The 72,089-nt window shown below is 39.2% G+C and overlaps 2 protein-coding genes across 3 annotated transcripts; both read right to left on the bottom strand.

Annotated features, from left to right (window-relative positions):
* Positions 1-40,507: 40,507 nt before the first annotated feature.
* On the bottom strand, positions 40,508-45,815 carry fbxo5.L (F-box protein 5 L homeolog). Its single transcript, NM_001096012.1, is given in 5 exon segments — positions 40,508-41,207; positions 41,956-42,120; positions 42,737-42,827; positions 43,151-43,818; positions 45,702-45,815. Coding segments are annotated over 4 exon segments (1,155 nt in total). The 5' UTR covers positions 43,798-43,818; positions 45,702-45,815; the 3' UTR covers positions 40,508-40,955.
* Positions 45,816-55,055: 9,240 nt separating this feature from the next.
* Positions 55,056-66,424, bottom strand: mtrf1l.L (mitochondrial translational release factor 1 like L homeolog). Of its 2 annotated transcripts, none has more exons than XM_018263027.2 (7): positions 65,784-66,424; positions 63,540-63,619; positions 62,131-62,314; positions 60,127-60,290; positions 59,161-59,278; positions 57,772-57,908; positions 55,056-55,319 (listed from the first exon to the last, which is right to left on the bottom strand). In XM_018263027.2, exons 1-7 carry the CDS (start codon positions 66,295-66,297, stop codon positions 55,098-55,100), a joined length of 1,419 nt encoding a protein of 472 aa, XP_018118516.1. In that variant the 5' UTR covers positions 66,298-66,424; the 3' UTR covers positions 55,056-55,097. The 2 variants fall into 2 exon arrangements, with proteins under 2 accessions (XP_018118516.1, XP_041418658.1); XM_041562724.1 differs by lacking the exon at positions 65,784-66,424 and adding an exon at positions 64,492-64,628.
* Positions 66,425-72,089: the final 5,665 nt, after the last annotated feature.

Raw genomic sequence — 72,089 nt, 5'->3', positions numbered from 1 at the left:
GAAAATAAATGATAATAAGTTGCTTAGAATCAGCCATTCTATAAAATATGAAAAGTTAAAGAGAACCTCCCCTAAGTCTTAAATCCAATCTAACATAAATACTTGCTTTAAAGACTGAATGGCAGCTAGAATCAATATTAGGCTACAATTTATAATAAGAAAGAAATGACCACCACTTGATCTAACCCACCCTTTAGTCTTGACCACGTACTACAAAAACCTCAGTGCCAGCACTCAGTCTAACTTACATTCTGGAATTGACCAGATGCTAGAAAAAAAAGCAATTATTTGTACACAAATAAAAAGAAAATGATTGCCTGCAAACAATTTAACTAGTTGTCAAGTGAAGGCTAACTAGCATATTTATAAGCAGTAGTTTAGAGCTATTTTAGAAACCTCCCACCAGGTAACCAGTTATTCCTGTTCTCTGACTGGGTAAGGATATCCACTTGCCATACTGAATGGGAATTAATAGTGATCAACTGAAGTTTGTATATTTCCATAATAACAAATAAGAGTTGTGAATCTTTTTATTTTTTACGTCATGTTTTATTCCTGTTCATTATATTGCAGCATCTTCTTCATTTGCAATTAGGGACCTTGCAGTTTAATTATAACCTATTTTATGTTTTTTGGAGAGAAAAAACAAATGGGAATCTAAAAATATTTTAAGCCACGTTCATTTTATTTTACAATGCGATAATATATATTTGAGTAATACTTTTAGTTTTAAAAGGAAGACCCTCCAGATAGATCACCATTGGTGTTTTAGTGGGTTCCAGATAACATGAAATAAATGTCAATAAAAAAAGAACCCAAAGGCTGTATTCAGATTTTTCCAAGGCTAATTTCTATTACAGCCTAAATTGCATAAAAATGTGATATTCTTCACACTTCCCAAAATATGTGCTTCAATCAAAGGTTTCACCATTTGGAACTATAATGTAATATACATATGTTATACTCCTGACTTTTATTGAATGCTTCCAACACAATGCCTCTGGACACTATGAAATTAAATTATAGAAATCACATTCTTAAAATTCCCATATGCACATATTACTTGAATTCTATCCTGACCTTCTATCAAACATCAGTCCTTTGTTTTTTCATTCCAATGGTCTGCATTTAAAGGACCATTAAAAAGAAGTAGGACCTTAAAGTAAAATTTTATGTTAGAAGGCACTTGAGTCTTAAGTGTATATTGTCTCACTTCCCCATTCGACCATTAGCTAGATCGTTTAAATTTCAAACTAGAAAGCTGTAGAACAACATTTTCTATTATTGTAAAAAAAAAGAAGAAGGCTAATTGTAATTCATCTAACACTATCTATATACTATATATAACATACTAACATACTGAGTGCAACAACTCTTTTACTTTCAAAGAGAAAAAAATAACTAAATGCAATTATAGCATATCATTTAGAATAAAATGTTACATAAGGATTTAAAAATTAACAGTAGTTAATGAGAGGATTTAGCATGATTAACAGCCCATCCTAAAACATCACATCATTTGTCAATTTATATTTTCAGTCATTACATTTAGAACCCTTGGAAATAGATGTACTATGAACTAGATTCCTTTGACATTGGAACATCTGAAATATATTTTGCATCTAGGGCTTGATTGCTCGTGTGTCTCTTGCATATAAAATTTTGCAGAGAGAACAAAATAAATAAATACAATGTCAGTGTAGAATATGATTCATAATAAATGAAAGAAATGATTCTGCGGTAAAGGTTTTCATATTCTTTGATAGATCTGGTTGCTGTAATAACTACAAAGTGCTCTACTCAGGAGTTTGGAGTACAGTCTACATCTAAGGGGTTATTTATTAAAGTCCAAATGGCAAAAACTCTAAAATTGTAGGGTTTTTTGACTATAAAATCAGAAAAAAATTCAGAATTTATTATACCCCGAGGATGAAAAAAAATCAGAATCCGAAAATCTGGCATCTCAGACCTGCTGAGGTTGTATAGAAGTCAATGGGAGAAGTACTGAAAACATCCTGCGCTGGGTTTCATGCAATAATCCGAAGAATTCGTGGTTCAGGCGAAAATACGAAAAAATTTGAGTTTTCGGGGCACAAAATCTGAAAAATTCGCACTATCCAATTTTTCACAATTTTGAGTTTTTTCCCACACACGAAATTTTCTGAAAAATTTATTAATAAATAAGGGGGAAAAACCCATGTGGATTTGGTCTGAATATATTTCAGAAAATAATGAGATAATTTCGGATTTTGATAAATAACCTCCCTACTGTAAAAAGATGAGTGAAGAACTGAGGTGTGTGATCGGTCCTCTTCAGTTGTTTTGGGATGAAATGGACCTTTTACAAGAATGACAATTTCTCAATTTCTCAATATCCAGTGATAGCATGGAGATGAAGTGCTAGGGCATTTTTAAAAATATATTTAAAGCATTGTTCAACCATGACACAGTGAGGCTACCAATCGTCTCCACCAGCTTAGGAAATAAGTGAAGGCTCGTGGCTGAGAGCCCTGTCCAGCTATTTATTCCTCTATCCCTGAATCACGCTATCATAATGGGGCAGGGACAGGAATCCTCAAAACACTTTGCCTTTTAAGAGATCATTAAATATATTTCACACAGTTGGCATTTATGGGTGGGCTGTGTGGTTATGCTTATTATGTTCTAATATTTGCAGATGAGTCTCAATGGATTATGCTAGTAATGGATAATGCAAATGCCAAATTGTGAAATGTGTCCGTCAAGCCATTAAAGAGCATCACAATGTCTCAAGTTTTTATCTGCCTTTGCTCTCTGCTCTAGAGCAGCCACACATTGTTTTCCTAGTGCAAAGGTCCTTCAGTTTCATTCCTTTAAAGGGGTTGTTCATTTTCCAAAAACATTTTTCGTTCATTTGTTTTCAGATTGTATTTAGAAATAAAGACTTTTTTCAGTTGATTAAAATTTTTTATGTTTTACTGTCTTTCCAAAATTGAAAAACAGTCTGGCAGCTCAGTAATCCAGGAGCAGATTCTGACCTGTTACAATTTGCTACATTAGTTGATACTACCTTTGTGGAATATTAACAACTGTTGTTATAAATTATAACAGCTGTGATTCTGCTCAGCAGGGCCAAAGATTAGAAATGTATCAACTATTGTATAAAACAGTTTATAGAGTCAATGACCCCCCCACACACACACCCAGAGCTGCTTCAAAGACATAAGAAGGTGAAAAATTACATTTTACAGTTAATATTAGAAAAACAAATAGAAAATCGAATGCAAAGGGAAAAAAATTATTTCTGGTGAACTATCTGAAACCAACTGAACTCAAAAAAGTGTTAGAAGGCGAACCACCCCTTTAAAGGAGAACCAAACCCTTTATATTAAAATCTCCAACCCCCTACCCTACATAGACCCCCCTCCCTGCTCCCCCCCCCCAGCCTAGGTGTTATCCTCTGTAAATGCACCTAACTCCTTACTTTACTTACCCCTAGTTGCGGATTCAGGGCATCGGAGTTCACAAGCACCATCTTCTTCTCTTTGGGTCTTCTTCCGGTGCTTCGGCAATTTCCATGACTTTCGGTTTATGCGCAGTTGTTAAAAAAAACACCAGACTGCTCCAATTGCGCACGCGCTGATACTGCACTTACTTTACGAAGATTACCGAAGAGAAGATGATGGCGCTTATGAACTCTGATGCGCTGAATCTGCAACAAGGGGTAAGTAAAGAGTTAGGGGCATTTACCCAGGGTAAAACCTAGGCTGGGGGGAGCAGGGAGGGGGTATATGTAGGGTAGGGGATTTTAATAAAAAAACGGTTTGGTTCTCCGAAAGATTTGCTTTGTTCTTGTTAATGGTGAAAGAAATGCTTACAAAAGGCCAAAGATTCAGTGCACAAGGACAGACAAGAAGTCTCTTATCCCACCCCACAGGGTGAGCAGTGGAGTCTGGCTTGCTTATGGGACTAGCCTTAGCAGGATTATGCAGATGAAAACATTCAGTTTTCTTACATAAACTTTCCATTTATGGGCATATTTACTAAATGGTGAATTTTCTCCTCATCTAACTCTGCCAAGGCTTTTCTCAATTCACCCTTCATGTTCTCACAGTGACTGCATATTTTCTCTAAAAAGTGGCTACAAATTGCTTGTTGGGGAGATGATCACTTCTGTGCGGGTTAAATTGTTTGTTGCGATTTCCTGCCAGATTTGGTGGGTTAGTTTCTGCTAGTTTCGTAGGGGATGTTTGTGAGCACAATTTTTTCTTTTTATAGATTGGAGTCTGTTGATCAGTTCAGCCAGACTTGATATTTGTGGGAATTTCCATCTACTAGGTATAAGAAGTCTTGTTGAGGTGAGTAAATGGAATTCTATTTGTTTTAAGTTGTGTGGGTACTCCTGGAGTAGGTTTTTGTATATTTTATTCTCATTCATTCTGCATTTATATTGGTGCTTTTTTAGATCTTTCAATAAATAAGTAGACATTCATGCTCTTTTAAAATGTAAGTTTTGTCATGGTTCAAAAAAACCTCTAAAACTACACAAATACAAATTAAAATTTTGATAAATAGGCTTCTAGGTGTTACAAGCATAATGACCCGAAATACTGATGGCATAAACTCTCTGGAAAATTATCTATCAAATTCTCCCTATACAATTGTAGAGGGTAAACTTCACTAGAAAATGTACAAAGCAAAAAGAAATGACATATGTGAGATATTAGTGTGGAGGAGATGACACGGATAATGATATGAAACATTGGCTGCTCTTATATATAAGATGGTAGCTCACCAGCCTGAACCTGGCAACATTTTAAATGGTGAAAATTTTTGGTGAAATCATTCTTATGCCCTTGATAAAATGGCGAATATTCCGTTTTGCACTGGGGAAAAGAGGTGAATGTTTGCCAAAGTGAACAACGCAAAGTTTATTTTCCAAAATCTGTCTGCAAGATTTGTGATGTGGCTTTTTTTTTATTCTTAAGTGAAAATACTTACATTTTTAACTTTCTCCCTCCAGTAAATACAACCCTAAAAAGTCAGTCAGTCAAAAACTTCATTCAATTTGCCCTTTAATTTAGATTCTTATTAACATAAAGGGGGTTATTTATCAAAGGCTGAGATGTGTTTTCCATGAAAAATTCTAGTTTTCGAGGATATTTTTTAGTCAAAAATCTATTTTGTGAGTTAACAAAAACTAGAATTGTTTGAGATTTATTATACCCCGAAGCTGGAAATAACTTGAATCCGAAAATACACCATCTAAAACCTGTCAAGGTCATGTAGAAGTCAATGGCAGAGGTCCCTTGAACCATTTGAAGATGTTAATAGCCTTCATGATGTTCGAGTTTTTTTGGTGGGTTTTGCCCAAAAACTTGATCAATTTGAGTGATTTGAGTTTTCTTCCGCTGAAAACTCGATTAATTTGAGTATTCGATTTTCACCCCAACTTCACTGATTCAAATTTTTTACATTCAAGTTTTTCCATTCAAGAACCATTCAAGTTGTTCATTTGCAGTCATTCAAGTTCTAAAAAAGCTCACAAAGCTCTAAAATTCGACCTTTGAGAAATAACCCCCAAAATAAAAAGAAAATGTAAAAGTTCCTAAATATTCTTTGTAAAATTGTTTTCTTTTCTTCTTAACACTGACCAAAGAAAATACGAATACGAATGGGATTGTTATCCAGAAGGCAGCAACCTATAGACTCCATTTTATTTTATTTTTTATCCCAAAAATCCAAATTTTTCAAAATGATTTTCTTTTTCTCTGTAATAATAAAACAATAGCTTGTACTTGATCCCAACTAAGATATAATTAATCCTTATTGGAGGCAAAACCAGCCTATTTGGGTTTATTTAGGGGCCGATTCACTAAGGGTCGAATATCGAGGGTTAATTAACCCTCGATATTCGACTAGGAACTAAAATCCTTCGACTTCGAATATCGAAGTCGAAGGATTTAGCGAAGATAGTACGATCGAACGATCGAACGATTATTCCTTCGATCGAACGATTAAATCCTTCGAATCGAACGATTCGAAGGATTTAAATCCAACGATCGAAGGAATGTCAGCTAAGAGTTAGCCAAGCCTATGGGGACCTTCCCCATAGGCTAACATTGACTTTGGTAGCTTTTAGATGCCAAACTAGGGGGTCGAAGTTTTTTTTAAAGAGACAGTACTTCAACTATCGAATGGTCGAATAGTCGAACGATTTTTACTTCGAATCCTTCGATTCGAAGTCGTAGTCATAGTCGAAGGTTGAAGTAGCCCATTCGATGGTCGAAGTAGCCCAAAAAAAACTTCGAAATTCGAAGTTTTTTTACTTCGAATCCTTCACTCAAAGTTAGTGAATCGGCCCCTTAATGTTTTCATGATTCTCTAGTAGACTTGAGGTATGAAGATCCAAATTACGGAAATATCTGGAAAACCACAGGTCCCAAGTATTCTAGATAACAGGTCTTATACTTGTACATTATTAAAGGGAATATAATACTGGATGTTTGAGCACGGCTTTATACAGTATGTGTATATTTTGGACAGTGTGTCTTGGAACTGGAATATCCCTAATACAGTTTTTGATTAAATTAAAGAGTCATCTGGCATATTCTGACAAAAGTTAATGAATAATTTAACCAATCTCAAGACTCATCAGAAATTGCCCTTGGGGATTGTGAATGTTGAGTTAATGGACTTATTTTAAGCAAATTGAATATTTGAATTGAAATGATGTGTATCAATTGAACATCCTTAAGGAAATCTTGAAATTAGAAAGTATAAAATGAGCAGTTCAAGGATAGCACAGTGTTTTGGGAGAACATCTCCATGTAACTTGGCAACTTTGTGGGCATATTAATCACTGCCACGTTTTAATGGAAGTGTCCAATTTTATATTAAGTAAAGACAAAAAAAAACTATGAAGACATCAGAGCTAGCATATTAAGGTCTAGACTATTGTACAAAAATATGGAAACCTCTTTAGTGTATACAAATGTGATTAATAAATACAATAATAGCTTTATATAAAATTCATGCAATGCTTCAGCAAATGTTGTGATTTGAGCATCGGCTACTTGATTGGACCATGCATTCTTAAAGGCATAGTAGCACCAAAAAAGGAAAATGTTTTAAAGTAATTCAAATAAAATGTACTGTTGCATTGCACTAGTAAAACTGTAGAAACACTACTACAGTTATACAGTGGTACAGGTATTTGATTCATTATCCGGAAACCAGAATGCTCGGGGCCTGGGGTTTTCTGGATAAGGGATCTTTCTGTAATTTGGATCTCCATACCTTCTATAAAAAATGTAATTAAAGATAAATAAACCTAAAAGTATTGGTTTGCCTCCAATAAGGATTAATTATATCTTATTTTGGATCAAGTACAATGTACCGTTTTATCAATACAGAGAAAAGGGGAATGCTTTTTAAAAATGTCAATTATTTGATTAAATTAGAGTCTATGGGAAATGGCTTTCCTGTAATTCAAAGCTTTCTGGATAACAGGTTACCGGATAATGGATCCAACACAAAATAGTAGTGTTTCTGAAGCAAACAGATCACTTTTAACAGTATGGGGCAACACTACATTATATTTTAATATTTTTAGAACACATTTATTTTTTTGGTGTTACTGTTCCATTTAACAGAGGTTTGCTCTGCACAAGGGCTTTTATCTAATTAGGAAAGTCTGGGAAATTCTGGTAAGCAGTCTTGAGACCAGAGAGTTAAACAGTTATTTTTTCTAGGATAGAAACTGCTCGTAGTTATTTATATTTTTAGAAGGATTTTAGGTTTAATACATACAGTAATACAAGGACTTTCCATTCAGAGGTGATGAATCTGAATTATGTGTGATTTACTTGTCTCTAACCAAGTAGGTTCTAAATGTCAGGGTAACAAAATCATTGAAATAGCCACCGCATTCCATTGCCCTTATAATGCGATAGATCTGAAGGCCACAGGTGCAGACAGTGAGGCAGGTTGCAAAGCGATAAAAACATGTCACCTTGGCCTGTATTCACACTTGCACCCTGCTCTGACATTCTACAATGTCCCCTATTATGTCCCTTTTAAAGGGAAGATATATGATATAACAAAACAAAGATAAACAGTCATCATGTTGCTTTGCTTCTGTGAAAGCAGATCTAGGAATCTAGTTGGCTTGACACTACTTATGAACATGCTACTAAACAGTATTTCTAACAGCATTAGCATAGACTGCTCCCCGTATTCAGTAGATATTTTGCAGTCGCAGCAATGAATCTATAAGTCAAAACAGTATCGCATATGATGTCTTAAAATGCAGCAATTAACACAGGTTAGGCTAGACACTATCTTCTCTCATTGATGCCTGAACTTGGGTGTTTGTGCAACTACATAAACCACAGTCCCACAGCCTTCTACAATGACTTTCCCATATCTACCATATCTTTCCCATTTCCTAGGAAAGTCCTTAGTTTAAAAGGGACCAGAATCTAATTTAGGGTGGGTAAGAAATTAGAAGGTATGTCCTAACTTTTAATTTGTGATTTTTACAAGTATATATCACCTTGGAGTATATTCAAATTTGTGGGCTTCTACTGGACCCTTAAAACCACATCCCTTATGATATAAAGGTGAAGGTCTACTGAAAATCATGCAAGATCTTAGTTAGAAAAAACATTAATTTTTTTCCACTGGAGGTGAGGTCTCATAGAGCCTTCACTCTTTTGTGGGGACAATAGTGAACATTATGCCACAGGCACCATGAGGGAGCTCCTGGTATGGGCAGTGCCTCTACTCACTCGTTAACTAGTGATCCCCCATTCACTCAATGAGTGCATTTGTGTGACATAAGATCAGTCACAAAATACTAATGTTTTCTCATGAAGGTGCATTAAAAGTGAGGCAAACCATTTTGAAATAATAGAATATATAAAGTATTTGATTTAATTCTATTGTTTGTTTTTTTTTCAAATTTAAATTGAAGTGATTGACTTTTTGAGCCAACAGAAGATTTTTAGTGTTTGCCTTAAACTTTTCAGCACCTTAAAGACACATGCCATTAGCTTAAGACTGAGTTTGGGTGAATAATGAGATTTTGCCAAATCTGAAGCCAAATCCTGAATTTGGTACATCCTTAGTCATATCCTTCCTATTGTAGAAGTTGATTTATGCATGATTTTTTCATTATGTTGGTTTTAACAATTATCATTATTTGTTAAATATACAGTATGTGTTCCCTAATGAACTGACTTTTGCCCTTTAGTAAAGATCCATCTAAGAAAATATCTATATTGTAGTAACTGCTGAGCTGAAAGGACATGCAGACAATTGTATAATTTCTCTTAAATCACATGCTATTAAGATTATGCTGAAGATCATTCAAGGCAGACTGTGACCTACTTTAAAAGATAATTGCAAGATATACAGCCTGGAATTGAAAATGGAGACACAAGAAGAGATAGTATTGATAGTATTGATGATGTATGTTGTATAATCAAAAAAGCCAAGTACTATATGAATGAAGTCAATATGAGCATCATCGACCATAGCAAAGCCTTCAAATTTGTTGCCAATGTAAAATTGTGGAATGTCCTTCAGAAAATTTGTGAACATACCATTGCTTTTAAGAGGAAGCTCTACACTAAACAAGAAACCATAATCTGGACAGATAATGGTAACAGACTGGTTGCACGTTGTCAAAAGAGTTAAACATGTTTACATTGTATCCCCATACTTATTCAGCCTGTTGAATTAAAGAGGGGACTAAGACCGGATACAAATTATTGAGAATAGAGATTAGTGGAAGAAACATAAAAGTCCTATATGCTGTTCACAAGACGGTTTAAAGGATAATTAAAGAACAGTGTGAAAAGTTGGGACTACAGCTAAAGAGATAATTTTGAGTCTGTAGTAAACTCCTTCTTTATTTGTTTAATTATTACCAACAAAGCTGAAGGAAAATCTGACATGGCAAAAAACAATTTTGCGCGTCAAAATTGGGGTGCATATAAAAATTGTCGCGCATCAAAATTATTCGGACACCCATCGACTTTAATGCATTTGGACCAAATAGTTGCGCATATAAAAAGTGATCGCTCGAGTCAAAACTGACGATGTGTTTCGTGGTAAATTCTCAAATTTTTCATCACAGATTTGCCCATCACTACTCGGCTATCTTTGCGTGGAAAACATATCATCCCATGTGAAACAGTTATTTACTGTTTTACCGCATTTTTGAATAGTAACATGAATTATAAACACCTAATTACCAAGCTTGTCATATCTGTCTGCCTTTTAGATGGTAAAATATAAATAACACTATGGGGTCTATTTATTAAAGGTCAAGTTTTCTTTTCTCTAAAAATTCAAGTTTTTTTTCACCAAAAAAACTTGAATTTGTAGAGAAAAAAAACCTTGAATTTGTAGAGGAAAAAAAACTCCAAATCCAGATCTGAAAATAATCCAGCTAAAACCTGTCCAATGCATGTAAAAATCAATGGCAGATGTCCCTTTAACATTTTTTTATGATTTTCGGGTGGCTGGTGCTGGGTTTTTGCTCGTAAACTCAATAAATTCAAGGTTTTTAAGCCTGTAAACTCAAAAAATTTCAGGTATTCATAAAAACTGACATTATTCGAGTGTTTTTTTTCAATTTCTTCAAGTTTCAATTCGTAAATTAGCCAAATTTGTGGATGGGAGTTAGGTTGAGTTTGTTTCTGGTAAAATATGAGATAAAATGAGTTTTAGTAAATAACCCCCTTTGGGTGTAGGTTTTCTGCAATCAGGTGGAAGTTTATTGGAACAAGGGACAGGAAGTATTTTTAGATTGATGTTACAGCAAATACCAACAAGCCATTCGTCTTAACATTTAGGTTATATTATGACTAGAGGCCTAATGAGACTTTAACTGAACACACTAAAGCCAGTCAGAAAGAGGGCCTTTTTACTAATCAAAATCAGTAAAAAGCTGCCATTACCTGTGGTTCATTTTTTGATTATGGTAATAAACCTTCCATTATGAAATGTGACAAGTTAGGAAATGCATTCATTATCAGCAGGCACTGAACACGACCATGTATTTCACCAGTCTTAATAACTCTAGATACAATTATGTGTCAACAAATCTGCTGTAACTGAATAAGGATAGAAGGTATTTGTATTCAAGATAGTGTACTGGGAAAAGCATGGAGTTCTATACAGTTGAATATTCACAGGCGTATTTTAAGTTAAGCGGTTTAAAACAAACGTTCTGTAAGGCTGTAAATTATAGTTATTGCTACCTTTTTTTACTCAACCCTACTGGTTTCCTAATCTCTAGCACCAGACAATATATAAACTGATAATAAAGCTGATTTAAGCATAAAATGAAACATGAAGCCTGTTTGCCACATCTCTGTAAAGGGTCAGGTTCACTAAAGGACAAAGTGGCTAACGTTAGCGACAATTCGCCAGCGTTGCCACCCGTAGGGACTTCGCCAATTCACTAACAGGCACCAATTCGCTAGACCCTCATTATCATTTATTTGCACTCTTTCGCCAGCCAACTTTTTGTTCTGGCGAAAAGTCATTACTCCGCAAAATCAGTAAAGTGCGGATTTTACTGAACCTTACCTCTTTCGCCAGAGTTGACTTCACCGCCTCTAAAAAGAAGCGAAATCTTCCTTAATCTTATGTCACTTACATCATATCCTGTGTGCCGAAAATGCATAAAAGTTACAACGCTGGCGACTTTTCCTTTTTTGAAGCAGGTTTGGCTGCAAAAGTCCTAACAAACTTTTTTTGGGGAACCGGTTTTCTCCAGACATTTCCTAACATATGGAACATTCGTTTTACTGTGGGCTCATGTGTAGGGCATTATATAAATTCTCTTGTCTTTATTAAGGTTTCCTGGACATTTATAATAAAAAGTGGTAACTTTAAGCATTTGCACCCACATTTATAATTAAGACCTCCATACAACTTTAAATTACTCGCTGTATGCAATTGATACTCGCTGTATGCACAAACGAATGCTAATGCATCTTTGCTATGAAATGCTCTCACTGCGGAAGTAACGCTGGCGAAAAGTCGCCAGCACTCGGCACCCAGGGAACAACTTTGCATATTAGTGAGTTAACGTAGTGGTAGCGATTTTGCACCTGGTGAAGTAGTGCGATGTGTGCGAAGTGGTCGCTGGCGACAATTTACCCTTTAGTGAATCTGCCCCAAAATGTCTGAGCTGATATAGTTGACTAAACCTGTAATTTTCCTTATTATGTGGTTGTGCTCCATTTATATTTTATATTCAGGTGGATCACAGGGTTTGCAAATAAATATCCCATCCATCACTTAGATCACTGTGCAACAGTGATGTGCGAGTCGAGAGATTCTCGACTCGCACCCAACCCTAACCGGACCCGCACCTGAACTGACCCATGCGTCTGCATTTATTTATATACACACAGGGTGGCAAGTGTCTAAATATACTGTAGACACAATTGGAGAGTGGGGCACTCTCAGAATAACTCTGTTCTGTAATATTCTCTTTATAAAGAGGATTCCTCTTACATAGTACAAAGGACCTTTGGGACCTATTATCCAGAATGCTAAGGGCCTGGTGTTTTCCAGATAAAGGGTCTTTCCATAATTTGGATCTACATACCTTAAATCTACTAAAAATGATTTAAACATTAATTAAACCCAATAGACACCAATAAGGATTAATTATATCTTAGTTAGAATCAAGTACAATATACACTGTGTTATTATTACAGAGAAAAAGGAAATCATTTAAAAAAATTTGATTACAGTGGACTCTATGGAAGATGGCCTTCCTGTAATTCAGAGCTTTCTGGATAAGGGGTTTCCGGATAACGGATCCCATATCCTACTGTTTGTATCCCTCTATTTGATTGTATCCCATTTTATAATAAAAGAGAAACACATTAGATATATTGCATAACTTTAGCTAAGTGCAATTCATTCATTGAATTCTCACTTCAGTGACCTCCCCCCATACATACCACTGGTCATTTCATACCTCCCTTAAGCTGGCCACAGACACAAAGATCCGATCGTACAAATCAACGTACGATCGGACTTCCCCATCTCCCGACCTGCCACTAACCATTCAGGTAATAAAGTAATAAAAGAACAGATCAGCCGATGTTCTGCCCCTGACAGCAATCGTATGAAAGTTATGTCCGACCAAAGCTAGTGACAGTCTCCCTCTGAAAATCGTACGATCAGCAATACATGCAGAGATATTATCGGCAGCCGACAGAAATCTTTTAAACTGTCCGATCGACCAAACGACCGATTTCTGCCGGACGAAAAATGTAGGGACTCTCCACACACGGTCCGAAAATCTTAAGAATCCTCGATTCATACGATCAGATCTTTGCGTCTATGGCCAGATTTATACAGTATGAACTGACCTCCCTCATATGAATTTTTGTTATTGTTATTGGGCAAGACATGCCTGCTGCCTTAAAGCAAAATCTATCCTGCACAAGCACTTGAAAAAACATGCCTTCTATCCTACGGTTTGAGAATGTAGCAATCATATTCCACTTATTTTTATTGAGTAAACATGTCCTATGACTGAATAAATACCCATTAAAACAAGTCCCCTTTTATATCACAGTTGCCGATGTCGTCAAACGAGCGAATCTCTCCCCAATATGCCCACCTTGAGGTGGGCAATATCGGGCTGATCCGATCGTGGGCCCTAGGGCCCAATGATCGGATCCTAACGAATAGCAATGGGCAGTCGGATCGCGGGACAGCATCAACAAATAGATGCGGCCGCGATCCGACGGGATTTTTTGTCCCATCCGATCGAGATCTGGTCGACTTTCGGCCAGATCTCGATCAGTGAAGACCGTCGGGGGCCCCATACACGGGCCAATGAGCTGCCGACACGGTCTGTCGGCAGCTTTTATCGGCCTGTGTATGGCCACCTTAACCCCCTGATGATATAGCAATGATAGTACAATGAAAATGCTAAATGATCATGTTAACATGAGTTCCAGTTCAATGAATATTACTATAATACTTAAAACACATTTAGAATGTTCCAATATATAGCGCATTAATATTGAACATGCTTTAAAGGAATACTGACACAATTTCTGTTACTCTTCTGTGAGACCCTGATACTTCTCTAGTCACTTACTGCTGATGCAAAGAGGTTGGAGCATTTGATATCATTTATGCTCCCCTAGATAAATAGGCCATTTATGAATCTTCCATAGATAGTCATCCGAGCAGGCTTAAACTTTGTATATGCAGTTTGGCAATGAAAAATAAAGCTTACAATGTATTTTCTACTAAATTATTTGATATTCTTGTCAGCAAATATTGTGATTTCAAAAACTGGTCCTGGGTCTGCATAGTTTCTACCCCTTTGTGTGTGTGTTTTCTGAAGCATCAGAAAACTAGAAGCATCAAGAAATAATAGCCCTTTTTTACAGATCATTCTATTTGCAGCAATGCTTGTGTTCTGCAGCATGGCAGACAGTGAGGGAGGTAAGTGGGTGACACATGGGCATCCTCTGCAATGCCTCCTATATTGCACGTCATTCAATCATGCAAGGTAGAGAGGGAACTCTTGTAGTTACTACCGGCTTTCTTTTACGTGGTATACCGCACATACTGAACTGACCAGTGCAGCCATAGCATTGTTAAATTAGCCCTTTTTTAATAATTTGGCTGTAAAAAGATAACATAATTATTTAATTATTTAAACACATCATAGACTGTGAAAGCAGAGGGTCTGTTAACACTGGAAACCAGTATTTTATATTAAGAAAGCACATACCTTGATACAGTTTAAAATGATCCTCATCCTGAGCGTTGGTACCACTCTACAATCCCTTGAGCCATATAATATGTGGAACTATACTGTATGTAGCGTTTGTGAAGCTGCATAAACTACTAGCATGCCTTGCAGTTGTTCATAGTGGCCATTTACCAAAGTGAGGTTTCAGTATCACTAACATTGGTATCAGTCTACAATCCCTTGAGCCCTAAAATATGGAAAATCACTTGCTGATAATCATTTGCCATATCTGAGCATAATCTATTCCAATAGATCTCACTAGGAAAGCCTTGTCCTACCAGTTGCAAAACATGTTTGAATATGGGGACAAGAATAGCAAACTCCTGACCTCCATATCTAGACCCCAGAAAACCAACAGCTGTGCCCGTGTACACTACTACTCATCTACCTTGCAGACCTAACTGACTCACTCCTTGCCCTACTATAGCTGGTGAACAAATTTGGCAACTTTTCAGGACTCCAAATTAACTGGGAGAAATCAGTACTGTTCCCTATTGACATTAATAAACCATGAATCCTACCCCCAGTGACCCCCCCTACAATGGACTCAGCAATTTAGGTACTTACTGTAGGCATAATCATACACATTGACCTTGGCAAATTCATTGAATGTAGACCCAATCACTACCTCCTTTAAAGCAGAACTAAACCCTAAAAATGAATATGGCTAAAAATGACATATTTTATATTCTGAACTTATTGCACCAGCCCACAGTTTCAGCTTCTTATTGGAAGCAATGTTCCAGAACTTCAAACTTGTCACAGGGGGTCACCGTCTTGGAAAGTGTCTTCAACACTCACATGCTCAGGACTGATTATTAAATTCTGGTGCTAGTTGCACTGGTTTTTGTGCTGCCATCTGTATTAATGACTAGTCAGCCCTATATTGTGACGTTTACTGTAAATTCTACATTCACTGTATATTTTGAGTCTGTCCCTAAGCTTAATAAGTGACAGCAGCATAAAGTGCAGTGAATCAGCAGAAAAAAAGATGGGGAGTTACTGGGGCGTCTTCCGAGGCACAGATTTTATTGCTAAAGGGTTGTGGTTGCCTTAGGCTGATACAGAAGCCCAAAACATAATGTACAACATTTCTAGCCTACTTCTTTAGTTAAGCTTTAGTTCTCCTTTAAGACTAAACAGACCCAATAGGTCAAACTGCCGCTTACTCTGGGGTAGAATAAACATTATAAAAATGGTCTTCCCAAATTTCTAAAAACACTAAACAATGGTCCCTGCTTTATCCCTAAATCCCTTTTTAAACAGATTAACTAAATCCTAATCTCCTTTATTTGGAACAACAAATCCTAGGGTAGTTCAGACTCGGGCTCTGGCTCTCTTGGAAGGGGGCATGGCACTTCCCCACTTTTGACTCTACTATCTAGCATCACAAATACATTATCTACACTGGTGATTTGTTCCTGATACCTACAACCAGGGTCGGACTGGGCCGGCGGGACATAGGAAAAAAACCCAGTGGGCCCCTGCTCTTGTGGGCCCTGCCGACCCAGATCTGCACCCATAATAGCTAGCTAATGGTGCAAAAACATTGTGTGCACTTGCAAATGAGCGCACCATCATATACATGTGCACAAAAGGCGCACCGGCGCATGCATACAAACGTGGCGTGTTGGCGCATGTGCACAAACGCGGTGCGCCGGTGCATGCACCCATATGCGTCATGCCGTGCCAACACAGGGGGGACCTGTGGTAGTAGCCCCAGTGGGCCCCGGGCCCTCCTGTCCAACCCTGCCTACAACCCTAAAACCCCTCTCCAGACATTAATTTTGGCATCCCTGGACGGTTTATGCAGTTTTCCTTATCCAAACACCAAAGATGCCCCACCAGTACCAACCACACTTTCTACCCCACATAAAGCCCGGTCTGTGACGCTCAAACTGTTGGGCCACTCCCCTCCATTGAAATCTCACTATCTACCTTGATGGGGTAATTCATATCTCCTGCACTTTAGATCTCTACAAGATTATATTTTCTGGTCTAGGAACAATATCAAATACCCGATTGACCTCCTGGAACACACAGCTTCCCCAGCATACATGCAAATTCAGGTTAAGACCCAGAAACTGCAACTCCCCTTTTATAAATATTTCCAGCTGAGACATGCATTCTAAGTGCAATTCTCCTTCCTCTCCTCTCAATCAACCTCTCTTTCTCGCTATGGAGGAAATTCTCCACTCCCCTATCCCTATTAAACTAACTTCTAACGTTTACCAAAACCTGATGTTAACAGGTCCAAAATCATTTTGATCAGCCGAGGAACAGTGGTCCTAAATATGAATGCCAGGGGTCCACTGAACAGTTTGATGCCCGTGCATAGGATTACCAAAGTATCTGGTGTTTAGAGACCCCCAAAATGAAGTTAACAAATATTGTCCTGGAAGGCACTTAAGCTACTGAATAATCAACTGCTTTTTTTGCAGGGTAAAAATACAAAAAAAATACATTGACCTCCCCCCCAACCAAACCATATATTTCTGGAAAGTACACATTCAGACAAATCCAATATGGGTAACCGTGTCTTTCTAATCCAAACTACTGAGTCGCAATACTTTGCCAAAATTGTTGATTTTGATGAAAGAGCTGAAGATCGCTTCAAAGCTTCCTTGTTCTTTACCTCAGCTAAGGTATAATTCATCCTTATTGGAGGCAAAACAATCCAATTGGGTTTAATTGATGTTTTAATAATGTAAAGACCCTTTTTCCAGAAAATTCCAAAGAATGCCTAAGCATTCTGGATAACAGGTCCCATACCTGTATCTCATTTTAATCATTGCATTTTTAAATGAAGATTTAGTCAGGGGTATTTTTTTGCTTAGATTATATTTAATGATGTATCCATTTGTTCTGAAATAACCAAAAAGGCTTTATTGTGAAATTACTTCATTGATGTGCAGAAATTGAGGTGGTTTCCTTTATTATTATGATAATGGTGTGCCTGCTAATTGTTATATTATATATCACATCCTATATTTGTCCTTCTGTCAAGTAAAATCCATCACATTCAATAACATTCACATCAATTGTGTGACATTCATTAATCACCAAAAGACATGTCTTCCTTCACCTTGCTGTGCCATGGACTGACACCATAACTTTACAGTAAAGTCTTCAATTATTTGACATTATATTGCTGGAAGATAGTTCATCTTCAGTAAAAGAAAAAATTAGCAATTGACTGATTTGATAGAATTCAAATGATTGCATACAAAAATAATCTGTGGTTCCCCTATGCACACCAGGGGCAATGAAAGCTAACTGTCTAAAACAGATGAAGCAGCACACTCACTTAACCCACCCTCTGCTGGATAACCTGGTGCTCAGTGTAGGAGAATACGACAACCTCCAGTAGGTCAACAACTGAGGAAACACTGACACTTAAGGCAATGAAATGCAGGGTTACCCTTGCTGTTTTATTGGTGGGGCAGCTGGGAGACTGACAATATGTCTAGCCCCATGTCAGATTTCAAAAATGAATATAAAAAAATCTGTTTGCTTTTTTGAGAAATGGATTTCATTGTAGAATTCTGCTGGAGCTGCACTACTAACTGGTGCGTTTTGGAAAAAACATGTTTTCCCATGACAGTATCCCTTTAAATAAAAATATTATTCTAGGACTATAATGCAGCATTGTTGACCATATAAATTACCAAAAAGAATTGTAGAACTTTTATTAATTATAAATATTTCCCAACCATTCAAAAGTCATGTAGAATTGTTTATTAGCATTGTTGGTATTGCACGTAAAAAATCATATTTGCTTAAAATTTTCTCAGTTATTTTAGTTGTGAGATTTAAGCTATCTTCAGTTCTCAAATCTATATTACACTTACCCATTCTCTCTGTGCTACTGTGTACTAGTTTCGGTGGTGTCTGCCATCTGCTTCTTTTGACTTTAGCACACCCGTTCTGTCATACATTATGCATTTTAATGTATTACTGGGTATGCCCCTGCTGACACACGAGAGAAACACTGTAAATGTATTGAAGATTGACTTATATGTGTCAATGAGTGTAGAATCTCTAAAGGAGGTCCATAATATATTTATAAATATTCCATATATAACATATATATTTATAATATTTCCATATAATACACAAAAGCTATGAATATCTTGTAAATTATATCCTTATAAACGGTGAGTTCTGATGTCATCAGTTATAAACGGTGAGTTCTGATGTCATTTCTGTCACATGACTCACTGAAATTTGTGTATTATAATAAATAAAGTACCCCCAGTTGCAAAATATAAGGATATTAGAAGTTACCTCGGAGTTCAATGACCTGTATAAAAACACTCGGCCTTCGGCCTCGTGTTTTTATATGGTCATGAAACTCCTCGGTAACTTATAATATCCTTATATTTTACAATAGGGGGTACTTTATTCACTATATAATGAACTGGGCATATTTGACTATAAATATAATCTACAGGTATGGAATCCATTATTCGAAAGTCTGTTATCCAGAAAGCTCTGAATTACGGAATCTCATAGATTCCATTTTATCCAAATAATTCAGATTTTTAAAAATGATTCCCTCTTTCTCTGTAATAATAAATCAGCACCTTGTACTTGATCCCAACTAAAATATAAGTAATACTTGCTGGACGCAAAACCAGCCTATTGGGTTATTTAATGTTTACATGATTTTCTAGTAAACCTAAGGTATGAAGATCCAAATTACAGAAAGATCCAATATCCGGTAAACCCCAGGTCCGGAGCATTCTGGATAACAGGTCCCATACCATTACTAACAAAACCAAATGAATTAACCACCTCATCTTGTTTTATTCTTTATAACTTAGAATAAACCTGATCTGTAAGGCATTTAAGAGATACAGTTCTTATAATTAGTGCTATCACTTATACTGGCTGAATTGCCAAAATCCATACATCATTAACATACTAGAAATAGCATTGTAGTTACACATAAAAAGCATGGTACCATTCATTCAATGGGCCAGATTCAATTCAGTGAGAAAAAGGCTTATCACATGAAAACTCATGGACGAGATTCAATTTGAGATGCAATTCAATTCACAGTTTATCATGTAAAAACTCTATTGAAGTCTATGGGAAAAAACTTGAACTGAATTAGGAGAAAAGTTTTTTCTCCTTGAATTGAATCTCGTCCATGAGTTTTTACACCAGAAACCATGAGATAACTATTTGAATTGATTCTGGCCAAAATTTGTAAAACAAATTCTGCCGTTACAGTAGAAGAGCAGCAGAAACATTATATTGAACCAGTAAGTATTATTCTGACTTGAGCCCATGACACTCATAATTTAGGATACTGTTTTTTTCTGGTTTAAATGTACATTTTATATCTAACAAGCTCCTGGGGGAATTCCATTCAAGTACTCTTGTGCCGTGAACCTAAAGTTCTAAAGCAAACACTAAAATAGGGTGCTTTTGCTATGTAGTCCTATACCAGCTGCATGCTTTCCATTTATACCCCATTCAGCCAACCACTTCTTATCTGGGACTATCAAATAATCATTACTAGGTATTCCCCCGAATTCCAGATTCGATTTGGGGTTCAAACGAATCCAAGCAATTTTTAGCAGAATCCCAAATCCTGGTCAAATTTGCTGGATAATTCCGCCTCTGCACCGGCAATTCCACCGGACGTGAGGGTTCGCATTCGGTTTTGTACTCGCCCAAATTTGGTTCTGTGCATCCGTAATCATTACCAAGAAATCACTTTTGATTCAAGGGTGACTTGCCAAGGTCTGAGCCTTATCATATCAACAACTATTTCTTTAGCAAAAATTAAAATAATGTCCTGTCTTGAACAATTATGTCCAATAAGAAAAAAAGCTTTATGTTGAAAGATCCATGGAAAAGATACCAGGTCAGCACTCTAACCATTTGGATCATTTTCATACATGCATCCCTTCTCTGGTACCTCTTTAGTCAATTATTACAAAAAATTCATCCATGTTTTTCTATTTTCTTAAATAAGAAGAATGGGTGTTTTCACCAGGACTTAATAATACTAAATCTGTTGAACAAATCCCATTAGTTCCATCTAACAACCTCTCCCTAGGGCAATAGTTCTGTCACGTTCGGCACCCTAAATCCAGAACCAGTGCTAGGCTTCCTGGTCTCGGCTCTTGCTTCTGCCTTTAACAGCCAACAGCCGCCTTTCACCTTGGGAGGAGCTCTCGGCTAATTGGATGCCGCTAGGTGTTACTAAGAGAGGAGCAAAGCTACAGGTTCTGGACGAGCAAAGGGGCACGATCGTCTCACCAAGGATACAGGATGGAAGAACACAACTTGGAAGGCCGGGCCAGCACAAATAGAGTAGAATTAGTCAGAATTAGTTAGACAGGCCGGAATCAGGATTGGAGAGCATAGAATAACAGGCAGGCAATGGTCAGATAGGAGAGTTCAGAATAAACAACCAGGCAAGGGCCAGGATACAGAGTTCAGAATAATCAGGCAACCAGAAGATCAACAGGATACACAAAGGAACAGTACCAAGAACAACCTAAATTTAACCTAACAACGGGCTATTGGGGAAATTAAATAAAAGTCGGTAACTGAAAAAATATTCGCAATGCGAAAAGTTACACCTCTCTGCGAACAAATTTGCCTTTGTGCAAATTTAATATAGCTTTTGCGATCCTGGAAACTGTTCAATGACCACTTCCGACAGTGCAAGAAGGTTTGCGAATTTTATAGTTTGCGCCAGTGCGCAGTGAATGTAATAAAACTTGTAATAAAGTCATTATGTTTGCTCCAAAAGATTACGACACCTTTATAAGTGGGCAATGCGCGATTACAATTTGCAATGCGCAATTAAAATTCACAATGTAATAACAGTTTGAGGAAGAGTATTACATTGCGAGATGAGACTTTTTATTCTTATTTGTACTAATTGTTTTGCTCTTTGCTACTTTTAATACATTCCCCCAAATGTGTTTAATTACAAAGCCCCTTTATATAGTTTAAATCTCGCGCCATTGCGCGATGACGTCATCACGCCGGCACATAAACCAGGAGGCGCACTGCCGTGTGCCATAGGAGAACCGGCGCTGAAGTGAGCCACTAGACCACCAGGGTAAACATTGGTTACACTATCCTACAGACAAATGCACACCCTTTATCATCATGATCATCATCATCATAGTTTATTTATATAGCAAGCTACACATCTACACAACACTTTACAATAAGGAACAGGAGTCTTACGATAGTTTAACAAACAAGGGTTACAGAGTATAAAAAAAGTCGTTAGAGTAAAAAAATAGGATCGGAGGTCCCTACTCGAAAGAGCTTTAAGGAATAAAACATATGGTAATGTCTGATAAATCAAGATACACTAAAGATTCTTCCTTCAACAGGCAGGTCTTTAGGGAGCATTTGAAAGTTTGGAAGGAAGGGGAGAGTCTGGTAGATCGAGGCAGAGCGTTTCAGAAACAGGCAGGAGCTCAAGAGAAGTCTTGCAGTCGGAAATGGAATGAATTGACTTAATACAAAAGACAGGACACAAAACAATATAAAAAAAGAAACGGACAAATGCAACACAAAATTAAATCAGAAAGACAGAGAAAATGGGACAGAAGTAAAGATCTGTAGAAAATAAAGAAGCTGTTTGAATGAGTGGTGACAATTTCAAGAATACTCAGAAAGTGCAATGCTTTAGATTTGTATCCATAAGATACTGTTATAGGAATGCTAAATTTCTAGGCTGGTACAGTAATTTCAGAATATAAAATACAATATTTTTTTAGCCATATTTGATTTTTCAGGGTTTAGTTCTCCTTTACATCACAAAGCGCGTGGCTGTCACATAGCAAAACAGTTTGGCTATTGATATGTTGGCCATAGCCTGAGCAAAAGTAAAACATTTTAACATAAATAATATAATGTATGGAATCTAATCCAGTACTTAAGATAAAGTGACTTTTTAAATTATATGATGCACACTATTGTTTCATGGAATTGTTTTTCAAGTTTATTGATCCATCAAAGCATGTTCACACAGGGGAGGAAGGGCAATCTTAACAGCACCACTATTGTGTATAGGACTCAATAATGGTGAATATTTCTCTTTAGTATATTTTATGGTGATGAAAAGTGTAATGATAAATAAAGGTTTGGCATTTTAATTTAATGAATCATTTTATTGATCATGATAACCCTTACGAATCAGGGCAGCTGAGTTGCATATATTATCAATTCAAATATGGAATCGAATCCTTTTGGTTTGTAATATATATGGCACTTACTGACATGATAGACAGTACGGATAACCACTTTAGATATTGTTAGCATTTTGGCCTGTATTCCAGGTAAACCACTAAGCACTGGAATCATATTTTATTATTTGAAATCCATTCTATACAACTGCACATTCCAGCTGTCCAAAATAGGCAACTCAAACCTAGTTACAGATACTAAAGGAGAAAGAAAGGAAAGAAAGAAAGAAAGAAAGAAAGAAAGAAAGAAAGAAAGAAAGAAAGAAAGACGTAGATTTTTTTAAATAATTAAATTTTTGTCAAAATTACAAAAGAAATGTTTCTTCATTAATTTATTCCCTATGGCCATAACTATATTTCTTTACTAGGCCATCAAAATGCTTCTCAATTAGCTGACCAGTGAAAGTTTTGAAATTACAATACCAGTCACTACCAATACTTAAGAGGCCTATGTGCAAAGGTGCATGTTCATTAAGGATACAGCCTTAGGCTATACACAGACAAAGGCTTACCCATTTTCTCACTTAATTTAATCTGCACCATTAACTTTGTACCCCACTCTTAAGGAACAGATTAGAGATTAGAAGCAGAATACATAAAAATAAACCCAGATGCTGTGTTTATAGAAAGCCAGAGAGGAAATATGAAAATGGAAATAGTTAATGTAATACATAGGTTGTCTAGGAAGGTGGCTGATACCCTTAAGGTTGGCTCTGATGAGGCTTTCCCTAGAACTTTAAAGAGTGAGGTGGTTCCAGGCCTTGGAAAAGAGGAACTTCTTTTCCATCTGATGGTAATAAAGACCTTGAAACAGGCCCAGGTGAGGAAGTTGTCCTTGGGAGGTGCAAGATAGGATTTAGGGAGAGCCTTTTAATAGCTCATCACAGGAGGTTGAAGGCCTCCTATCAGCAGAAATCTGCACTGGCCCAGGGTTCTTCCAGCGAGCACCACAGAGCGATCCTCTTACTTCAAATTTCCTGGGACAGACACATGCACAGTAGAACGAAATAGCCGACTTTGTTAAAATCCGGCTTTTCGCTCTACTGCGCATGCGCAGCTGCATGAAGACTGATCAAGCAGGAGGAGTCTTGCTCCTTGGTGCTCATTGGAAGAACCCCGGGCTGGTGCACCTGCTGATAGGAGCACCGGCACAGGGTGTCAGGTAAGTAAATATAATCACTTGGGGGTGCCTAAAGTTTGGCACCTCCAAGTGCAATTTGCTGTTCGTTCTCCTTTAAAGAAGAATGAAAATCACAAAACAATGTAATGGTATGACTCCTTTAGGGTGTCCTAAACTGATATATTGATTCAGATGAAAAAGTTAAAATAAAGATGCACGATGACCTAAACTTATGTTGGTTCTCCGACTCTCGCAGCCTGCCATTTTGCCTTGTTATGCATCACATTCTGAGACTGAAGGCAATGCATGTTGACTGAGATCCTCCCTGAGCATTAGGAGCAGTAAAAGGATGGGACAAGGGCAAAACCTTAGCTTTGAGATGTAAATATGCTTCACAGGCAGGGCTGGGGTGGGAGGAAAGAAGCAGGAGAAGGCTTATGTCACACCATATTGAAGGAGATTAATTTGGAGATAAATGAAAACTTAAGCAGCGCAGTTAATTGAGTTAATTTAGAACCTGTCCTTGTTTAACTAATGCAAGATACATGTGTTAGAACACCTGTCAGCTTTGCTAAATATGGTGCAAGGTGCAAAGAACAATCATAAATGCAAAGCAATGAACACCCTGAAGAAGTGTTACTGTATTTGCATGACTCCCTCTGTCCATTGCTCACAACTGGCTGTGTGGACTGAAAAAATTGTACATGCTTTGTGATGCCTGGTACTTTATGGGCACTGGCAAATGTTCTGGAATTCTAAGAAATAATGCTGCTTTGCGAGTAAAAAACATTGCAAATTGCTTGCACATTTTGCATTTGCCCTTTAATATTACTGCAGTCAGACTAAAGTCTGGTGTACCAAATAGCATTTCTACAGAATAGTGTGAGATTACAGTCATGTTCTGTAGTTTTAATGAATCAACATTGTTTATCCTGTTGAAATTGCACATTTCGGCAATTTAGGCAATTCTGAAAAAAAGAATATATCATCAGTTTTGTTCTTTGGTGCAACTGGACAGGTTTAAGAACTTGACGGTTTTTATGCTGCATGGTTCACCTGCCCATTGGCTGCAAAAAACACTTGGCAGCAGCCTAGGTGGGATTCTAGTACAATAAGAATAGAACATTTTAAAGAAAATAAAGGCGTACCTATAGCAGATCAACATAGTTTTCAGAAAACTTCCCCCTGTGTGCCATAATGATAGTAAGCCAGGCAGCATTAATATAATTACAATTAAGGAATTCGGTGCTTCTCATATTTTGTTGTTATCTGTAGGATAACTGACCAATGGTATATGATATATATACTGTATATATATGTTTCTGCCACAGACTGACGTACATTTCATTACTGATCACACTGAAAATGCAGCACATGCTTTGGAAATAACTACACAAGCCAATCATCACTCTGACGTGTTTTTCTGTAATCTGTCCTAGGACAAGCAGGAGAATTAGATTAAATTAGATTGTGACCAAAAAGCATCAAACATGATATAATTAGCGTAACTAAGGCAAACTCTCAGATTGACATTTAACATTGCGCTTTATGGCAGACGCTGCTTTCATACGACTTTATGACTCATTTGTTTTCTAAATGAGCCTTGAAAGTTCTGTTAATAAGCTCTCTGGGGATATTAGAGCATGGTGCTATAGCACCCTCTAAAGAAGAAATAAGAGAATGCTTATAATATCATTTAAGTTTTCAGAAGAAAAAATGTTGTATATTATTCATAGTCCATCCAACTGCCTATATGTCTGAATTTATGAGATGTAATAACGATTCTTTAGCAGTTTAACATTTCAACCAGCATTTGGTAGCAGGGCCCTTACACACAGGTGCTTTGCCATTTGTTCTCCTTATTGGACTGTACTAATTCAGGCACAGGAAAGTATTGAACTCAGGTGGAAAACAACTTGATGCATCCAACCTGCATTCAGTGCTTGCATGCGCCTGAATAAGTACAGGTCAAGAATGGACTGCATTTCATCCTTCGATCCCCTCTGGTGGAACACTGGAAAACGCACAGTGTAGTTAAAGGAGAAGAAAAGTCTGTTTGTACTTGGGGGTGCCAAATGTTAGGCACCCCCAAGTGATTGTATTTACTTAATGCCGGTGCTCCTATAGGCAGAAAACTGCACCGGTCCAGGGTTACCAGTGAGCATCACGGAGAGATCTTCTTCCTCTTTCTTCGCGCTGCGCATGCGCAGTAAAACGAAAAGCCGAACTTTAACTAAAAAGTCGGCAATTTCTTATACTGTGCATGAGTTTTCCCAAGCAAATTTGAAGAAAGAAGAAGACGGAAGAGGATCTCTCTGTGGTGCTCGCTAGAAAAACCCCAGGCCGGTTCAGTTTTCTGCTGATAGGAGCACTGGCCTGGGGTTTCAGGTAAGTCAATACAATAACTTGGGGGTGCCTAACATTTGGCACCCCCAAGTACAAACAGACTTTTCTTCTCCTTTAACACAGACATTACACTGGCGTTTCCAGTGTTCCACCAGAGGGGTATGCAGGGGGCGCAATCACACCCTGACTCGGGGCCCACTGGAGCAATTTTTTGCCACGCATGTCCGTACCTGGCCCCCGTGGGCAAGCACCCATAGCAACAGGTCCCAAAGGTAAAAGAGGGTGTACTTAATTTGGCAGTGCTATATTCAAGAGGGGAGGGAGGGGGCAGCATGTAGGTGTCCCCTCTTCTGCCCACTGCCCAACTCCTATCCTGTACATTATTCAGATGTACAAGTTTGAAAGCAAACAGACCAGACTGTGATTGATGTCAAAGCTGAATTTCTTAGGGAGAGAGTTCAAAGCTTCAGATCAGAGAAGGATTTATTATTCAGCAGAGTGAGTAGCATGCGATAGCATACATATGACAATAATGTGCAACGGCAAGAAATCCAGGAACATTGCTTACATTATTCATACAAACAAACATAATTGTTTAAATGGATATATCTCCTGACTTTAAACAAATTAACCTTTTGCATACTGTACTGATTTTATCCTACTTAACGTGTATGTATGCTACATAGTAAATGGCCAGTGGCTAAAGTGAGAAGGCAAAGGTATAATGAGGCCTGAACAGTTAATCCATTAGTAAGCTGTTCCATTTTGCCAAAGATTTTGAATCAGATAAAAAATATTTTTGCCTTTAGTGCCTAATACTGATAACTCAAATAAGTGCAAAAGTAGTTAGCAGCTAGAATCTGACCACATTGCTGCATTAGCACAGCTCTTGCCCGTGGGTGTCTTGCATTATAATCTGATATTTGGCCCAGTTGTACATAGGTACTGTGCTCCTTGCACTTCTATATAGTTGCACTTAGCAGTTCTCAGTGCCTTTCGAATTGAGCGCTGCTGTGCCTACTGATGCAGAGGAACCCTAGAGTTATTGCCACCTCTGCACCAGGTCTCCCGGTTTCCCTCACACCCTGCATCAATCACCACAGTTCAGTTGCACAGAAAGAATAAGGCACACAAGTACCTTGCACACCCACCACCAGCAATTACTCCATAAATATTCTGTGCAATTGCGCCTGATTTGCAACAAAGTGCACAAGCAGTTTCATTAATTTTGGCAAACTGGATGCAATTGCAGTAGGTGCATTACTATTGTACCAAGTACAACAACAGTGCATTGTGGGAAAAACATGCTGATTGTTCTTGAAACTGAACTTCACTCACTGCACTTGTGGAAGTACATGTGCCCTTAGATCAGTGATCCCCAACCAGTGGTCGTGAGCAGCATGTTGCCCTCCAACCACTTGGATGTTGCTCCCAGTGGCAAGAAAGCAGACGCTTATTTTTGTAATTACTGGCATGGAGGCAAGTTTTAGTTGTATAAAAACTGATGTACTGCCAGACAGAGCCTCCTGTAGGCTGCCAGTCCACAAAGGACTGCCAAACAGCCAATTACATCCCTTATTTGAACCACCCCGGAAACTTTTTCATGCTCATGTTGCTCTTCAACTCTTTTTACAATTGAAGGTGGCTCATGGGTAAAAAAGGTTGGGGACCCCTGCCTTAGATCTTAAAGTATATGGCCTAGGATTTCCTGAACTTTATTTTTTTTAAAAGATATACTTTTTAAATGTTGGAAATGAAAAGCAGATAATTGTTGTAGGCATGAATTTTGTTTGGTTTCTAATGAGTGTAGATCTACAAACAATGGGGCGGAATACAGTTTTCAGTGAATTCAAATAATCCCTTACATCAAGCTCCCTCTAGTGGATTTCAGAAACGACATATTATACTTTGGATTTTAAATAGTCTTTTCAGAATATAAAACAAATTCAAAGAAGGCGTGCTTCCCTAGTGTAATCCTTTATAAAAATCAATACTTTATTAAAATAAAAATGCACTTACAAATTTGCAGTGATCATTTGCTCATTAAGGTATATCCATAAAGCCCTTTGCAAATAAATGGTATCTAAAAATTCTAAATAATTGTGGGTGAATATAAAATATATGGAATCAAGTAGGAAATGGTACTGATCAAGGGTCATATAAGGATCCTCACAGAGGTAAACATTTAACTGCTTCCATACCCAAATCGTGACGAATGTCAGTGTAAAGTGACTGCATTAATAGTGACCCAAATTAAATCAACCTCCCATTTCAATCCATACTAAATTTTTAAAATACTGTATGAGTCTTTAACATATGATTTTAAATTAGTGACATACTTTTGAAGATACAGATCCATATAATGTGATAGGTTAGCAGTAATGGAGTCCATTCCAGCTATAATAGGACGACACGGTGGTTCAATGAAGCTCTTGTGGATCTTAGGTAGATAATAAAAATACGGTATTTTAGAAGTGATATTTTGTATAAAATCACCCTTTGTTATAATGCCCCTTTTAAAACCATTATCAATTAATATATTAAAACAGTGCTGTCCAACTGGCCTCATCCGACCAGCAACCCGTCCTTGTGTGGCCCCCTACATGAAAGTCTGCCTGCTGTAACTGCTTACCTTGTGTAAGCTTTAAAGGAGAAGGAAAGCTAACAAAGCAGTTCATTGCCAATAGATTAGCTACAATGGTGCAAGCTATAATACAATATTTATTCTGCAGAATGCGTTACCATACCTGAGTAAACAGCTCTAGAAGCTGTCACTGTTTGTTAAGGATAGCAGCTGCCATATTAGCTTGCTGTGATGTCACTTCCTGCCTGAGGGGAGAGGGAAGCAAACTGAGCATGCTCAAGCCCTAGCTCTGGAGGTTTATGCTGAAAACAGGAAGTCTGATACAGAAGCCCATGTGTACACAATAGAAGGAAAGAAATTTTATGTTTCTGTTGACAGATGACTCAGGGCAGCATTACTTTGAGGATTTACTGGTGTATTTATATAGACCTTTTTGATAAAGCTTACTTAATTTTAGCCTGTCCTTCTTCTTTAAATGGTACCAGTACTGAGATTAATTGGCCCTTGCATTGTTCAAACCTCAAATTCAGACAGTAAGCTTCACACTTTTTATGTCCCCTACATTGTTCACACACCTATGACACCTCTGTAGTTCACACCCCTAAGGCCCTGTACCATCCACACCTCAGAGCCAGGCTGAAAGTGCCCACATTGTTCATCTGTTCACACTTCAGACAAACTGCTGGAGGGGCACCAGCACTGTGTCACTGTATGTAACACAGTATGAACTGTTCATCTCAGAGTTTCCCTGTCTCTTGCTGTATTCTGCCTGCCCTATACTCCCTGTGTATGCCATACTCTGCCTGTGTGTGCCATATTCTGCCTGCCATATTCTCCCTGTGTGCCATTCTCTGCCTGCCCTATGCTCCCTGTGTATGCCATACTCTGCCTGCCATATGCTCCCTGTGTGTGTCATACTCTGCCTGACATGTGCTCCCTGTGTGTGCCATACTCTGCCTGCCCTATGCTCCCTGCAAGTGCCATACTCTGCCTGTGTGTCCCATACTCTGCCTGCCCTATGCTCCCTGTGTGTGCCATACTCTGCCTGTGTGTGCCATACTCTGCCTGACCTATGCTCCTTGTTTGTGCCATAATCTGTCTGCCCTATGTTCTTTGTTTGTGCCATACTCTATCTGTCCTATGCTCCTTGTGTGTGCCATACTCTGTCTGCCCTATGCTCCCTGTATGTGCCCTACTCTGCCTGTGTGTGCCATACTCTGCCTGCCCTATGCTCCTTGTGTGTGCCATACTCTGTCTGCCCTATGCTCCCTGTATGTGCCCTACTCTGCCTGTGTGTGCCATACTCTGCCTGCCCTATGCTCCCTGTGTGTGCCATGCTCTACCTGCCCTACTCTGCCTGTGGGAGTTGAACCTGGTGGGGGTTTGTTAACCTTTGGAAATACTTGTTAGGGGGTTTCCAAGGTGTTTAATCATGTGCTGGGGTGCTGTGTTATCCACAGGGGAGGATGAGGCATATAGATTTAAGGCAATTTCAGCAATCTGGTTGCTAGGGTTCAAATTACCCAAGCAACCTTGCATTGATTGGAATATGATTAGGAGGGCCTGAATAGAAAGTAATAGGGCCTAAGTAATAAAAAGTAGCAATAACAATAAGGGGCAGATTTATCAAGGTTGTTTTTCTGTGAGTGAATAGGCTGTATTTCAATCGTTCGAATCGAAGTAAGATCGTTTTCAATCTACTTCGATTCAAAGTTTTTTAAAGAAAAATCTTTGATTTTTCAAAGTCCACCAAATGACTCCAAATAGGTTCTAAAACAGCAATTTGGCAGGTTTTAGATGGTGAATGGTCAAAGTTGAAGTTTTAAAGAGACAGTACATGATACATCGATATTCGAATAGTCACATTTTTTTCAAATTCTAAACAAATTTTGGCCTATTCGATTGTTGAAGTAAACAAAAATAGCTCGAATTTTTATTTTGACCCTTGATAAATCTGCCCCTAAATGTGTAGCTATACAGAGAACTGGTTTTTAGATGGGTCAGTGACCCCTATTTGAAAGCTGGAAATAGTCAGAACAAAAAGGCAAATCATTCAAAAACAAAAAAAGGGGGAAAAAAAAGCCAATTGAAAAGTTGCTTACAATTAATCATTCTATTACATACAAAGGCGAATCATTCCTTTAAATTATGTTTAAAAAGATAACAATAAATATCCTTGGATTCATGTGAAATTGATGCTCTTTATTACTATCACGGTACTTTTGATTTGTAAGTGGTTTTTCAGATGGAGAAAGCTGAAAAATTTTCTTGCTTCATTGAGTACAACGGGATGAGTTTATTAGCATAATTATAATGGAATGTATCAACTGCATAAATGAAGCGAGCTCTAGATGTTCCATTCGGCAAAGGACGCATATTCCTACATTAAATCATTAAAGGTGCCCTTTTGACTTACATTTTTTACTCTGGGACCTGGAAGAAAAATTTGCTGGACTATAATTGAATGTTTGCACTAGAGTATTCCTACTGGAGTCTTTAAGCACTTGGCCTGTGATTCCAATAATCGTGCATCCAGTCCCTAGACATATGCAGGTTCTGCTATGACTTTCACTTTAGTTAGTGGAACAGATTAATGTGCCTTCAGCCACAGCAGTCTTCAAAGACCACACTTTGATATCCTGCAGATGTTAAAGGGGACAGTGTTATAGCACAGCCTCATTATTTCATTCAGCAAAATCTACCATCGCAGTAAACAAAGAGTAATCTGCAATTTAGATTTACAATAAAAGCTTAGAATTAAAATTTCATTGCTCTCCTGACATCTGCTACCGTTAATTCATCATGGTGAAAATGTTGGGTCTCCTTTGAAGCTGCTGATCATCACAACCATAATTCAAACATGCAGGTTTATTAGAAATGTTGTGACTAGTGAGAATTTGAAAGTACAGTATCTGCATGTGTGATTCTAAAGATAAACACCAAATTTCACCCACTGTCACCAAATTTCAACCCTCTGTCATAACTAATGTTCTCTCTTTGGTTTACCCCTCTGCAGGGTAATATGGAGTTATTCTGTTTAGCAGCTGGCTAAGCTGAAAAAATGTAGTTCTTCATTGTTGCAGATATTGACCGCAATCGGTCATTTTTTGTCCTTTGCCCACTGCATGGGGCATTGTGCAAATAGCCACAGGATTTTACACTCTTCCGTACAGCTAGGCATGGCTTGCTTCAAATGAGATGGGTAGTGGGAGCCATGTAGGCATCTCCTGGCACTGCCTTCCTTCATACAGGCAAGGTACAGAGCCAGCGTAACAACATCATGCCAGGCCCCCCACAAAGAATCTTGAAGGGGCCCGGCCACACTGCCACCTACCCAGCTCTGGCCTAAGTCCCAGCCCCAACCCAGCTGATTTAGCAAATGGCTTTGCTATCACAGGCAGCGGGTGAGCAAATTTTCAGTTAGCAATTATAGAGAAAAATTACCCCACAGTCTGGGTCCCCTTTTCACCTGAGCCCCCCACGACTGATGGGTCTGCTTCTTCTATAGTTACTCTATTGTACAGGGCGGCAGGAGGCACAGGCTGCATTGAGGCCTATTCTTATCATCTGCCCAAAGGGAGTTGTAGAGACAGGGCTGGGGTGCACCTCCTAATGCTGCTCTTAGCACAGAGTGCCAGATTGAATGACCCCTATATGCTGTACATGTTGATACGAGTGGAAATATTCTTTGGTGAACTGAAAAAATATACATCAGAAAGTTTTTTGTGCATCATGTGTGACCTAACTGTGTTCAGTGGTGATTTGCCATAAAAGCAATCAGGGAGGTTGCCTGAGGCCCATTGTTTTCAGAGGACCCAGTGATTGGAGGAAGGAGAAAGTAGAGGGTGGTGCCAGGATGGTTTGGGAGAGGCAGTATCGGACTGCAGCATTGGGGGTCCACCGGGGTTGACACAACAAGGCCCCTCTAGGCAGCCACCAGGGCCCCCCTCCTGAAGTCCTTTTTCTTCATCATTTATTTATATAGCGCCGACAAGATACGCAGTGCTTTACCTTAATTATAACAAACGGAATAAATGGTGGATAACAAACAAGGGTTACAGAGTACAATAGGATTAGAGGCCCTACAAATTAGATTTTACAAACTAAAGGTTAGGGTACAATTGAGACAGGATTTTAGAAACAATTTGATTTTTGATACAGCAATGATTGATTAATTAAGGTACATTGAATAAGCTTCTTTAAACAGGTGGGTCTTTAAGGAGCGTTTGAAAGTTTGGAAAGAAGGATAACGTCTGACAGCTCAAGGCAGAGAGTTACAGAGAAAAGCAGAAGCCTGAGAGAAGTCTTGTAGACGAGAATGGGCAGAAGGGATGAAAGGAGAAGTGAGGCAAAGATCAGAAGCAGAGCGTAGGTTGCGTGAAGGGGTGTATTTGGAGATCAAAGATGAAATATAGGGAGGGGCTTCATTATTAAGGGCCTTGAATGTGAGTGTTAGTAATTTGAATTTGATTCCAGAGGAGATTGGGAGCCAGTGAAGGGACATGCATATGTTGAGCGGTGAGCTAGATGAATGAGTCTAGCAGCAGCATTTAGCACAGATTAGAGTTGTGAAAGGCGACTTGTTGGAATAGGTTGCAGTAATCAAGGTGGGAGATGATGAGAGACTGAATCAGTGTTTTAGTTGATTCTGAACTGAGATATGGTCGTATTCGGGCAATGTTGCACAGTTGAATACAACAAGATTTTGCAACTGTTTGAATGTGTGGTGAAAAAGACAGATGTGAGTCCAGGATAACTCCTAGGCAGTGTGCCTGTGTGGTGGAATGAAAGGTGGTGTTGTTTACTGTGAGGGACAGGGGAAGATCTTGGAGGAAAGATAAAGAGTTCTGTTTTTGAAAGGTTTAGTTACAAATGGTGCTGTGACATCCAGGAGGAGACAGCAGAGAGACAGTCTGTAACTTGGGAAAGGACAGAATTAGAAAGATCGCGAGTAGACAAGTAAAGTTGGGTGTCATCGGCATAAAGGTGATACTGAAGTCCAAATGACTGAATAAGTTTTCCTCGCAAAGTTGTATAGAGTGAGAACAGCAGATGGCCTAGAACAGAGCCTTTAGGAACTCCGACAGAGAGAGGGAACGTAGTAGAAGTAGAGTTAGAGAAGGCAACTTTAAAGGAACAGTCAGACAGATAAGATGTAAACCATGAAAGAGCAGTGTCACGAATGCCAGCTGAGTACAGAATGTCTAGGAGGAGTGTGTGGTCAACTGTGACAAAGGCTGCAGAGAGATCTAGAAGGATGAGTATGGAATAGTGACCTTTAGACTTTGCCAGTAGATCATTGGTTACTTTGGTGAGTGCAGTTTCAGTTGAGTGTGTTTGGCGGAAGCCAGATTGCAGGGGGTCAAGAAGGGAGTTGTGAGTGAGATGTTGGATCAGGCGTTTATAAACAAGCCTTTCTATAGTAATTTGGATGCGAATGGAAGAAGGGAAACTGGACGATAGTAAGTGGGAGAGCTGGGATCAAGGGAAGGTTTTTTGAGCATAGGAGTGATTAGTGCTTGTTTGTGGAAAAGTACCAGTAGAGAGTGAAAGGTTGAATACGTGGGTAAGTGCAGGAGAGAGTGTTGAATTGGAGAGATTGCATAGAGGAGGCGAGAGGGTATGAGGGTCAAGGGAGCAGGTTGTGGGTTTTAAACAAGCTAGAAGTTTGCTAACTTCATCTGGTGTTGCGGGGGTGAAGGAGTGCAAAGTGGATGTGAGTGGACTGCACATTAGTCTGAGCGTGTTGTCAGACGATATGCTCAACCTAATGAGATTGATTTTTTCATTAAAGAAATGAGCAAGATCTTGGGCAGTTATATTAATGGGTGGAGGGTGTCATAGGAGTGAGATGACTGTGGCAAACAGTTGCTGCGGTTTAGAGGACAGAGTGGAGATTAAAGAAGAGAAGTATTGTTCTTTAGCTAATGATAGGGCTCGATTGTAGCAGGAATTTGAAGTGGATGAAGTCAGGATCAGTTTGTGACTTTCTCCACTGTCATTCAGCTGATCTACTACATCTTCTGAGGTACCGAGTTACATTATGAGATGTGGGGGCTGCTGTAAGATGCCATAGAGAGACACTATTTATTGGGCTGGTGGAGGCTGTTTGGGCCTCTTTGTACTTGAAATGCTAGGGTCTATTTTGAATTCCAGTCCAGACCTGGTCTATACTCCACCCTGGCATGTGTGCACTGTGTCACGTACCTCTAATTTCATTTCTTCTTAATAGGGGGTGGCCGGTCGGAGGGAGCTAGCCTGGGCCAGCTGGTGCCCATGAGGGCCAGGGCCCACCAGACTTTTTCCTGGTGTCCCGACATCCCAGTGTGACCCTGGGGGGAGGAGTAGGAGAGGGGCATCACCTTGGTTTATAGGCAAAGTTATTCAGCCCCTGACTGTGTTTCAACACTTTAAACAGATAACAGCAGTGAGCTGTGAGTCCATTGTCAAAGATTCTGAGAAAGCCAACAAACTAGCCTATGATGCCTATGATGTATTCGTTTATTGAGTTACACTTAAATGTGCTTACAGTTGGTCAGAACATTAGCCTCTGTTGCTTTCCCCTTGTTTGTGTCACATAGCAGCTTGTACTAAGTGAAAATGTTAAAGGGGAACTCCACACAAACATAACTTAAGCTTTTTGAAAAGTAAACATAATTTCAAGAAACTTTGCAATATACTGTACATCAATGAAATCAAATTATGCAATTTTTTTATGATTTTTAATGGTTTGGAACAGTTCCCTAAGCCTAGCCCCCTGCTCCGCTGCTGATCTCTCTGACTACTGAGCTGACTGACTACTGTTACTTTGCATCAACAGACATATGTCCTTAGCTGCATTCTCCAAACCCTACAATTCCCTGCACACGTGATTTCAATAAGGAACGGAACATCACAGTGCAATGCATTGCGGGTTATGTAGTTCCTGCATGCTGTCTGTAAAGCTGGCCATAGATGTTGAGATTTTTAAAAGATCAGATCCTGATCGTGAGACCACGATCTTCTCAGAACGATCGTACGATCGTACGAATCTACCATCAACTAAAAAGACCAATTTACCAGGAAAACAAAGGGGAGCTGCCTGCTTGGCCCTGCAAACATAGAGAGATTGCACTGGGACCGACAAAGATTTTTTGACCTGGCCGATCAATTTCCCGACAGATGTCGGCCGAAAAATCGTAAGATGTACGATCGTTCGAATACCACTAACCGCACGATAATTTCGAAGGATTGGTCGGGCTTCCCTAAAATCGGTCGTTCGGCAAGAAGAATCGTCGCGTCTATGGGGACCTTAAGCTGTGGAGAAGTTGTTACAATTTGTAACATCAGTGTTTAGTCCCTCCTTCCCTGCCAGGATTTCAAATGATGCAGAAAGAGAAGAACTGTTAAACAGCTGGATTTCAGCATAGAAAATGGCATTTATTCATACTTTTTGATGAAAGGTAACTGTGATGGGTATATTAGAGGTTTCTGTGTTATGTGGGCCTCTTTATCAAATTTTGTATTGGAAGCCGGAGTTCCCCTTTAATAACAGATGAAGGGCCATACACAGAAACCCACAGATTTTCAAGCATTGCTAGTTGCATGAAATTGCTCTGTATTTTTAGGCTATGAGAGGTTAAAGGCGGTTTCCATTAAAGTCAGAGGCAGGCATCTCAGGAGGTTTTGGGCATTTCTCTAGGAGAGAAACCACCCCACATGCAGTTAGGCTTAGGAATGATATTGCTGCATTCAGATGTCATGACAGTTATTTGCAGTAACAACCATAATTAAAGAGGGATCATTGCTCAAATCTTTAATATGACCACTGGTTCCATTTGTACTTTGTGCTGTTGAGTCTTGAAAATAGAATGTTAATTTGCCTATAAAAATCTCTCCTCTGGCCCTGGGATCTTTTGTTCCTTTTTTATGCCAATGGAATCGGGGTTGGCTTGTAACATCCTCTCCTACTATATACACCCTCTCTGTGTTTGTAGCTCTGATAACCGCACACATGTTTGGGTGGAGTTTCCTGCTCTATATCTCTGCATCATAGAGACACAGCTTGAAAAAACATTTAGTATGCAAAGCATCATGTCTAATAATTTCATTTACTAATATACCCAATAGACTGAGCCTCATCCACTGGTTTATAAAGTTTGATGATCAAATTCTCAAATGTAGAATTTATTGTGGCTCATCAGTGCAATGCAGGGTATTTTCAAGCAGCATATATAGATCCAGGAAAGTGGATCCACTGGAAAACATTTGGTTGAGGAGAGACGTTCCTCATTTATATACAAAATTAAGCCAATAGTCTCTCCTAAATTTACCCTAGAGACTAAGTCTCACCCACAGCAAATAATACAAAATGAAAACTAATTGCAAACTGTCCCAGAATAGCACTCTACATCATACTTAAAGTTAATTTAAAGGAGAACAAACCCTTTAAAATCCACTGGGTGAGGCTCAGTCTCTGGGGTATTCCACATATTTTAGAAGCAACCCTTCCCAGAATTCATAGTGATGACAACTTATTTTACTTGAGTGCTTATAGACAGATAGTTAAAGGGATTCTGTCATGATTTTTATGATGTAGTTTTTCTAAATTACACTGCAAATAATTCACTGTACAATATAACATTTAATTCCTGAACCAGGAATATTGGTAATATTGGTGGGTAGGCAGCCATCGCAGGTCATTTTGCCTGGTCATGTGCTTTCAGAAAGAGCCAGCACTTTAGGATAGAACTGCTTTCTAACAGACTGTTTCTTCTATGTCGCAATGTGAAATGGATTTTACTACTGAGAGTTGTTCTTAAAGGACCAGTAACATCAAAAAATGAAATTGTTTTAAAGGAATACAAATATAATGCAGTGTTGCCCTGCTGTGTTTGCTTCAGAAACACTATGGTTTATATAAATAAGCTGCTGTGTAGCAATGGGGGCAGCTATTCAAAGGAGAAAAGGTTCAAGTTACACAGCAGATAAGCTCTGTAGAACATAATGTTATCTGTTATCCACTAATCAAACTGGCCATAGACGCAAAGATCTGATCGTACGAGTCCAGATATTTTTGGTCCCATAGAGATCGGTCGTTTGGACAGGTTAAAAGATTTCTGATAATTTCTCTGCATGAATTGCCGATCGGAAGGTTTTCATTGGGAGACTGTCACCAGCTTTGTTGGACATAATTTTCGCACGATTGCGGTCAGGGGCAGAACATCGGCTGATCTGTTCTTTTACCACTTTATTTGATCTGAATAGTTAGTGGCAGGTCGGGAGATGGGGGAAGTCTGATCGTTCGAGGATTCGAATGATCGGATCTTTGCATCTATGGCCAGCTTTATCCTGTGCCATATAGCATTTTTTGAATTTCCGCCATTGCTAATTAGCAGCTGGTTTATATGAACTATAGTAGTGTTTCTGAAGCAAACAGAAGATCGGTTTTACCAGTGCAGGGTAACATGATATTTTCATTACTTTAAAAAGAAATTTTTTGGTGTTACTGTTCCTTTAGGGCAGAGACGCGCCATCAGATTCGGGGGGAGATTAGTCGCCAGGCGACAAATCTTTTCTTCGGGGCAACTAATCTCCCCTCCCTGCTAGAGTGTAAATCGCCAGCTGGATGGCCCTCTGAGCGCTTCGTTTTCCAAAGTGGCCCGAAGTTGCCTCACAAGGAAACTTCGGAAAACAAAGCGCTCCATGTGCCATCACGCCGGCGACTTACATTCTAGGGGGTGGGAAGGCGGTTCAGGGAGATTTGTTGCCCCGAAGAGAAGATTTGTCGCCAGCTGGGAAACTGACAATATGTTTAGCCCCATGACAGATTTCTGTTCAAATCAGAATTGGTTTGCTCTTTTGAGAAAGGATTTCAGAGCAGAATTCTGCTGGAGCAGCACTATTAACGGATTCATTTTGGAAAAAAATAAAATTTCCCTATGACAGTATCCCTTTATGTATGGATTTTTTTAGAATCCCCCTGTAACTGTACCATTTACCCCCAATGGCTATTCTGACAACCATTTTTTATTTAAAGGTATCTTCTGAAACATTTGAGTATTTTTTCGATATGTAGCTGTATGTACATCTGCATCCATCTTACCAATCTTTAGCTCCCAGTATGCATGATTGGTAGCCCAGCCCCAACTGAAACATCTATGCTATAAAAATATTTTGAACAGCTTAACATATTACAAAAGACTGAAGCTTCATGAGTCCTAAACCCCAAAGACAGTAATTGCACCAGAAGGGCCTGACCAAACATGCATTGGAGCAATTTGTAATTTTTACATAGCTTAGGGACTTATTTGTGCTAAGCCAAGGTATTGCTAGGCACAGAAGCAGAAACAACTGTAGCTCTTTGGGGGGAGGTGGGTGAATTTTAAGAGCTGAATGACCATTTTACACTGATTACTAATCTGTGTACGGCTATTGTAACAAGTATCCTTTCTGTTCTCAGCACTGGCTGCCTTTTGAAACAATGCAACATAAGTAAATTGATGGTCTTTGCTGGAGAATTGACATTTGCAACATTGTTCATAGATACAGTAACATCAAAAATACGAGTTTAAAAGTAATTAAAAATATAATGGATTGCTGCCCTGCATTGGTAAAAGTTCTGTGTTTGCTTCAGAAACACTACCGTCGGTTATATTATGGAGCTGTTGTGTAGCCATGGGGGCAGCCATTCAAGCTAAAAAAGGAGAAAAGACACTACTAAAGTAAATAAACTACTAAAGTGGTGCTGTCACCCAGACAAATTGTTTAATAAAAGTCCTTTTCAAATTAAAAATGAAATCCAATTTCTTTTTTTTTTTATTAAAGCATTCATAGCGGTTGTAAGCTCATTTAAAAATCTCAGCTGTCAAATATTTCACTTTCCATTCAGCACTTCCTGGATGTCACTGCTCTCCACACATTCCCCCTCTCTTTACCATTTAATTGTGTAGCCAGGGCATGGTAATGGGCATTGGGTCCCCCATTCTGGTGCACAAACAAGATTCTGAGATGACGCAAGGCTTTCTTTAAAAACAGCGTCCACAAAATGGCTGCTGCCTGCTATCATTTTGAATTCCCAGACTGAAGGAAACAAGATTCAAATACTTTATATAGTGTAATTAAAGTTAATTCTTGACTAATGTGATAAAATAGGATTTTAAATAGTTACGGGATAAAGGATCAGATCAAAAAAAAGCTTCTTTTCGAGCTGTGAATATTGTGTTTCTTAAAGCCTATTATTAAAGCCCTAATTGGTTAGGACCAGCAAATAAAACCTGTCTCTGTCATAAGTGTTTGCTACAGTGTAGATTCTAAAATCTGTAGCGCAAAAGGTACACATTTCAGCCAGTACTGCAATAAATTGCCATGATACTAAACACTTGCCTAAACTTAATATTGACAGAGAACAAAACCTTCAAAATCAGTGAAAAGGAAGTCCACTACAGCAAAGAGAATTGCAATAATTTATTTAGCAGCGCAAAATATACTGCACACAAACAGAGATAACCATAGAGAACATATAAAAGAAACAGACTCACATAATACATATTTACAAAACGTTGCCCAAAAAGGCAAATATATTAAAAAATACATTTTTCCCCAATGAGAAAAGCAATTCCTATGGGTGATCCCTTATAAGAGATAACAATATGTATATATAAAAGCTTAGAAATATAAAAAGATTGTACCTAAGATGCAAATTGATTTTTAAATTCACCAATAAGACTTCTATCTTAACATTAAGAGTAAGCAAAATAAATGAATCTAACTATTGCTCCATTAAAATACTAAAACGTAGATAACGGAGCACATACATACATGTATGTATATATTTTAAAATGTGTATTTTGACACTTTATGACTATACCCATAATGTGATTTAAATTCATTTTTACTAAACTACAACCTCCGTAAATTCTGTTTGCTTTTTTTGCTTCCGGGCAATGGCTCTATAGGAATTCTATAGCTCCTCGGCTTACTTATCAGGCAGCTTTTTGAAGAGTGATATTTACAAGAGCACAGTGTGCAAAAGTCCAATTTACAGCTCTCTCGTGTGCAGATGGCACGATGAAGGTAGGAGTCATATTTAGCTGGGGAGCCACAGTCCACACAAGCTTTAAGGCTTTGGTCATTCTTTAAAGTCTGAGCAACCTGGAAAAAAAAAGAAACAAAAACAATAAGTACAGGACTTTGGCCAAGTTCATATATAAAGGATGCAGCAAATCCAGGATTCTGACAAGTCTCAGCAGTTTGTGCAATATTTGGCTTAATCCTGAGAATAAAGTCTAGCTTTAAAGGGGTGGTTCATCTTCAAACAACTAGTTGTTTTCAGATAGATCACCAGAAATAACGACTTTTTCCAATGACTTTCTATTTTCCAATATTCTAATATTGAAGTGTAAAGTGTCATTCACCTTCTGAACCAGCTAGGGGAGGGGGTCGCCGACCCTGTAAACTGTTCTAAATGGATACATTTAGTTTATACATTTATCTTTGACCCTGCTGAGCAGAATCTCTGAATTTCGTTACAGGCAGCTGTTTGAATGGATACAATAGTTGCGAATACTCCAGAGAAGCTCCTGAGAAATGTATCAACTAAATGTTGCAAAATTCTAACAGTTTAAAGTCTGCACCTGAATTACTGAGCTGCCAGACAAACACCAGAGACAAGAGCATTCAACTTTAAACTTATATTTTGGAAAACAGTAAAAAATAAATAATGGAAAGTAATTGAAAAAAAGTCTTTATTTCTGGAACTACAGGGAGTATAGGCTGACAAAAAAAGTCATGGTTTTCTATTGGTATATGAAGTTCACATTTATAGATATTCAATCTGAAATTGTTGTACAAGTGCACTGAAGCGGATAAAAATATTTCTAGCAATGACAACTGTACTTACCTCAATAAATTCTGCATGTCTGTTATTAGACAGGCCTCCATTTTTATTCTGCTTTTTTGATGTGCAGAGAGAGGACGCTGCTACTTTTTGAACAGATGCTAAAGGCACACGGCAGAGAGACTCATCACGGGTTGCAGTGTGGGTGGATACTTTGGCTCGCTTTTCCTATTAAACAATAATATTTACAGTTAAATCATTGCCAACACATCATTCATGTAAGCTGTAATTTAACAATAGCAAACTGAAGCACATTACAGAGCTTGTATTAGTAAGAAAGTATGGTTATACAAGTCAAATAGGTAAAGAGGAAGTGTAGGGCAAAGATTAAAAGTAAAACTGCCCGTATTTGTTCAGATTCGGCCAGGCAGCTTAGTTAATTTTGGCCCTAATGCCAAACAATCTATACATGCCTCCGAGGGTGGCAGATTTAGAAGACCATTATGCTATCCTGTAGGATTGCACGGATTCCTATGTCCAGAGCTCTTGTAGGCAGGTAGACAAATGTTAAACCAAGAGGAACCAATGTCTCTACGCCCATCTCAGACCTACTCATTTGGCCAAAGGCTTGAACAAATGGAAACATTATATGCAGCCAGCCGGAGAAATCAGAAAATAACTCATCTGTAGGCACACCACCAGCCCAACCCGGTGGCCAAGCATAATTTACCATTCCCCTCAGCATCAAAGCAACACACCTAGAACAACTCACAGGAGTCATGGGAATTTCCAAGCTTCCAGTGACATCACCAAATACATAAAAGTTAAAATAAATAAAACTTACACAAAGTTCCTTGCATCCTAATTTGTAAGTATTGTAGGCCCAGTTGTCTTTTTGTAGTATTTTTCTCCATGTTGTGCTCACACCGATGACACTGTTGAGAAAAAGAACCCAAACATTTAATAATTTGCATACAGATGTTGGCTAACAATTTAAATGCACCTTGACAGCTAAGGTGAAGCAAAAAGGACATTAAACTTAGCACACAAGCATAGGTGGTAGGACACACTCCTTCGGCACCAATTACATCTTAGATCTTGTGTTTTAAAGTATGATTTCCTGCATGCTTTTCATTTCCCTCATTTCTATTAAGGCGTAAATAGTTGGCACAGCCAATTTATGGCACAACTGTAAAATGAAAATCATAATCTGTTCCAATTTTCTTGCTATAGCACAACCTATAAAGTCAATACTCACTTTATTAAATCCATTGCATTAAGGTGCCTTAAAATTTTAGTCAGCAAATGCTTGAAGTCTCGATGGAAAAGTTCTGCAAGGATATCTACTCTTTCCAATCCCATACTTTTGCCAATCAGATGCTCAAGACCATAGTTTCCACCACAAACGACATCATCAACCGCGTTCCAGTCAATTTTTTTACTTGTTTTTCTCATTTTCTTCAGCGTAGAACACATGGCTGCTTCAAAACGAAGGATCGGCAAACATCTTGTAGATAAAGTATGAAAGGGTTTTTGGTACTGCATGAGATTCTTTGGCGTGTCACGTACTTGAATATCTGACACATTACTGTCTGTTTCATCTTGACATGGAGAGTCATTTTGCAGTATTGATGAATAACCACTATCTTGCAATGAACTATTTTCTTCATCATGGTGTCTTTCTAAATCATTGAATCCATGTAAAAGATTCTCTTTGTTGTGTACAGGCAGATCATCTGTAAGGTCTGCACACTTTGCAACTGTTGTGCAGGAGCCTAGCACATTTTCATAGCCTTTGCATGGACGGTCAGGTTTGACTGGACTGATTTCTAAGTGAACATTGGTTGCACTTGATTTTGACAAGAGCTTTTTCGGAGATGGGTTACTTGTAAATCCACACATCATATTGATAGGTAGGACAGGACCCTGTGGAAGAATGAGAAATGCATTATAGTCACTGTTCTTTAAACAGAACACAGTAAATTAAATTTTCCTATCCACCCATAAATGAGCTCTCAGTGAGTGAGAATAATGTTAAATTTAAAAAAAAAAGCATATTTCTAAACAGAAATTGCATTCAAGCAGCATCAAATGAGAAAAAAAACTGGCAAAAATAGGGGCCCATGCTGCTCAGTGCTGCGCAACATGGTGGTGCTCTAAAAATACATAATTATTATGAGCAAAAGACAAGACAAAAAAACCCACAGTCCATCAAATCACCACCACAGAGGGAACAGCGAGGGCTACAATTTTTCCCACACTAGCGTCCAAAAGGCTCAATTAATTACAATTTGTTCACCCAAGGTAGGGTAGACTGCATAGAAACTGAACCTTGGGTGCCCAGGGTTATAAAACTAGTTGTAGGGATTAGAGAGAGAAACTCCCAATTTAAGACAGAAAGCTTGATAAAGGGAAAGGAAGAAAAAATGTGAAAAGGTAGGATAGAAAAGTTCAGAAAATGGGAGCTAAGGGAAAAGCAATGTAGGATATCTGATGAAACAGTGGTGCAATCTTGTGAGGTAAGCACGTTGGGTCATTGGACAGACCAGTTTTTGATGGGGGGAGGGGCACACATAGTACAAGCCTAGTTGTTACATTATTAGAAGACTCCGGTTTGTCAGAAACTAATATAAACCACTTACTGGCGCTATTTCAATAAATGATCATTTCTTGTGCCCCCCAGACCACTCACATATATTACACCCGCTGCTTTTCGATGGTTAACACTCTACCGGACAAGGTAAAACAAAACAAAATATTCTGCTTCATGTAGTGAGCTCACTACTTATTATGTTATTGTTTAGCTCGTGCAAATGGAAAATACACAAACTTGGTCAACAAAGCTGGCTTCTACAAAATATTGCCTTAAAAATATGCGTGACCAAACGGACCCCGGCCAAACTACCTTATACATAAACGAATATGCATTTCTCACTGCAAAAGGGGCTATGACCACCAAATTTACCACAGGTATCCCATCCCTGAAGGACTCCTTTGGCATTCTCAGCATCGAGCAACTGAGTCAATATTACAACAAAAAACACTTCCAATTTGTGTTATTGGTTAAAGCAATATATATTGCCAGTGTAATGTTGCACATACACACATTCCTGGGTTATCAGCAGCCCAAAAGTGAGCCCCCTCCCTCTCTGACTTCCCTCCAGCGCCATTTTGCTCTCTGTGAGACTCCAGCAAATTGTCTATGAAAGCAGACGAGTCGCAGCTTTTTAGGCAGGATTGAAACCCCGATTTGTGGTAGCAGAAATAAATATATGTTAGTTTTTTTTCAAAGCAATAAGGAGAGGAATTGTGGTAACAGAAACACCCCATCCCCCTTGTACAATATGGTGGAAGGGGAAGCTTTTGGCGGGTGGAGGGCTCAGAATGGATAAAATATCAGCGGTGAGAACATGTCGCCAGCAGATAGAAAACTGTTCTGACCAAAAGGAGGCTCAGGGCACAAAAGCTGTAACTTTTGGCCACACTACGGGCACATTCATCATATACATAAGAAGCTAATTCATGTATATCTGACACGATGCAGAAATAGGTATAGGATACACACAAATATATATATTACAGTAACATCTATGTACGTATAGAAGGAAACAGGCACTGGTTAATATGCCATAGAAAGAAATAGCAGAAGTCCGCCAACACCCACGTTCCCTCGCATTTCATAGCGATATTTAACGCTCGCTGCATTGCGTTTAGCACCTAATCATATACGTATGTATTAACGATGGCCACAAATCCCCACTCTAGGCTCCAGTATAGCCTGAACGCAAGTTCCCCCCAGTTATACTTACCGAAAGGCTGGAATCTTTATTCTGGATAAAATATCACGCTTTCCCGGAGCGCCTACGCCTTACGATCATTTACCAAAAATAAAAAGAATGTGTTTAAAATCGTTCTAATTTTTCATGACACCCCCCCTATCCGATGGCTCCCGCTCTCACTAACCCCCCAAGCCTGTTAAAACACCCGTGCTCTAAAGTTGTCAAGTAATGGCGCCAGCAGTTTGAGCGACTCTTTAACACTTTGAATTTGGCGTACAAAATAAGTCAGCCAATCAGAAAAAAGATAGGTTTGGCGGCCGCCAATAGGAAGACGTCAAGCGCCTAACGAAATTGCGCTTGCCTATTGGCGAATATGACCGGAACTCAACCCTACTAGTACTGAGGGATTCTAGTACCGACGTTTTTAGTTTCGACTAACAAAGGAAGCAATGTTTTCTTTAAACGGGGTACAAATATTTAGCATTTACCACCACCAAATAAAGCATAATGATATGTAACCCAGTGAGCGTTACATATATTTTGACTAGCGTAATGGAGGATTCTAAAAACCGGAACAGGATTAAAAATTCTTGTCGCTATGCAAACTGCGTCTTAAAGAACGAAAGCAATGCTAAAATGATAAGCATGATGCTAGTGAGCTTCAATAATGGCGGCAACCCATCATGGCTCTAGCATCTCAGGCAGTAGCAATAAGGACAGAGCAGCTGTACCTTGTGTATTATTAAAAGTATTTCACTCGCATTTTGGCCTATGGCACTGTTGGCACAAGGGGTAAAGTTGATCTGTTTTGGGCTGGCTGTATGCCCTGTGTGTCATACTACTTAAATAAAATATTGGAAATCAATAGAATTTATAATAGAAATACCAAGTAAAGGGAAGTACCTACATGTGGACTAGAAAGCCAAATTGCTTCAGATTCCACATGTGGGGAAACCCACATGTCCCTAACATCCCAGATTATAGCATTTTCATACATTTTTATCATTCCACGTACCACGATCGACTGCACCTTAAACACATTGGGGCAGATTTACTAAAGAGCGAAGTGGCTAACGCTATCGACAATTCGGGAGGATGAGGCATATGGAATTAAGGGTATATTTTTAACATAACTTAAATTTTTCATATATGAGTGATGAGGGATTTCCCTGCAGTGAGCTACCACAATTAATGTGGATATGATCTTAAAAGTTCTTGTGGTAATATGGGTGTGGTTTAAAAGGGGGAGCGGCCAACACTGACTTCCATTATGAGCCCTCCACCACATAGGCCAGTAAAATTTTGGCCCTCGGTACCACAGAAGTTGGACAGCACTGGTATATCTAATATAAGCAATTATAAAACAACTGGACTTGCTGAGTAATCATTGAAGACGTTTTTGCCCACACTATGGGCACGTCCATATACATAAGAAGCTGAAACATACATGCACATCTGACACAATGCATAAATATATATATTAACAATAGTGAAACGTCTTCAATGATTACTCAGAAAGTTCATTTGTTTTAGAATTACTTATATTAGATAAACTGTACTATAGTTTATATAAACAAGCTGCTGTGTAGCCACGGGGCAGCCATTCAAAGGAAAAAAGGCACAGGATACACAGCAGATAACAGATAGGCTCTGTAGTATAATGGGATTCTTCAGCAGGTATGCGTTATATATTGTGTATCCTGTGCTTGAATGTCTGTCCCCATGGCTACACACCAGTTTGTTTAACTATAGTAGTATTTCTAAAGCAAACCCACCAGTTTTAAAAGTACAGTGCAACAATACATTAAAGTGTCACTCCTTTAAAGGAATTATTCAGTGTAAAAAAATAAAAACTGTGTAAATAGACAGGCTGTGCAAATTAAAAAATGTTTCTAATATAGTTAGTTAAGTAGAAATGTAATGTAAAAAGGCTGGAGTGACTGGATGTCTAACATAATAGCCAGAACAATACTTCCTGCTTTTCAGCTCTCTTGTTTTACGCTGACTGGTTACCCTGGTTACCAGGCAGTAACCAATCAGAGACTTGAGGGGGGGCCCACATGGGTCATAACTGTTGCTTTTGAATCTGAGCTCAATGCTGAGGATCAATTGCAAACTCACTGAACAGATATGTACCATGTGGCCCCCCTTCAAGTCGCTGACTAACACAAGAGTTATAGAGCTGAAAAGCAGGAAGTAGTGTTCTGGCTATTATGTAAGACATCCAGTCACTCCAGCCTTTCTACATTACATTTTTGGCTAACTAACTATATTAGAAACATTTTTTTATTTTGCACAGCCTATCTATTTACACAGTTTTAGTTTTTTATCACACTGAACTGTTCCTTTAAAACATTTACATTTTTTGGTGTTACTGTTCCTTTAACCAGCCCAAATGGTAAAAATTAAATTAGCTGCCAGTGTTGCTAAAGGGTGGTTCACCTTTATGTTAACTTACTATGCCATAGAATGGTTAATTCTAAGCAACTTTCCAACTGGTCGTCATTTTTTATAGTTTTTGAATAATTTGCCTTCTGATACTTTGATTACTTTTTTTTTTAAATTAGGGTCACTGACCCCATCTAAAACAAATGCTCTCTAAGGCTGCAAATGTATTGTTATTGCTACTTTTTATTACTCATCTTTCTATTCAGGCCGTCTCCTATTCATATTCCAGTCTCTCATTCAAATCAGTGCATGGTTGCTAGGGTGATTTGAACCGTAGAAACCAGATTGCTGAAACTGCAAACTGGATAGCTGTTGAATAAAAAGCTAAATAACTCAAAACCCACAAATAGACCACAGTCTATTAAAAATACTTAAACATTCAGCAACCCGATAGCAATAATGTGATTATGCCAGTTTAGTTAACATGAAGTAAAAGCTACTGTTTGTATTACAAAGAGAAAGCAAGTTAGCCAAAAATAATTACATGTGTATGGAATTACATGTGTACGGAAGTAAGGTAAGCAACAGGAACGTCAGATGGTTTCGCAGCGTTCATCAGATGCAACACGACTGTCGAATGCAAACGCATCAGACAGTCATGTCGTGTTGGATGAACGCTGCGACTTCATCCGACATTTCCATCTCTTACCTTATTTCCGTCGCATCCGACGGAGAGACATACGTTGACATTCGGGGAAATTAGTCGCCCAGCGACAAACCGCCTCTTCTTCGGGTGACTAATCTAGGCTAGAATCTAAATGGCTGGCGGGATGGCACTCGGAGCGATTCATTTTCCGAAGTCGCCCGAAGCTTCCTAGAGAGGCCTGAAGAGGTGATTTGTCGCTGGGCGACTGAATCTCCACGTGTGTCTCTGCCCTTAGGTTGTTAGAATGCTTATTGCAGCTACTTGCATTTATGTATGGAAGTTAACTATTAACATTCTCTAACAAAACAATAAAAGCACACACAGGCTGAATAATCAATGAAAAGCATTACAATTTTACCTTGCTTTATTGATTAAAACTTTTATGAAAGAAAAGCTTAGACGTTGAAGTAACCTTGATAAAGCTGGGGCAAGCAGCATCAGCACCCATGGCAATACTACTTAGCCCAGACCCAGGGGCGTAACTACAGAGGAAGCAGACCCTGCGGCTGCAGGGGGGCCCAGGGGGTATAGGGGGCCCCCATGAGGCCCTAATTGATGAGCAATTTCAATATATATTGATAAAAAAGGACAATCTCTGGAGATGTTGGGGTTCCTAAAATTAATTTGCTGAGGGGCCAAGTAAGAACTAGTTACTCCACTGCCCAGACCCCCTGCTATATGGGCATCACTGAAAACTTTTACCACCCACAATACAAAATAGACTAGGGGGTAAAAATTATGGGGGCCAAAACCCCCCTGGCCTGACGACTATACTAGTAATCTTTTCACTGCGAAAGCCAGTGACGTATTGTGTCAAACCTATGTTTTTGGCAGCTGAATGGCAGTACTTAGGGACACCACTGCCCTATGGCAGAGAACCACAGATATTGAAAGGCCCCAATCCACCTGTCACTGCTCCTGATAGTAAGTAATGAATGGAGTGTATTGGACACATAAAGTAGTGACAACTAAAACTCTGAGCAAAAAACGCTGAAACCACTCAACCATCACTGCTCTGTGTACATTTAATATGGCTCTTCAGAAGCAGTGGCACGTGAACAGGGGAGTTCTGACTGCTGCTGTTACCTGCTGGAGGGCACACTGCTCAAAACACCCATGTGCCATAACCCTCAGAGTCTACCACAAGGACGTATATATCTCTTTTATAAACTCTCTTTAAAAGCAAATGTAAAAAGAATAGCTGATCAGCAATTATGTTGACCGTATCCCCTTAAGAAGTTTTTTTTAATACTCACCCATTAGTGTTCACTGTGGCTGCTACCAAATAGAAATAAGCCATGGGCATGGCAGTGTCCTTTTCTTTGAGTCCTGAAAGCAGTGTAGAACCAAATCAGCGCACATGGATATCAAAGCTGGTTCCTATCATCCAAATGGTGTATGTCAGTTGATGCCTCTGTTATCAGCTACAGCCTGTAGTTGATTATAAGTGACAAGTAGGGAGTCTTGTGCCTTCTTAAAGTGGTGTGGAGATAAACCATACTATGCCATCAGCCACAATGTAATCAAACAAAAAGTGGCACATGTAACTGTGGAAAAGAAATAATGATGGTGCTATTCTAAAATATATTTCAGAAAACACTTGTTTTAACAACTTTAAACCCCTCATGCAAACAGTAGCCAGAACAGGCCAACATTTAAAGCACTCCTCTATGACAGACATAGAAACCCTTCTGGAATTTTCCAGAATCACCAGACTGCCAGTCTTATACTGCAGAGTATCTTGGCACTAGGATTAAGGGGGCTGGATGTACAGCTGGCATATAGAGTAAGCCTCATTTTTATGTTGCTGAAGTCCTGGGAAAAGGCAATACACATTGTGGCCGAATTGAGCACATTTTTGCCTGATGTTGACTGTTTTTTTGGGATTATTGTAGTAGTCAAAGTTTTGTGAACACTAGTTCTCCTGTACTAAGATTCACCCGCTGTACGGCGCTCACCGAAGGATTCACATGAGACGTATGTTGCTTAGTAGAAATGCGGCTTTATTGTGCACAGCAAGTGAACATAGGCAGTGGGTTGGAGACATACGCGTTTCTTGCCCTAACTCTCCCGGCACTTCATCAGGGTTCTACTAAGCAACATACGTTTATGTGAATCCTTCGGTGTACAGCGGGTGAATCTTAGTGCAAGTGTAACTCCGGACTGAAGTGGCCGGGATCCCGCGAGAGCTGCTACTGGAAGGGGAGACGCTGCGCTGCTGCATGGGTGAGCGCCGCTAAATTCCTAAACCTGTTTTCTGTGAATTGACTAGTTCTCCTATAAAAGATAAAAAGAGAAAATGCATTTCTGTTTAGAGCATTCCATCAACACTGCAAGAGCATTCAGTAAAGCTTGTCTTCTAATAATGAATTTAATCCAAACAGAACAGCTAAATTTAGCTGTAAATCACTATTACTTCCTGTATTGTTCTCAGTATTAAACATTAAAGGAACAGTAACACCAAAAATGTAAGTGTTTTAAAGTAATTAAAATATAATGTACCCTGCACTGGTAAAACAGATACAATTGCTTCAGTAACACTACTACGGTTGGAATAAATTAGCTGCTGTGTACCAATGGGAACAATTGAAATAGGAGTAGAAAGCACAGGTCAAATAGAGGATAATAGGTATGCTAAGTAGAACATAACAGTGTTCTACAGATCTTATCTGCTTTGTAACCTGAGCCTTTACTTCTTCAAGTGGCAACTTGTGTATATAAACTAAATAAGGGTTGGGGCAGACAAGGAGATTTAGTCGCCTGGCGACAAATCACCTCTTCAAGTGGCGACAATCCGCAGGGCTTTGTTTTCCGAAGTCGCCTCACGAGGAAACTTTGGAAATCCAAGCGCTGCAAGTGTATTAACGCAGTTGATTCTTCATTCAAGCATACAGAAGGCAGTTCGGATAGATTTTCGCCAGGTGACTAAATCTCCCCGAAACTGCTCATCTGCCCCAATTAGGGTTTCTTCAGGACAAAAGTAAATTATACAGGTATGGGAACTATTATCCAGGACCTGGGGCTTTCCGGATAATGTATCTTTCTGTAATTTGGATCTTCACACCTTAAAGGAAAACTTTATCCCCAAAATTAATATTTAAATGGGTTGTTCACCTTCAGACACTTTCAGTTGATGGTTTCAGAAATAATGACTTTTTCCAATTACTTTCTGTTTGTTTATTTTCTATAATATTGAAGCGTAAAGATTAATTTTTCACTTTTTCACTAGCAGCTCTGGGAAGGAGGAGTTGCCAACTGTTTAACTGTTCTAAATTGATACATTTGTTATGTTTATCCCTGCTGAGCAGAATACCCGAGTTTCATTGAAGGCAGCTGTTAGAATTAATACAATAGCTGCTAATATTCCACAGATGCTGCTGCGAAATGTATAAACAAATTGTATCAACTAAATGTAACAAATTGTAACAGTTCAGGTGCTCCTGGATCACTGAAACACAAGATACACAAACATTAAACTTCAATTTTGGGAAAACAGTAAAAAATTTTAAATAGAAAATAATTGAAAAAAAGCCCGTTTATGGTGAACAATCTGAAAACAACTGAACTGAAAAAAGTGTTTGGAAGGTGAACAACCTCTTTAAGCAAAAGATAGTTTATATCATATCATGTGGAATATTAAAGAATCTTACCAAACTGGAATATATATTTAAATAAATATTGCCTTTTTACATATCTTACCTTGAACCACCATATAGTGATGCTCTCTGTGCTGCCTCACATCACCTGACCAGAAATAATGCAACGCTAACTGTAACAGGATGAAGTGTGGAAGCAAAAGACAGAACTCTTTATTGGCTCATGTGACCTAACATACATGGTTTGTTTGTGTGCACCGTGAATCATACGATCCCAGGGGGTGGCCCTCATTTTTTAAAATGGCAATTTTCTATTTAGGATTACTCAATGGTATATACTACTAAAAAAGTATATTATTATGAAAATGGTTTATTTACACAAAGCAGGGTTTTACATATGAGCTGTTTTATGCAAGATCTTTTTATAGAGACCTACATTGTTCGGTGGGGGGGTGGTATAGTTTTCCTTTAAGTGCACTAGAAAATTATTTAAAATGTAAATAAATCCAATAGGCTGGTTTTGCTTCCAATAAGGATTTGTTATATCTTAGTTTGAACCAAGTACAAGGTACTGTTTTAGTAATACAGAGAAAAAGGAAATAATTTTTTTAAAATTTGGTATATTTGGATAACATGGAATCTAATGTCAAGGTCACTGACACTAGCAACCACCCAGCATTTGAGATTTCACTATGGTAACTGGCAAATGTCATAATTCTAAATAACTCAATTGCCTTGTTGTCTACCTTGATGTTTATATTAACCTTAATAAGATAACATTTCATTTTTCAGTCAACCTTGAATTAGACATGCAATATATCTAAATGACAAATTACGACCATGAGCTCAAAGGATGTTCAGCTCTCATGAGTCAGGATTAGTCAGAAGAGTGAAAATATTCAACTCAAGCAGTTTTTAATTTTGATTTTTTTTAAATGACCCTGCACTCCAATTGGTGGAAATTATACTATTTTTACATAAAAATGTCACTAATGAGCACTAAGCTGCCCAAACTGGGAGAAAGCTACAGGTGTAGGAGGCCATGTTGGGGTACACACACTCATCATGTGCAAGCGCCTCAAGCTATCTTATTTTGCCTTACTTGCTCATTATGTTCATGCATGTGCCTCAGCATGGCCCCACACATCACAATCTCACTCCCGGCAGGAATTTTAGGATGATAGGTGCCCTTTAATGATAAATTAGTTATGCTAGCATTAGTTTGAAACTGGGTGATATAGCCTTGACTATGATCTAATAGACCATGCTGAAGAGATGGATTGCCGGTTCTTAATAAAATGGACTGGTGTGGAGGGCTTTTGAAAGGAACAGCTGGAAATCAGGTCTCTGATACAGTCAACCCTTTCATATCTGGGAAGGGATTACCAAAGAGCTAATCCAAAATTATACACTGCTCCAGCATACTTCTTTCGCCTTTTTGGACTATTAGAAAAAGATCAATTTCCTTCCTCCCACCTGAAGAGATTGTATCAGAATGAAAAAAATGGTTAACCTCTTCTACAGCAGTGGCTGACAGACTTTTTTGGTTTAAGCTAAAATACAAGAATATTGCAGAGATCAACCGTTCATCAATAGTTCCAGAAATATGCAGTACTCCTTCAGTATCACCAGAATTCCAAAATTAATTGACAATCCCATCATTTTGCAAGGTGATCCTAGAAGCTCAATGTATGTCTGCACAGACCGACGGTTACTTTCCTTGATTAGAGCTGACCTAATTGAACTAATCTGGGCTTTATTAAATGGATATAAATCTAGGAAATTTTAGTCAGGAGGATCAAAAACTCAACCATCCCTCACCCCTCCAGAATATTACTAAGGAGTAATATGAAATTGATGTAGATTAGTTAAAGCTTTGTCCATCCTAGCCCAATTTTGAAGTAAAAAGATTTTATCATCTAATAAGACTATGCATTTTAAATTTAAATATTTCTTAAAGAGAGAACATCCCAATTTTTTTGTAATGTAAACAGATACTGGAATAAAACTTTGTTCGAGACTGCTAACACTTGGGCCACAACGTGGCAAAGTACATTTAAGTGAATTTTTTAAAGGAAGAGCGGAACAAATTGTCCACTTACAAAACATGCCTGTCCAAGGCAATCAAAAAGGCAAAACAGTGGAATACAATTAGAGATTACAGGGTGACCCAGATGTGATATGAGGAAAATGGTGGCGCAAATCCACTCCCTTGGACAAACTCTGTAAAACTGCACTAACAAATACACCATCTCTGTAAGCTCAGCTTCACGAAATGGAGCAGAGGAGTACAGCCTGAAAATGCCTGCTTGTGCGTTTTTAAGCCAATCCCAGCTCAGTTTTGTTTCATGTAGCCGATCAGAGGCGAAAGCTGTACTTGCCAGTAAAGTTTTACTGAGGTACGTAATGGAGCGGATCTGTTTCTCTCAGCATGCAGAAACGCAGGCCGAGAGTAACGGTGCCAACAATCTGTGTGCCCTCAGCATAATATGGCCCATACCTCAAAACATATATAACTATAGAAAAAAAAATTTAACAAGCAAAGAAGTGTGCAGTATCTACAAACAGAAACCAACTCTTCAGTTAACCAACAGCTACCATCTATAAAACGTACTGAAAAACTGGACATTGACAGCTTTCTTGATAAATGCAGTTGGAAGTTAAAAAAATAAATAAAAACTTGAACTGCCAATATAAATTGGTAATTTTTTGTATTATTGCAATGGTTGATCAGGATTAATTTATTTGCTGATGCTCAGTGGAAGAGTCTGAAATAATTCCCATTAAAGATTCATAGTCTGCATATTCACTGAGATACTGAATCATTTCATCTAAAAGTTCATCTCCAAAGATGAATCCTTCAATGTTGTGTAAAGATTTGCCGATTCGGTGGTCTGTGACACGGTCTTGTGGGTAGTTGTAAGTACGGATTTTTTCAGATCTTCCTCTAGTGCCAATCTATCAAAGAATAACATGGAATAAGTAATAAATGTGATCTTAAAATCAGACATGCATACATTAGTTACACACTGCGTGTCACGTGTTCTGACACTGTTCAGCAATCAACAACATGCCACCATGACAACTACAGTGATGCACATATGCCACTGAATCACTATAAAAAGTAATTGTTTCTTTTAACTGTGCTTGACATAAGCACTTACTTAAAGGAACAGTAACATCAAAAAATAAAGTCCTTAACGTAATACAAATTTATTGTACTGTTGTGCTGCACTGGTAAAACAGATGTATTTGCTTCAGAAACAATACTATAGTTTATATAAACAAGCTGGTGTGTAACCATAGGGGGCAGCCATTCAATGCTGAAAAAGGAGAAAAGGCACAGGATACATAGCAGTTAACAGATAAATTCTGTAGTATACAATGGGATTATAGAATGTATCTACGGTGTATCCTGTGCTGTATACAGCAACTTATTTTAAAATATTTTAAATTATAGTTCTGAAGCAACCACACTAGATGTACCAGTGCAGCGCAACAGTACATTATATTGTAATTCCTTTAAAATACTTTCATTTTTCGGCGTTACTGTTCCTTTAATGTGATGAGATAAACAAGGGAATTATATAGCACAGTAGGTCATCATAATTAAAATGGTGGCCACGGCAATTACCGTTTGCCATTCTTAAAGGAGAATTCAACCTGTGGGGGAAAAAACCCGTACCCCCACCCCAGGTAGACCTCCCGCCTCGCCCCAGGCTAACTACCCCCCCCCTGGGGAAATGCCCCATACTCCATACTTACCCCTCGCCACCGATTCTTCCAGCGGAGTTGCAAGCATCCATCTTCCGGCTCCTCGGTAAGCTGACAGAGTTCGGCAATTTACGTGTAATTTCATGCATGCGCAGTTGTCACAAACTGGCAAACTGCTCCAACTGCACATGTGCAGAAATACCGATCTCCCAGTCAGCTTACAGAGGACGCAGAAGATGGATTCGTGCAACTCCGCTGGAAGAATCTGCGGCAGGGGGTAAGTATGGAGTATTTCCCCGGGGGTAGTAGAGGGAGGGAGGTCTACCTGGGGTGGGGGGGTACGGGTTTTTTTCCCCACAGGTTGAATTCTCCTTTAATTATAAAGTTATGCAAATCTGTATGTGTCCAGAATACTTTGAGTACGTTTTGTTCTGCTTTAAAGTGGTTTATTTTACTTTTTATTATGCTATGTGACCAGGTCTGGATTGGGAGTCAAAATAGACCTTGGCAGTAGAAGGAAGCCCAAATAGTCCCCCACCAGCCCACTAAATAGTGACTGTCTATGGCATCTTACAACAACCCCTCTGGCATTTACCAGAATCCACAGATTGCACGGGCCTGTATGTGCATTAGTTAGGAATCAGTTTAGGCGACAGACCAGTCTGGTCATCCATCCTCCTAACTGCTTGGAAATCCCCTTGTTTGGTCCATCAAATGTACAAATGAATCGGTTATTGAACACTCCAAGTGAAGCAAAACCATAAAATAGTTGACCATTGATCCGTGGGCCAATTGGCTGAGGTGCACATTAATTAACCCATGTTGTCTACCTCTATGTATTTCTTCGATGGGTTTTCTGTTTTTGCAGTTTAAAGTGGACCCGTCACCCAAACAAAATTATTCCAAATCCTATTTTATCATGTTAGTCAAGCAAAATGAACTTTAATTACACTGTGTAAATTATTTGAATATTGTTTCCATCAGTCTGGGAATTCAAAATTATAGCAACCAGGAAGGAGCCATTTTGTGGACACTGTTATTAAGGCAATCCTTACATAATCTCAGAATCTTGTTTGTGCACCAGGGGACAGGGACCCAATGCCCATCACCATGCACTGGTTACACAATTAAATCGTTAAGAGAGCTGGGGGAATGTGGGGAGAGCGGTGACATCTAGGAAGTGCTGAATGGAAAGTGAAAGTAATTGCTTGCCCCGCCTCTATGCCTAGGCATAGAGGTGGGGTAGGCAATATTTGATTGACAGCTGATATTTTTAAATGAGTTTACAACAGCTATAAATGCTTTATTAAAAAAAAGAAATTGGATTTCAGGTTTAATTTAAAAAGGACTTTTATTATACAGATTTTCATGTCTGGGTGACGGGTCCACTTTAAGGATGTTTTTTGTCACCTGCAGATGCAGTCTTTTTGTATAACCCACTGAATTAAAGCTGAAAGTCTGCAGTTTAACTGCATCTGAGTTGTTTAATTTAAAATTCATTGTGGTAATGTACAGAACCAAAAGAAGAAAAAAAGTTGTCTGTCCAAAGATTTATGGGCCTAACTGTATATTATATAAAATGGCCCTTTAACATTTTTTTTTTTTTTTTTACTTTCCTTTTATTAAAAGAAGTAAAGGAAGTTGAAAATGAAGTGTGCTGTTCAGTTTAAGAACTGTGGCTTTCCTGATAACATACCTGTATTTTTCTTGCATTATATCGTTTGCTTGTTTCCTCTTCTAGCTTCATAGTGTACAATTTTGCACGAAGTACTTGCATTGCCTTTTCTCTGTTTTTCAGCTGGGATCTTTCCTGCTGGCACTCTGATACTACACCTTTAAAAATACAGTAATGGGGTTATAATAAAAATAAGTTTTTGCCTAATAAAAGAAAACATTATGCAACTTTGCAATATACATGAATAACACATTTTATTTATATGTGGCATGCTATTGAAAGCAGTGTTTGACAAAGAACAAAGACTTTTGGAACGTTGTTTAAAACATAACAACCAGGAGTTGGGCAAATGCTGCTTTCAATAGTAATTTTTTTTTTCTTTATATTTTATTATATTGCTTTTCAAAAAGAATAATATAAAAGTGCATCTACTGAAGTTTCCCAGAATGCAAGACAAGTCACAAGTGAAACAGATTAAAAATTAAAATAGAAACAAAAGGCAATGCTAAAACATTCGAAAATAAAATGCAAAAGTACTGTACATCGCGTAGCTCATGTGTTCATATGTGCATGTTGTCAAGGCTGAGAGAATCAATAGGATATTAGGTAAGCAAACCATGGTATTCCAGTAGGTTAACCATGGGTTCCAGATTTTATTGTAAGGTTTAACTCAGCCAGCTTCAATGCTGGAAAGTCTTTCCATGGTCAACAGATTATCCAGTCTGGTTTTTACCAATTGTATGTCCAATGTGGATGTTTCCCAAGTTTTTGCTATTGTTTTATTTAAGTTAACTGAGCCGACAGATAGTTACACATTAGGTTTGGGATGCAGCTTGATAACAGCTGTGACAACCTGTGGGAAAGTTCAGTCATTTTCTGTACTATACAGAGCTATTGAAAGCTTTCTGTGTGGTGTTTAGTAGTCCCTTTGGAGGTAAAGTTGGTAGTGTACGAAATACATATTATAATAAGGGGAGAGCAGACATTTTGAGTGCAGTTACTTGCCCTAGCCAGGATAAGTTGAGAAAATGTTATCATATTTAGAACTTTTTGGTTTACATAATATAATATAGTTATCTACTGCCAATGTTGCATAAAGTGAGGATAAATTCACACCTAAATAATTAATCATTTTAGGTTGCCATTGGAATTAAACGTTGACCTCTAGTAATTTCTTATAATGATTGGGGAGATTAATATTGAGGGCTTCCGGGCTTGGGGTTGACTTGCCCTTTAAGACCTTCCCATGCAAGTATATTTACTGGATTAATGCCAGCAATGTGATAAGACCAATTAACACACCTCTCAAATAAGAAAATAACCTTATTGCCCTCAAAAACAAGAAAAGTCACACAAGACAGTTTTAAATAAATATGGACTTCAATCTTTCCTTCACCATCGTTTACTTACCTGTTGGAATGTGAACAATCCGCACCGCACTGTCTGTGGTGTTTACATGCTGACCCCCAGCTCCACTGGCTCTTTTTGTTTCAATTCTTAAATCTTTAGGATTAATCACCAAATTAATCTGATGGTACAAAAGAAAAGGATGTAGTTAGCTACTTTTAGATTCCCGAGTGACACTCAATACTCTCAAAATCTATTAAAAAGAGATACATAGAAACTATAGCATATATGCAAATATACCTGGGGAAGTTGCAGCCCAGGTCCCAGGTTAGTGATTAGAATCACTGGATAACTAAATGGTTGGAAGTTTACACAGAACATGATAGAAGAAAATACCATACTGTGATTTACTTTATTCATATCGTACTGCAGTCAAACTGGTGGACTAATTAGTAACAGAAGAAAAAGAATTTAGACTTATTATATTAGAAAATGGTAATAATTTAATAAGAATATGCCTTTGTATGTAAGACAGACTATATATCAGTGGAAAGCATATGGTGGGTGAAAAACTGTAATTTAGTGATAGCGTCCCTTCTTAAAATTGTAAACACTTATAGCATACCACAAGTTCACCTTTATTAAATATATATATATAGCAGTGAATGACATTTTAAACTACTGTAAAGTCACCTCCTCTGCCCACTAAAGTTTCCTTAATCTCTCTAATACTCTGAGAAGAGGATGACTTATTTGGGGAGGCTACCAATTTTTACTAGAGAACTTGTAAATGAATACACAGCAACTCATTTCAGTTGCACATGACAAACCTGCTGCGTCGTAAGAAATTGAGGAGTAAACATTTCAATTACACTTTACAATGTAAACAAAAGCATGCCTAGAACTTTTACAGTATATAAGTACATCTTATTTTCCATAACTTCTTTGCTTTACACAGCTTTGAAACACAAAAATAAATCATATCTTTAGGTTATAGAACAATAACACATTACACAAATCAAACTGTACCTCACTTGGCTGAGGTAATATTGCAACAGTCATTGTACTTGTATGAATTCTGCCTTGCTTCTCCGTCTTTGGCACTCGCTGCACCCTGTGGACACCACCTTCAAACTTTAAGCATCTGTATGCGTCATGGCCCCCAATGCTGACAGTTGCATGTCGAAGGCCACCTATAAACATTGAAAAACTATATAAAAATTACAATGCTAAACTTAACATTATTAATTCTACAAATGAATGGACTTTGGGCACACTGTTCTGTCAATAGACAGAAGAATGGATCAAGGCCAAAACTAAGGGTAGAAAGAAAAGGCACGTCCCTAGGGCGCAAAGCTGGGGAGGGAGGTGCCAGGCATGTACCTTCTCTGTCTCCTAGGCCAGTCTCATGTCTACACTGTACTCACTCATATGTGGTTCTTCACCTGCTTAGTGTGAGACACCGTTTGCACCTATTCGTGAATGCACACATCTGTTCCCGTGTGTGCGCCTATTCGTGTGTATATCATTATAGGCTTATTTGTTGGGATTTGTAGTTCTTGTAAAAAATATCTATTATCCTTCTGTGTAACTGTTCACACATTTTTCTCCTGGATTCATTAATAGAAGCATAGTGTTAAAGTGGCCGAGCTTGGTGTTACCCCATTTTTTATTTTTTTTTTTTTATAAAAATGTCCCTGCATAATCATTGCAGTCAATTACATATGCAAGATTGCTACCACAGTAATTACTAAGCCAAAAAATTAACAGATCACAGTTCTAGGACAGATCAAAGCTTGCTCCATCTTAAATACAGGTTAACGGTAGTAATATTTTACTAGAACTTCATTACAAGCACACTTTTTAAAGAAAAACACACAACACTGGCCTTCCTATATTTTCATGTTAACTCCCTATTACTTTAATAAAGAATCAAGCATCATTCCTACCACTTAGGGTGCTAAAATACCAGCCAGATGGCAGCCCTACTGACTGCCCAGGAATACCAATAAGTTTTTAAACCTAGATGCTCTCAAAATTAACATTAAATGAGAACTAACCCACCCCCCAATAAGAAAAGGCCCTACCTACTACCCTACATAGTCCCCCCCTCCCTACTTCCCCCCTGCATAGTTGATTACCCCTAAAAGTGCCCCTAACACAGTCCTCGCGTATGGGTGCAGAGTAAGCGCAGCGAACCTCATGGGCGCCATCTGCCGGCTCTTCAGCATTCTTCGGGTCCACTTCCCTTAGGCATTTTCTGACACTTTTGGCGCATGTGCAGTTGTTGCGAACAGGAATACTGCTTGGTCCAGTCCAGGCAGCTTCATGCACAGTGGAATGAAAGCTGAACGAAAAAAGCCGTATTTTTTATTATTGTGCATGCAACTGCCTGGGCCAGAAGAAGATCGGAATACCCTGGGTTGAAGCAGTTTTTTTGCTAACAGGAGCATGGCTCAGAGTTTCAGGTAATGGATTATAATCATTGGGCAATGACTGACATTTAGGCACCCCCCCCTGATTATACCTTTAGTTCTCCTTTAATAATGCAAGGCTAAGAGTTATCTACAAGTTTAATTACCTATGACAGTAAATATGAATGTACTGTTTAGTGTTTGGTTGATGTGTGTTTTTAGACCTAGATCAAATGAGTTAACATTTCTGATGCAAAAGAAGTTCATCACATTAGTCTCAAATCTCCATCACATAGCAGTTGGGCAGAAATAAAAGGCTAGTAATGCTGATGCACAGTGAAGTAGCAAGGAACCAGCAGCAGTAGCACAATACTATATCTGCTACTACCAAAACATATCAGAAAAGATAACTAAGTGATTCAGTCTTCCAGCCCACTGGAGAACCTCAGGGGATACTTTGGGTCTCTGTATACAGCCACACTAATGTTACACACTTTTTAATAAAAAAAGCATCATTACAAGCCTTAAATTGCTTATTTAATTGAATACACAGCCTTAAAAACAAATTCTGAAACAGTTCTAATACAATTCATAGGACACAGGGCCCACTGGTACTTACCTAGCTCACTGGAAAAATATTCCAGCAAATCAAAGCTCCAGTTTTTATAAACTGCATAATTATTATACATCTCGAACATCTCGGCAGTGAAAAGCATTGCCTCCTGTCCTCCTACACCTGCAGTCACTTCCATAATAAGATCATTATCCTCCGATTCTTCTCTTTTTATTAAAATCCTGGCAATCTACAGGACAGGTAAGTGATAAACATTAGTTCAAATATGTATACAAGACAAGAATACGCAGGCAGTTAACATCTCATTGTTATTACTGTGTAAATCAACATAATTTATCAACTAGTGGTTAAAGGAACAGTAACACCAAAAAATTAAAGTGTTTTAAAGTAATTAAAATATCATGTAGTGTTGCCCTGCACTGGTAAAACTGATGTGTTTGCTTCAGAAACACTACTATAGCATATAAACAACTATGAAAATGGCAGCAATTGAAAAAAAGGCTATATGGCACAGGATAAATAATGGATAACAGATAACATTATGTTCTACAGAGCTTATCTACTAAAGCCTTTTCTCCTTTGAATAGCTGCCCCAATTGCTACACAGTAGCTTATTTATACAAACAATAGTAGTGTTTGTGAAGCAAACATCAGTTTTACTAGTGCATGGATTATATTTACTTTAAAACATTTTCATGTTTTGATGTTACTGGTCTGGATGATTTCCAAGGCCTGATTACAATTATGAATCAGATGAAAGTGAATGTAGGACTGGCAAGACCAGGGATAATGGATGTAGTTGGCCACCTTTTTGTTTAAAGGGGAGGGCATTTTTAGTACTGTAGCTAAAATGTCTCAAAGGGGTTGTTCACCTTTAAGTTAACTTTTAGTATGTTGTAGAATGGCCAAGTCTAAGTTACTTTTCAATTGGTCTTCATAGTTTATTTTGCATAGTTTTTGAATTATTCTTCTGACTCTTTCCAGCATTCAAATGGGGGTCACTGACCCCCATATAAAAAAACAAATGCTCTGGAAGGCTAAAAATGTATTGTTATTGCTACTTATTACTCATCATTCTACTCAGGCCCTCTCCTCTTCATATTCCAGTCTCTTATTCAAAATAATGCATGGTTGCTATGGTAATTACGACCCTAGCAACCAGATTGCTGAAACTGCAAACTGGAGAACTATCTAATAAAAATCTAAATAACTCACAAACCACAAATAATAAAAAATGGAAACCAATTGCAAATTTTCCCAGAAAATCAATCTACATTATACTAAATGTTAACTCAAAGGTGAACAACCTATTTAATGGGTTTTATAATGGGTTGAGTGCAGAGGATTTTTTGTCTTTGTCTATATGGGGCTCTCTCGGTGCCCATAGTGGTGGGCTGAGGTTAATATCTTGAGATATTAAAGAAACACAATGAAATGAAATAAATATAACATACCTTATGTTTTAGATGGTTTATCTCCTCCTTGCAAGATGCTATTTCTGTAGTGGCAAGGGCCTTTAAATCTTCACATTCATCTTTAGAAAAGAAAGGTTAATAAGGGAGTTTTCTAAATTATAGTATTGAGAATAATGCTATATCAATGCAATATCCAGCCCCTTCAGGAACAACCGATTCAGTCTTCTCTTCACTGCTCTCAGTTTGCATATTAGCCCCAGTTCAATTCATCTGAATCACTTCAACTTTTTGTTCAGTCACACACAATGGAGTGGAGGTCGACCTAAATACGGAAAAGCAGGCATTTTCGGGTCAACCTACTCTTCCCTGCTTATGCCTACATGCAAGTGGAAATGATACAGAGCTAGGGCATGGAGTTGATCCACTTCTCTCAGTCTGAAAAAAATATGCAGGCCAAGAGCAGTGATCAATGCTCAGTGTGGCCTTGAGATATTTGTCACCAACGTTTAAATTTGTGCTACCGCGGGCAACTTGCCTCACAAGGAAACTTTGAGTGACTTTGGAAAACTAAGCACAGTGTATGCTTTCCCACTGGCGATTTACTTGATGATAAAGCATTTTGGTGAGATTTGTTGGCCATATTAAAAAAATCCAAACTGCAATCTAACTCACCCAACTTATAGAGGGGGGCCTGGAAATTCGTTTCTGTCTTGACCGTGCTTTTGATTTTTACATTCCAAAATAACTTTTCAGATGAATGCATCATAAAAGGTTTTTCAGAATTACCTTTTTTTCACAATGTAATCTTCATCTTGATTTTATCTAATCTTGATCTTTTTTTAATGGTTGGTATAACTAGGCAGGAAGCAAAGCCTTCCAGATAAGGGTAATGGCACACGGGGAGATTTGTCACCCACCCATGTTTACATATGGGCAACAAATCTCACCAAAATGCTTCATCATCATCATCATAATCAAGTAGGGCACTCACCCAGAAGATTTGGAAGCAGCACGTCTGCTGGCAGCCGGATCCATGATGCAGCACTGAGAGGGCACTTTAGGGCAAGGACACTGAACAGGGGTGTAACTATAGAGGAAGCAGCGGCTGCAAGGGGGCCCAGGATGTATAGGGGCCCCATGAGGCCCTAATTCAAATACAGTTTCAATAAATATTGGTAAAACAGTCAACCTTTAAACATTTTAGGGGATTGAAAAATAATTTGCTGTGGGGTCCAGTAATATCTAATTACTTCACTGACGCCAAAACACAGAACAGTGCTTTAAACTTGAAAAAATGTGCTAATGTCACTTCCAGTGCGAGAATGAAGAGGGCGCCAAATTGATATGAACAAAGCATACTAACAACAACCCTGGCCACAGAGGTCTCTGCACAGCAAAGCAATTGCTAGAGCTACGGCTGGAGGGAGCTGCACAGAACTGCACTAACTGCTGCTGCACTTTTCAATAGAAGAAAAGACTGGGAGGATTTGGTGGCGGAGGTACTTATGTATATGGGTATGTGTTTGTTTTCTTCTGCATGGACCAACAGGGAGAGAGCATACCCGAAGGTAATTATTATGCTGTCAGGGAAGACCAGGAAATGCATGTATGAGGCTTTCTGTTGTTTGGGTGCTGGGGGGGAAAGGGAGGGGGTAATATCACTCCAACTTGCAGTACAGCAGTAAAGAGTGATTGAAGTTTATCAGAGCACAAGTCACATGACTTGGGGCAGCTGGGAAATTGACAATTTGTCTAGCCCCATGTCAGATTTCAAAATTGAATAAAAAAAAAAAATCTGTTGGCTCTTTTGAGAAATGGATTTCAGTGCAGAATTCTGCTGGAGCAGTACTATTAACTGATTCAGTTTGGAAAAAAATTATTTTTCCCATGACAGTATCCCTTTAAGTTCTCACACCCCCTTGAGTAATAAAAAGCAGCATTTACAATAAATGTGTAGATTTACCCAGCATTTGTCTTTTTTAGACAGGGTCAATGATGAAGGCGGGCGCAAATAATTATAACATAATGAAGACCAATTGAAATGTTGGTTAGAACTGGCCATTCTATCGCATGCTAAAACTTAACTCAACGGTGAAACACCCATTTAAAGTGATGGTTGTGAGGGTGCAAACGCAATCTTTTGTGCAAAGGTGTCAAAAAGGATATACAGAGTTCTAGTAACCAATCAACAAGTAATGTTTACTCATATGCACAAACAAAAGTTGTTATTTTGAGTTACTAGATGTGGAGCTAGGAGTTGCCATTGAATTGCAGGGCTCTAACCTTTCAAAATCTGCTGCAGCTCCTGCTGCTCCAGTTCCTTTCGCCTCAGTTCCTGAATAGGAGGGAGCAGGCGGCGGACATCCCACGCGTTTCTCCCCTGGTGTCCTTGAGCCCCCGCGCGACACCACGCGCTGTTACTTTCTTTACTACACTCGCGCTCCTCGTTCCTTAAACCCGACTCGGAACTCGCTACATGATGAGAAACATCTGAGTTATTTAAAGTTGTTGCCAGTTTTTCAAGACGCTGAATAAAATGATCCCACGCCTCGCTGTTCAGCGCTTGTTCCAATGCGGACATGCATCGCGCTTGGCCGCCCGAATTTAGTGCACCGACTCTGCGTCCCGCCACACGAGCCCATTTATTCCAGGGGTTACCGGGACCCCGCCGGACGCAACACAAAACACAGCGACTGACATTTAGCAGCATGACAGCGCAGTTCTCGCGTGAAGTTGGTAAACACGTGGGATAAATGTGCAGAGCGAGACGCCATTTTGCGGTTGTCAGTGCTGCCATGTTACGGCTGGCGGAGCTACAGGTTACAGGGCGCCTTCTAGCGATTAGTTCATGAAGTATAACACTAAATATATGAGGCAGATGAAATGTAAAGTCAATTTGCCAAGACTAAAATGTAACGGTGTTAAAGGGATACTGTCATGGGAATTTTTTTTTTTTTCAAAATAAATCAGTTAATAGTGCTGCTCCATCAGAATTCTGCACTGAAATCCATTTCTCAAAAGAGCAAACAGATTTTTTTATATTTAATTTTGAAATTTGACATGGGGCTAGACATTTTGTCAATTTCCCAGCTGCCCCAAGTCATGTGACTTGTGCTCTGATAAACTTCAATCACTCTTTCCTGTTCCTTCCACATGGCAGTGGGCACACTATGGGTTAATCCCCCCTGCCACGTGATTGGACAGGTTTTCCTCAATAAAAAACTTACTTCCGCCCCTGGCCGCCATCTTTTTTCCTCCTGTCGCTCCCCCCTGAAGTCCAGCAGACTGCCTCTCTTCTGCTGAAGCTCCTGAGCCGAGGCTTGAGTCCTTATGTGAGCTCTTGGAGAAGCCGACGGGCTTTTGGCCAAAGTGTGCCTCCGGTGCAGTCAGCCGCAATGCCGCGCGGGCGGCGCATGCGCAATAAGACACCGATGCTTCCACTTCCAAGATGGGACGGACGCCAGCGTGTTTTCGCGGGCGCAAGTACGTATTCACGCAGGCGCATCTACGCGGACGCACGCTCATTAACGCTGAGGCGTAAAGGCGTATGGAAGTGGCTTGGTGCGAAAATTTAAAATCTGGGCGCCTTTTCCCCCCAAAGCTGCCAATCTGGTAAAACAAACTGTTTGCCTGGAGTGCCTTTGTGCTGTTCAGAGGGTACAACTGTAAGTACACCTCTGTTTATTACGTTAGCCCATATGAATGAGCAGGACACCCTGGATACATTTATTCCTCTCCTTCCAGGGTCAGGATATAGGATTCGATAATTCTTTATGAGTTCCAGACGCTCTCATTCGGGCTCAAGGGGGTGAGTTATTAAGAGAGGCGAAGATGGATGTTCTTTTGCAAGGGAATAAAACATAATAAAAAATGTTCGCATAACTAATTATCTTTTTCTTTAACAGGAGTTCTCCTGGAGGCCATAGAAGAAAATCAAGCAGGAAAGTATGCGTATCCTGCAATGATCCAGCTTTACCAGACAGCAACTCCTGCGATAGATGTCTACAAGAACCGTCAGATAACACTACTCAATTTAAAGAATTCATGACATGGATGAAGGATTCATTTAACAAATCCATGGCGGACATGGTCACACAGGTTACGGATAATGTACTTAAAAACATTAACCCTCATCTAAGTGGATCACATCAAGCAACACCGGTGGCTATACATCATTCCAGCTCTGAGTTACCAGGTGACAGCCTAGAGTCAGACGGGGAACTATCGTCCAATTGTTCTACAACTGAGGATTCAGCTTTCAACACAGACCTGGTAGAACCGTTAATTAAGGCTTTAAGGAAAACCTTGGACCTGGAAGAAAAATCACAGTCCCCAACCAAAAAAGATAAGATGTTTAAATCCGTATCGAAGAAGAATCATCTGTTTCCAATCCATGAATTTATCAAGAAAACGGTGGAATCTGAGTGGGAAAATCCAGATAAAAAAATTTATGATTTCCAGAAAATTTAGGAAAATGTTCCCTTTTCCAGCAGACCAATCTAAGACTTGGGATTTTGCTCCTAAAGTGGATGCAGCAATCACTCGGGTGGCCAGAAGAACCACGCTGCCGGTAGACGAAGGTGTCTCACTCCGAGATCCTATGGAGAGAAGGCAGGACACTTCACTAAAAAGAGCTTATGTGGCCGGTGGAGCCACTTGCAAAGCAGCGGTAGCCATTACTTCTGTCACAAGAGCTAACAATATTTGGCTTCAAGAACTGGAAGAAGCCATCAAAAGAGGCGACGACAGAGGCAGACTCACCAACATGTTACAAGATATCAAGATAGCCAATGATTTTGTAGCCGAAGCCTCTATGGACATGGTCAAACTAGCAGGTAAATCCATGAGCCTATCAGTAACTGCGAGGAGGGGTCTATGGCTAAGACATTGGAACGCCGACCCACAATCAAAACACAACCTATGCTCTCTACCCTTCAAGGGCAATCTCTTGTTTGGACCAGAACTGGATCAAATCATATCCAAGATGTCAGCAGGGAAATCACCATTTCTTCCCCAAGAAAGAAGAGATAATAGATCGATCAGAGGCAGACCAGCTGGGGGGTACACCTCTAGACCCACGTTCAAGGATGCAAAACAATACAAACCAGGCAGACCTTTTTCCAGGCAGTGGAGACCAAAGGACCAGTCCTTTCCTGGTAAGGGAGTCCAGAAACAGGAAAAAAGAGCATGAAGGTTGTGGAGCCCCTCCGTCCATCGTAGGAGGCAGATTATCTCTGTTTCAGACAGAGTGGGCTCGAGAAATACAAGACAAATGGGTGACGGACATCGTGTCAAAAGGATACAAGCTGGAGTTAAAAAATTCCCCACCTATGAATTTTATTTCCTCAGACAGACACATGTCACCAGAGGGGAAAAAAGTTATTACCAGCATCATACAAGATCTGTTAGAGAAAAGGATCATATCAACAGTTTCCAGGGACCAAAGGTACCAAGGCTTATATTCCCATCTTTTCCTTCGAAGGAAAATAAATGGAGATTTCAGAGTGATATTAAACTTACAGAAACTCAACTACAACCTCCATGTCCACTCCTTCAGAATGGAGACCCTGAAGTCAATATCCCAATGCTTGGAACAAGGGGATTGGCTAGTGAAGCTGGATCTGAAAGATGCCTACCTGCACATCCCAGTAAAAAAAAGGAAGTACCTAAGATTTTACATACTAAATCAACACTTCCAATACCGTGCCCTACCCTTTGGACTCGCCACGGCTCCAAGGATATTCTCCAAGATCTTGGCACCTGTAGTGGCCAAACTGAGACTAGCAGGTATACAGATCTTTGCATACCTCGACGATCTCCTGATCATGGGGCCCAACAAAGTACTTCTGAAGTCACATCTTCTAACAACAACGTCGTACTTACAAAACCTGGGCTGGTTGATCAACTGGGAAAAAAGCCACACTCAACCAACTCAAGAGCTAGAATTCTTGGGAGTCCTGATAAACACTCGGACTTTATCCCTAAGCCTCCCAGCAAAGAAAATCCCAGATATCAAAGGAGCAGCTCTATCGCTCATTCAGTTTCCCATGACAACAGCATGAGTATGTCAACAAGTCCTGGGGAAACTAGGATCCACCTCAGAATGCGTCAAATGGGCCCGAATGCACACCAGAGCCCTCCAAAGGGAGTTTCTCTCGAAGTGGGACCACAACCAGGCGAATCCCAATCAGCTCATCTGTCTAAGCCCAGACATTCTAACATCTCTCAAGTGGTGGCTGCAGGAAGACAACTTACTCCAACCTGTGTGTCTTCTCCCGAAGAATTGGATAACCATAACAACAGACGCCAGCAAGAAAGGCTGGGGGGCTCACCTAGAGAATCTCAGAATACAGGGGAACTGGAGGAAGGAAGAAATAATCAAAACTTCCAACTGGAAGGAATTGAAGGCCATACATCTGAGTCTTCTCAACTTCCAACACATAGTTCAGGGAAAGGCTGTAAGGATAAGGTCGGACAACATGACTGCAGTGACACACATCAACAAGCAAGGTGGAACAAGATCCAGAGAGCTATTAACCTTGACCACACTTATGTACTCATGGGTAGAACATCATTTGTCTGAACTCTCTAGCAGACAAACTGAGCCGCTCCCATGCAGTTCCAGGGGAATGGGAACTACATCAGAAAGCTTTTCTCCTCATCCAGTCAAAATGGGGTCCGTTCTCCCTAGATCTGATGGCAACGAACAAGAACGCGAAGTTGGCAACATTTGTGTCCTGGAGTCCGGACAGAACAGCAATATTCGCAGACGCATTTTCGAAAAAGTGGAACTTCCACAGACCTTACATCTTCCCTCCGTTCCCCCTGATTCCCCGTATATTGGGAAAAATCAAGGAAGACCAAGCAGAAGTGGTACTGGTAGCCCCACTCTGGCCAAGAAGACCTTGGTTCCCCCTTCTCCTACGACTATCAGTCGAACAACCCCTCAGCCTTCCGATCTTCCCGGATCTCCTCAGCCAGGGAGTAATACTCCATTCTCATCCAGAAAGACTACACCTGATGGCATGGCTCTTGAAAGGAGAAACTTAAGATCTTCAGGATTCTCTGCCAACTCCATTTCCACCTTATTGGCAGCTAGGAAAACTTCTACAATTCAGAAGTATTTTGTAGTATGGGAGAAATTTCTTGACTGGGGAAAGTCCAATGACATGAACCAGCTAAATATATCAGAAGTCAAATTAATAGGAATTCTTCAACTAGGGGTGGATAAAGGTCTCAGCAACTCAAACTTAAAAGGTCAAGTTTCAGCAATTTCACACTTTTCCGAAACCCCTTGGTCTCAACAGGCCTTGATCAGAAGATTTTTTCAAGGACTGAAAAGACTTAGACCTAAAGTCCGTTCACATGTTCCCCCATGGGATCTTAACCTAGTCCTTAACTCCCTGACGAAGGAACCCTTTGAACCTTTGGATCAAGTACCGCTTAATTTCCTGATACTCAAGATGTGTTTCCTGCTAGCCATTACATCAGCTAGGAGAGTTTGTGAGCTACAAGCCCTGTCAGTACAAGAAGGTAAACTCTCCTTCCTCCAAGACAGAGTTATCTTAAGAACAACAGATGATTTTCGTCCTAAAAGAATCTCTGATTTTCATACCTCACAAGAGATCATATTGCCTTCCTTCTTCCAAGACCCCAAGTCTGACAAGGAAACCCGGCTACATACTCTGGACGTAATCAGATGCTTTTCTATCTATTTAGACAGAGTCAAGGCCTTCAGAAAGACCGACTCCCTCCTGGTGATCCCGTCTGGGAACAAAGCAGGAACTCAGCCTTCCAAGTCTACAATAGCCAATTGGATCAAGCAGTGCATACACTCGGCTTATAATTCTCAACATCACAGTGTACCCTCTAAAATAAAAGCGCACTCCACAAGGGCATTAGTTGCATCCTGGGCATTCCATTCCAGGGCTTCAGGGGAAGACATCTGCAAAGCAGCAGTCTGGTCCTCTCTTCACACCTTTGCTAAACACTACCAATTTGATGTCTTTATGAAAAAATGTTCGGCATTTGGCTCAGCAGTTCTGCAGTCTGCTTTACTTGACGATTAAATATTCCCTCCCAGCATTTTGTGTTGATCTTTTGTACATCCCATAGTGTGCCCACTGCCATGTGGAAGGAACAGGAAATGAGAAAATCAATTCATACTTACCGAGATTTCTTTTCCTGGACTGTAACATGGCAGTGGGCACAGCTTCCCACCCTGTTTTGGGGGAGACTCCAGTAGGGCAAAGATGGCGGCCAGGGGCGGAAGTAAGTTTTTTTATAGAGGAAAACCTGTCCAATCACGTGGCAGGGGGGATTAACCCATAGTGTGCCCACTGCCATGTTACAGTCCAGGAAAAGAAAATCTCGGTAATTATGAATTGGTTTTCTCATTTACTGCTGTACTGCAAGTTAGAGTGATATCACCCCCTCCCTTTTCCCCCCAGCAGCCAAACAAAAGAACAATGGGAAGGTAACCAGATAGCAGCTCACTAACACAAGATAACAGCTGCCTGGTAGATCTAAGAAAAACACTCAATAGTAAAAACCCATGTCCCACTGAGACAAAACAGCAGCCTGCCAGAA

Source organism: Xenopus laevis, chromosome 5L (genome assembly GCF_017654675.1).
Source record: "Xenopus laevis strain J_2021 chromosome 5L, Xenopus_laevis_v10.1, whole genome shotgun sequence".
Classification (NCBI taxonomy): domain Eukaryota; kingdom Metazoa; phylum Chordata; class Amphibia; order Anura; family Pipidae; genus Xenopus; species Xenopus laevis.
Note: the sequence above shows the minus strand (reverse complement) of the source record. Positions and strands in the feature narration are given on the sequence as shown.

Coding starts and splice junctions, on each gene's coding strand:
- mtrf1l.L (XM_018263027.2), bottom strand. CDS start 66,297: ATGGCAGCACTGACAACCGCAAAATGGCGTCTCGCTCTGCACATTTAT. Junction 62,315..63,539: donor TAAACCATCTAAAACATAAG/GTATGTTATATT, acceptor CCTGTCCTGTAG/ATTGCCAGGATTTTAATAAA. Junction 60,291..62,130: donor ATATTTTTCCAGTGAGCTAG/GTAAGTACCAGT, acceptor CAATGTTTATAG/GTGGCCTTCGACATGCAACT.